The 70,487-nt window shown below is 49.5% G+C and overlaps 3 protein-coding genes, 2 long non-coding RNA genes and 1 other non-coding gene across 11 annotated transcripts in view; 4 read left to right on the top strand and 2 right to left on the bottom strand.

Moving 5' to 3' along the window:
* The window catches only part of CNDP1 (carnosine dipeptidase 1), a 37,262-nt gene extending 27,539 nt beyond the window's left edge, over positions 1–9,723 (bottom strand). Inside the window, exon 1 of one of the 5 annotated variants that reach the window (XM_019815453.2) lies at positions 9,705–9,723. The gene's annotated coding sequence lies outside the window, so the exon portion shown is untranslated. Of the gene's footprint in view, positions 972–1,438; positions 1,833–9,704 lie in introns of those variants that run through there. The other 4 variants (XM_045041229.1, XM_045041228.1, XM_006938977.5 and 1 more) reach the window with 4 other exon arrangements.
* A 4,683-nt stretch (positions 9,724–14,406) lies between these two features.
* CNDP2 (carnosine dipeptidase 2) lies at positions 14,407–34,021 on the bottom strand. Of its 2 annotated transcripts, XM_045041219.1 has the most exons (12): positions 33,957–34,021; positions 31,304–31,393; positions 29,531–29,674; positions 25,853–26,015; positions 23,358–23,446; positions 21,570–21,770; positions 20,436–20,520; positions 19,088–19,248; positions 17,132–17,296; positions 16,093–16,234; positions 15,766–15,913; positions 14,407–14,958 (listed from the first exon to the last, which is right to left on the bottom strand). In XM_045041219.1, the coding sequence occupies exons 2-12, from the start codon at positions 31,361–31,363 to the stop codon at positions 14,889–14,891; spliced, it is 1,428 nt and encodes a 475-aa protein (XP_044897154.1). In that variant the 5' UTR covers positions 31,364–31,393; positions 33,957–34,021; the 3' UTR covers positions 14,407–14,888. The 2 variants fall into 2 exon arrangements, with proteins under 2 accessions (XP_044897154.1, XP_003995322.1); XM_003995273.6 differs by lacking the exon at positions 33,957–34,021 and having other exon boundaries at positions 31,304–31,732.
* Positions 21,768–27,070, top strand: LOC109493515. The gene is made up of 2 exons (XR_002147812.2): positions 21,768–25,679; positions 26,624–27,070. It is a non-coding gene; the product is annotated as an uncharacterized LOC109493515 (long non-coding RNA).
* Positions 28,335–28,405, top strand: TRNAG-GCC. Its single transcript has one exon. It is a non-coding gene; the product is annotated as a tRNA-Gly (tRNA).
* A 106-nt stretch (positions 34,022–34,127) lies between the features above and the next one.
* LOC123381117 lies at positions 34,128–46,098 on the top strand. Its single transcript, XR_006587661.1, has 2 exons — positions 34,128–43,894; positions 44,237–46,098. It is a non-coding gene; the product is annotated as an uncharacterized LOC123381117 (long non-coding RNA).
* Positions 46,099–66,728: 20,630 nt separating this feature from the next.
* DIPK1C (divergent protein kinase domain 1C) overlaps positions 66,729–70,487 on the top strand; it is a 17,998-nt gene continuing 14,239 nt past the window's right edge. Inside the window, exon 1 of the mRNA XM_023241205.2 lies at positions 66,729–66,929. Coding sequence (XP_023096973.2) covers positions 66,729–66,929 — 201 coding nt within the window. The remainder of the gene's footprint in view (positions 66,930–70,487) is intronic.

The following is a 70,487-nucleotide window of genomic DNA, read 5'->3' as shown; positions in this document are numbered from 1 at the left end:
GAACACAGCTGGGTCCAGCTAGGCTCTTGTGGGGCAGAGCCAAAAGCTGAAGGCTGCAAATAAATCAGGAGGAAGGGACTCCTTGAGACCCACAGTGGCAAGAAGATGGAGCTCTGAGCACCCAGGAAAAGCGCTTTGAAATGGAGTAGGCTATTTTTTCCACCTAAATCAATATTTGAGCTTTTATTATCCACTCAATTTCCATTAAAAATTATCTGATGCTCCTCTCTGATGGAAAACAAAAAGGGCTTTTTGAAGAAGAAAAGGGAACCACAGGCAAAGAGGGAGAACTGCGACCGTAAGGCCTGAGAACATCTCCATTTCCAGGGGGAACTGCCCCCTTCCCAATGGGAGCCGTATGCCAAGGACTGACCTTCCCAAAAGACTGCTCCTGGTGACGTGGCCCGGACAACAGGGGTCTACACCACTTCACTTTCACTCCCCCTCCCCGCGGAGCACATGGAGCACTGCTGTCCTTTGCTATCAGGCCCACGGAGTGGAGTGGCTCGGGGCACCAACCCTGCCTTTAAGATCTGGGGCCGACCCCAGGCTGCACCTCTGCTCCTCTCTGGAGTCTCTCAGGTTCCTTTATCTGTTTGCTTCCCTGTGTTATAGTCAAGCTTGACCTTGAACTAATCACCCAACAAAATTCTGGAGATTTAGAAAGGCTATTCCTGACTTCGGCCTTGGCAGAAGGAAGAAAGTCGCTAGAGAAGGAAGGAGAAGTTGAAGAATGGGGTCAGGGGTAGAGCCGGGAAAGCCCTGGGGTGTTTTCTTTCGGGGAGCAGCTAGCCCAGCTCTGGGCTGCGGGGGCCCGTCACAGAGGAAGCCTTGCTTGCTAATTCCAGCTAGCTGTTCCTTGATTTAGAACAAATTTCCAAGTACCCCGGGGCTGACTCTTATTTTTAAACACTTTACCTTTAAGACTTCTCAAAGTCATGCCCATGTCTGTGGTGTAACCACCCCCAACCCCAATCCAGCCCCACCTCCTGAAAGTCTCCCCTCCCAGTCTGTGGCCTGGCTTCCCACCGGACAGGACAGACAGGATGCAGGCCTGTTTCTACTCTCCTCTCTCTCAGCTCCGCCAACAAGTGGACAAAGCCGGGTCATCGTGCGCTTAGCCAACGGCAGCCTGGAAATCGCCAAGGGCTGCCTTCACCAAGGGCCCTCCCCCCAACCTGCCTCCAAAGCAGCAGGAGCCCTGAGAGGGGGCTGGGGAGGGGGCGGATGTGGATAAAACCCACCCCCTCCCCATTTGCTGTCCTTGTTTGATTCTGACTGTTGAACAGAATCAAGATAGAAAAGGAAACTGTTGCCGCCCACAGAGCCTGGGCCAAGCTCGCTTCCTCCCACGACACAAAGGCCCATCAGCAGGGCCTACTTCCCCTTGTGAGCAACTTCAGTGCGGGGCCAACGTGCACACATGCACTCTACTCACCACGTCTCCTGGCGTCCCGCGTGATTGCTCTACAGGGCCTGCCTCTGCCCGGGATCTGCTTGGATGGATTTGTTACAACACGGAAAAGAAGGCTTTATTCACCTAGTTAGTCTTACCATGACAGGATTAAAAATAAACCCCCACACCAAAAAAAAAAAAAACCAAAAACCCAGGTTTTTCTGCCCCTGCCGGCATTGAACTGAGCCAAGCGATCCCGGCAGAGATTAACTAACTCTGACAGCAATTGTCCCTTGAAGAATGAGCTGGAAGGGGGCGTGGCCATCAGAGGGCAGCCTGGAGGCCCTCCAAGAGGAAGGAATCGGTTTCTAGGGGAGAACTCCCCAGAAAGTCCCAAGAACTGGGGTTCCTGGGCCAGAGACCGCCCGAGGGGGAGCTGCGTAATCGCAGGCAGCAAGGGCTCAGACACAAACAGGAAGCGGGCCCCTGACCCTGTGCTCTCAGGAGGCCTGAGCTCCTGTACACAGCATCCGGCCCTCTTCGGCCCCAAGGCTCTGCGCACAGTCCTCCCTCCTGGATGGCAGACAGCCTGTCCGATAACCGAGCTCCCGACATCAAGGGCGCGTGTTTTCTCCTTCCCTCCGGTCTTCGCCCCACGTGGGCCGCAGGGAAGGAGAAAGCAGGCATCGCCCGCCTGTGATGTCACTTCAGACAGGACTTTTGTCACCCTTCTTATTCCCTCCAGGCTGGCCAGGGATCTGGGCCTCTCCAAGCACCAGCCAGAAGGAAGGCCCGCTCTGCGCGGCTTCCGGAAGCCCGCCGACACCTGCAGACACGCCAGCCGTTTACAGCACGAGGGCAGACACCGCGGACAGAGACGGTGAGGCTGTTTCTCCCGCAGGCAGGTACCCGTGGAAGTCCCACGACGGAAGTCACGGTGCGGTGGCTGCAGTGTCACCGTATGGAGCTGCAGAGTGGCTTCTCCAAGACAAGAACTTGTCTCCGACTCTGCACCTACGCCAGGCCGTGGCCTTCAACTCGAGGGGTAAGGGTGTGACTCCCAAATTGTCAACGCTGGTGTGCCCAGCACTGGCCAACTGAGTATCCTAAGACGTCCTGGCTGTGGTTAGACCAGAGCCACCGCCTCCTTTTCCTTCCTTAAATCTCATTTGATTGACTTTTTCTAAGAGTTTTCACAGGATAAGTCTAAACCGCCTACAGGAGTGACTGAACGATCTCGGGAACAACAGATGAGATCGGGGTTCGGCGGCGGAAGGGAAACACCCGGAAGCCACAGAGGGCACAACGTGCGCACTGGGAGCCGGGGAGACCCAGGCCGAGCCCAGCAGCTGGGCTCACGGGGGAGGACAGAGGTGCTCCGGGAGTCAGAAGAGGAGCCCCGTGCAGTTCAGCAGGCATTTTGTCTTTCTTGGTCTAGAAACCTGTAATCGCGTACCTTCAACTCACAGAAAACTTGGTGTGCCTTCAAAGCATGGGGCTTTCCTTGTCCTTCAAGGCTGGGAAGCAAGTCGGGGCATAAAGGGAAGGGCGGATTCCAGGCGTGGCTGCCTCCTGGAATAGTCCTGGGGGCGGCTCTTTGGACGTGAACAGAAAGTTCAACAAATGCAAGTTCAGGCACAGGGCAGTCCCAGGGGAGGGCAGGGATGGACCCATCCCCAGTATTAGCGTCCTGGGGCTGAGAGAGCAAAGAGCCCCAGAAACTGATGGTCTCACAGTTCCTCAAGCCTGTGGCCGGCCGTCCCGGGGGTCCCTGGCTCCCAGCTGCACCCTTCAACCTCGGCCTCCGGCTTCACCGGGCCCCCGCCCTCTCTCTCTTCAGAGGGACACTAGGCAGTGGCTTCAGGGGACACCCACTCCAGTATGACTTCATTTTAACCAATTACATCTGCAAAGACCCTACTTACAAATAAGGTCACATTCGGAGGTTCCGGGTGGACGTGAATTTTGCCCCTGTGCACCTGCTCTTTATTTTCTTGTCATTACCCAATATTCTATATATTATCTGCCTGACTTGCTAGAACTTAAGTTGTATGAGGCCTAGGACTTTTGTCTCCCTGATCTCCACCTCCCTCAGTGCCTGTCACAGAATAAGACCCCAAGCCATAGTTAGGGACTGATTCAACACAAGAGTCCTGAAGGTCGCCGGTTGCGACTGATCTTCACGGACGCACTGCTTCTGGCTCCACACTGTGTAGAAAAAACGAACTTTGTCTACTGATAAAACCATTTCAGCTATAACATGAATAAGGGAAAAAGCCAAAGGTAAATCTGGGCAGACTGCGTTCCCTCCCAGCCATCCCAAGCATCTGTGGGGTTTCCTGGAAACCCACAAGTGGATTTGTTCCTCGCTCTGTGTCAGGTCCTCCTGGCCTCCCTCCATCATCCACGGCCGGGCAACCCCCAGTTGTCCCCCTGCAGGACGCCAGCTGCTCCCGCCCCCTCCACGTCCACAGCCGGTACCCCACGACGCAGGTGCCCATGGTCCGCACCCCTTCGTCCTAAAGGATTTCAGGTTTTCTCTTCTTCCTCAGCGTCCTCGGCTTCACCTGCTCAGTCTTCGGCGTCCTTAGCTGGAGACTCAGCCCTTCTCTCCCCCCGATTCCGCATCTCCGCCGTTCGCGTTATTCTTTTTCTAGAAGGACTAGCGTTGGAGCCTTTCACTCTGTCGTACATCCAAAAGCTCTCTCGGCTTTTCTTTTTTCTTTTTTACTTCTTTTCTCTTGGCTCAGCTTCTTGGGCAGAGCCCTGCCATGCTTTCCAGGTGGCTGGTTCCCTCTTTGTGGCCCTTTATGCACTTCCGTGAACCACTGAGTTTTTCCAGGGACGAGTTTTCATTTTCAGGACCTCTAATAGGTTGTGCTTCCTTCCTCTCCATCTGCTCTTGACTCCTAGGTGCCTCCCACATGAGATCATTGATTTCTTGAAGAATTTTAAACAGACATCGTTTGTATCCATTTTAAACATGTTCTACTATTTGCATTTCTGAGGATATAAACTCACTTCCCAATAGATTCTGTGGGCTACCTTTCTTATTATGAGTCTTAGCCACTTGAGGACCTTTCACCTGCAGGCTCGCCTTGAGTGGCAGCTGTTTCGTCCTCCTTCTCTGTAGTATTTCTGCCTAGGGATGCTGCGGTGGCCCCCACAAGGTGCTCGGGATGCCTGGTCCAGGACCAGCTCTTACGGGGGTGGCTCGGCATTCCCAGACAGGGTGCAGTGGGGCTGGGGTGTGCCACCAGCAGGGACACCCAGCCGGTCCCTCGACTTCTGCAACGACAGCGGCTCCGGTTGCCCTCTGTGCCTGGGCACTTCGGGCCCCTGTCACTCCCCGGGAGTCTCATTTCTAGATGCCGCAGCCTGTTTGGGACCCAGAGTCCAGCAAAGCAGCAGCTTCCGCCCCTGCTCCCCACTATAAGTTTTGTTTTGTTTTTGTTCAGTAGGGATATTTATTACATTTCTGAATCTATTAATTAAATTTTAAAGCACATATAATTGGGGTATTTGAAGTGGACGGGAGAGCTTAACAAGTGAGGGGAACCTGCATGATTCAGTCAGTTAAGCATCTGACTTCAGCTCAGGTCATGGTCTCACAGGTTCGTGAGTTCGAGCCCTGCATTGGGCTCTGTGCTGACAGCTCAGAGCCTGGAGCCTACTTCAGATTCTGTGTCTCCCTCTCTCTCTGCCCCTCCCCTGCGCACACTCTGTCTCTCTCTCTCTCTCTCTCAAGAATAAATAAACATTAAAAAAAAAAAACAACAGGAAAAATGAACTCATAATGAATCTTGATCAGAAGTCCCTAAGTGATTTCACGTCCCGGAAGGAAGATCTCCCCAGCCTGGCCCCATGCCAGCCTCATATGCAGCGTCCACCCGCAGACTCACCAGAAACTTTCCCAAATCCGGGGAGGGCGGGGTTAACATGGAGAGAAAGCTCCCTGAAAAGCCCTGTGCTCTGATCACTGCGCCTTAAAAGGCATGAACATCCGTATCCTACCTACCCTCAGCCTCCAAGCCCAGTACACGGGATATATTAATAACTGTGGGCCCAGCACCGTGAGCTTGGGACATAAATCAAGGTGCAACGTCAGTAGGGGCTTTGGGCACCGTCATTGCCACAGGCCAGAGCTCCTGCAGAGGCCCTTGGCTGCAGCACAAGGGGTGTAGTCAGGCAACAAGATGTAAACTGTAAAGCTGAAGTCTGTTAGTACAGCCGGCCGACTCAAGGAGCTCCTCACCGTCTTTGGAAGCTCCACCTATGTGCCCTCCCCCCACACCAGTGCTCACTCCCCCAACCTGTGCTCACTCCCCACCACCCGTGTACACCCCCCACCTGTACTTCCCCCACCTGCATGCACTCCCCCCACACCTTTGTACGCTCCCATCCTCCACCTGTGTTACTCCCCCGACTGTGTGCACCCCTCACACCCGTGCTCACTCCCCCCGAGCTGTGCACACTCCCCCCATCTGTGTGCACCCCCCCCACCTGTGCGAACTTCCCCCCTCCACCTGTGTGCACCCCCCCTCCACCTGTGCACACTCCCCCCCCAACCTGTGCACTCCCCCTTACTTCTCTTTCACAAGCTCCCCACTTCCTCAGGGTGCTCTGCCTCCCATTCCTTCAGGGGGACACAGGGAACAGCACCCCCAACTTTATGTGCCCGTGGCTGCCAAAGCCGAATGTGGTCCTTTTCAGGGCCACGCATATTCCAAAAGGCGCCTCTGTTCCAACCAGAACTCTTCTGAATGGGAAGGACTGTAATCACTTGAAAGTGCAGTTGAGACACAGGACACTTGAGGACTTACAGGGTGGCAGGGAGAGGTGCTCTGGGGACAGGAGGCCCTTGCGCCCGGCAGTGTAGGAATTACCTACTGTCCTGTGCCCAGAGCTGGAGAGGTGGAATGGGACTGTCCCTGTCCTTCACTGCCTCCTCCCCAGAATTAGTGAGACTGAACTAAAACAGCTGGTGGGGGCTGGGCTCGACCCCAGAAGCAAGCCCCCAGCAGGCCCCCCCAGGCAGGAGCTCGGGGCAGGCGCCCCTACAGTGTCAGACCGGTCCACATCCCTCCGCTGTCCTCGCACTGTGACCCAAACAGTGCCTAGGTTTTATAAAATACGACTGGTTACAAAGTTTCCAAAATCTTTTTGGAAACTGGAAACCTTAAAGTTATACTAAGTTAAACGATGGATATTCATTAAATATCCAGGCCATTTCTAAGATAAAATACCGAAACACTTATAAACATAAATTTATCTACTTTTGGCTTCTTATTACAGACAAAAGAGACAAAAGATATGTGAGTCTGTTGGCAAATATGTTCTACATTTGGGAGGGAACCTGTACCATGAGGGAGCATATGCCTGTAGAAATTATGAAGTGATGTCTTCACAAAGTTGTTAATCTACTGCAGAATGTGTGTGTAACAACTAGTTCACAACTGCTTGCTTCCTGGTGTTCACTAGATGTTACAGTTATGAGGCTTCAAGATTCTAATCTACGTAGGTAAGGGAAACTAAGAATAATTAGGGTAAAGAAATAAACTCTGTACATAAAGTACACAGGAAAGTATTACGTGTTTTGGGTAAGAAAATGTATTTAACGAATGAAAATGTGCCCTTATTAAAAGAAAAGAGTAATTTTGTCCTAGTTTAGGGGTTATCTAAAAGCTATTTCAAAATTTAAAGAACAGGAGAATTGGGCACGTGGGTGGCTCAGTTGGTTAAGCATCCGACTTCGGCTCAGGTCATGATCTCACGGTTTGTGGGTTCAAGCCCCGAGTCAGGCTCTGTGCTGATAGCTCAGAGCCTGGAGCCTGCTTTGGATTCTGTGTCTCCCCCTCTTTCTACCCCTATCCCGCTTGGCTCTGTCTCTCTCTGTCTCTCAAAAATAAATAAAAATGTTAAAAAAAAAAAAAACCACAGGAGAGTAATACATAAAAAGAAAACAAGTATCAAAAGCTGGGGGAAAAAGAGAGTAACAGAGAAAATCTTATGTTGTGTGGAAACTGGCTAAAATTAAATGAATTGATTACAAGGGTTTTTTTTAAGAGCTTTAATATCAAGAGAGTGCCTGTGTAAAACTAGAATGTATTATTCTTTCTCTATTAAAAGGACAAAATTATCTTGGATTATTGTAAAAGACTGTTCTTTACGTGTTGAATAATCTGCCTACAAAATAAAGATTATGTGCCTTGTCAAAATAACCCCCTGCACTTCCTGGTGTCATAATCAGGTCTTTGATTACTTAAGAAAGTTGAATCTTCTCAAGAGTAAAAGAACTAAAGGTTTGGTTTTGTTTTTCAAACCACGTAACTTTCTGGTCTGCCCTTGACATTTTTAAACGGTCACTCTGGTTAAATAGATAACCAAGTATTATTTCACAGTGACCTCTGATCATATTTAATCAAGTTTTAAACCTTTGGACATTTTTGATAACTTCCAAAAGTCAAATTCTACATGAAGTCTTTTTGATCTAGAACCAATATTGTAATTTTTCCAGAGGGTCTCTGGAAAATATCAAGAATTTGGGAGTGGTATTAAATTATAATTAGGCCCACTGGACATGTTGGATTCCAGGAGAAGGAGTGTCAAACAAAAGTGATGTTTAACCTTCTTTAAGTTGTATTTGTACAGGTGTATGTTACTAATACAAGTATTTCAGAAGTTGTATAAAATTTCTAGAAATTTATCAATGTTCTTACTGTATGTATAATCCATCATAATTCCAATGTTTACTTTTTTTTTTCATGCTTATCGATTTGAGAGAGAGATAGAAAACAAGTAGGGGAGGAGCAGGGAGAGAGGGAGAAAGAGAATCCCAAGCAGGCTCCACACTGTCAGTGCAAAGCCTGACGCGGGGCTCAATCTCATGAACCATGAGATGGGAGGCTTAACGGACTGAGCTACCCAGGGGCCCCTCCAACGTTTACTTTAAAATGCTGTGTGCCTCAGAAATAACCAAATTTCCTCGTCAATTCACTCATTTTAAAATGAGCTTTCAACACATCTTTACCCATGGTCATTTTTAAGTCTCTGTCATCCTCAGACAAGTTGCTGTCTCACTCTGATCCTTCTCCCAGAACACCTGTGATCTGTCGTAGCAAGGACACTCCACGGTGGCGTCCCTCAAGCCCTGAGACCCTGCCACGTGACTGCGCAAGGATTTCCAGAATAAGAGAAGGCTGATGCGGTCACAAAACCTCTGACCCAGAATCAAGCAAAACAAAAAGTTAACTACATGGGTCTCAACAAACCGATGATGATGATAGTCATTTTTTAAACTTTTTGTTTGAAATATCACTGGCTCCTTTAAGATTTAAGGAAGCCCTTTTTTCTCCTTAAAAAAAAGTTTTTTTAAATGTTTTACTTATTTTTGAGACAGAGAGACAGAGCATGAGCAGGGGAGGGGCAGAGTGAGAAGGAGACAGAGAATCCGAAGCAGGCTCCAGGCTCTGAGCTGTCAGCACAGAGCCCAACCTAGGGGGCCCGAACTCATGAACCGTGAGATCGTGACCTGAGCCAAAGTTGAATGCTTAACTGACTGAGCCACCCAGGTGCCCCTTTTTTCTCTTCTTCAGCTATCTATAACTTACAGTAATCTGATAAATTATCTTTGTAAACAGGAATTAAAACATTTATGCTTTTCTCCCTGCCTGATCCCTCTGGAATCTGTAAACTCTTATTGAGTGTTCTTATTTCCATGGCAATATAATTTAATTGTATACACACACACACACACACACACATATATATATATACATATGCAATGTATATAATATTTCTATATAATACATATATATATGCAAACTCATATGTTAAATAGCAATGCATTGTCCTTATAAGAAAATATAATTTAAAACATTGATTACCAAAGCCTTGACTGGAATGTCATACTGGAGAATAATATGCATATAGAATCAGATATGACCACTTTTAAGGAACTAAAGTCGACTTTATCTAACCAATAAAGCCCCCCAAAACCAGCCTGGTACCTTGCTTACAGGGTTTCCAGCCTTACATGTAAGGACATGTAAGTAAGGAGGGATATTTTCTGGCAGATTTTAGGAAACTTAAGATATGAGTGCCATGTGATTTCACTTACATGTGGGATCTAAAAAGTAAAACAAAGGCACAAACAAACAGAGTCTTAAAAATCAGAGAACTTGTGGCTGCCAGAGGCTGGGAGGGGATAGGTGAAATAAAGAGGATTAAGAGGTAAAAACTTCCAGGCACAAAATAAGTAAGTGACAGAGCTGAAAAAGTACAGCATAGGGAATATAGCCAATATTACCGTGATAATGTTTTCTGGTGACCACACTTATGATGAGCGACGAGTAACGTCTAGAACTGGGGAATCACTATGTTGTAGACCTGAAAATAACACCGTATGTTAATTATAATTCAATAAAAAAATTAATTAATAAGAATATATATTGGGGACCACAGAAGAGAGGAATTCACCCAGATCTGTTGGTATTACAGGCAAAGAATGATGACAAGTCCTTGGCTTAGCTTCCCGGTCTAGAGAGACTTCAAAAGTCTAATCTGAGATTCTTTATTGAAAGTTTGGGTAAAGCAGGCTTAAAAAGAGTCTATGTGACCAGTCAGTATTCTTGTTGCACTTACGTAAATTATCAGGCCAAGTGTAATGGGACTAGACTCACTTTACAAACACATTAATCCTACTGTGATCACATTTGACTGAAATGGGGGTGACTGTAGAGAGAATATTGTGTTTCAGTACAGAACTGCAACACATTCATTATCAGATCCTAGACCTAGTCATTGTCTTTGAGGTTCTGTTATCCACCTATAAACTAGGCTGGGCCCTGAATTTTTCAGTTTCCTCCAATAGCTGGCGACAACTCTCCAAACTAATGTTTCCAATTTTCTCCCACCCTTCTGACTTGGAATTGCTAAAAAGGAAAACTTCCCTTTCTTCCCAACGCCCTAGAAACGGAGGCTGGACAACTTGATACAAACCTCAGAGAAATCACTACACCGGTTCATATATGGACAGCTTTTCTTGTCTGCTGCCAGGTGGGCCACTCAGGAACTTCACCAGAACACCCAATACCATCACCGGTCACACCAACCACAAGGCAGGAATTCACTAGACTCACACCCACTCCACCATCTAAAGATGCAACAAACCCAACATCCAGAAAAACCTCAACTGATCTCCCTCTAGACTAAAAAACAGAGTCTGGAGTTTGTCCTAATCATAAACTTTTCTTTCCTTAGAAATGCTTCTTGTTAAGTAGCTGACTGCCTGCACCACAGGGAGCCCTAGAAGAGATGTGAATAGACGAAGGGTTCCTTGGGGCTGGAGGTGGGCACTGGGGAATAGGAAGAGATTGATAAGGGTACAGGATTTCTTTTATGAGGTCATGAAAATATCCTAAAATCAGCTGTGGTGATGTTTGCACATATCTGTGAATATACCAAAAATCACTGAATTACCACTGAAATGCAGATTCCTGGGCCTCCACCCCAAAACTATGCACACGAATGTTGGTGGGGTGTGGGAGAGTTCAGGGTTTGGTGAGAAATGTCACCAGATGTCACCAAATGTCAGGGTTTGGTGAGGATTGTCCACACCCTCCCTCAAAGCTGTACCTTGCTTTCTGCATTCAACAGAAGTTCTGCTCTGTGGTTTTATTACGAATATTGGTTTTTGTGGAAGAAAAAGCGAATATGGACAAGCACGCTGTCGTATGTCCTAGCTCGCCCGCCCGGAGCAGCCGTGGGGGCCTCAAGTCCACACCCGACTCCACCACTCACGCAGCACAACTGCATTCCGGGCACTGCAGAAACTACTGGAAAATCCTGCAGATCTCACCTCTGTCAGGTGGAGACGATGAGCATCTAGCACACCTGAAGTGGCTCATTTCAAGGGCCACCCAGGCATCTGCCCTGCCCACCTGGCACACTGGCACGGCACACGCTCTCCTTAGACAAACGCAGTCCGGCACCCTGTCCCCTAGACTCCGGATGTCGGAGGTCTACTCTCCATTCTTTCTAGTTTGGGATCCACTGGGCTGGAGTTCCACAGCCTCTAGAAATTCCCCTGGACCTCAAAGGAAAGGGGAAGAGAAGGTCTCATCAAGGCCCTCAGCTGCCCAAACTAGAGATCTCTCTCCAAACTGCCTGGCTGTGCTCCCACCGCCACCCACATAAAAGACAAGGCTGGCATAGTGGGCCGATTCACATTTGGAAAACAAAGGTGCTTCAGAGATATTCATTCAATCCGAAGGCAGAGGAAGGAACAAGGCATCTCATGCGCACAGATAAAGGGGTGAAGTAGGGGCCCGGAAGTCATCTGACGTTCCTGAAGGCCATCAGGGCAGCTCAGGCAGCGTGACAAAACAGGTGCTTCACCGCGTACGTGTGGAGGGGCTGATCTGTGAGCGGGAGCAAGTGCGTGTACCCAAGGCCAGCAGAGCTGACACAGAGGCAGGGAACACATCCTACGACGTTGGGCAGGTATGGGAGCCCCTGCTCTGTCATCACGGGCCCTCAGGAGGAATGTTCCGTATGAGCTAGACCAGCATCGCGGGCCCCGAGGTAGCCTGCTCGGGCTGTCACAAGGAGGTTCCATAGGCCGGTGGATGCAACAAGAGAAACCTGTTCTCCCCCAGTTCCAGAGGCTGGGAGTCCAAGATCAAGGTGTGGGCACAGTTGGTTCCTTCTAAGGGCTGGAAGGGAGAAAATCTTCCCGGCCTCTCAGCTTCTGCTCCTTGCTGGTGGCTGGTGTTCCTCATCTTGCAAACACATCACCCAATCTCTGCCCTTACCTGCACACGCCCTTCTCCCTGTGTGCGTGTCTGTGTTCAAATGTCCCTCTTTCATAAGGTCATCAGTCCCATGGGATTAGGGCCCACCTACTCCAGTATGGCCTTGTCATAATTAATTGCATCTGCGAAGACCCTATTTCCTAATAAGGTCAAGTTCTGAGGTAATGGGAATTAGGACTCCACTGTAAGAATTTTGCAGGGGGACACCATTCAACCGCTAACAGGCTATGTCTCCAAACCACCTCAAGAGATCTTTCTTTTTATTTTTTTAATGTTTATTTATTTTTGAGAGAGAGAGACAGAGCGTGAGCAAGGGAGGGGCAAAGAGAAAGGGAGACACAGAATCCAAAGCAGGCTCCAGGCTCTGAGCTGTCAGCACAGAGCCTGATACGGGGCTCACATTCACGGACCGTGAGATCATGACCTGGGTCGAAGTCGGACGCTTAACCGACTGAGCCACCCAGGCGCCCTGAGAGATCTTTCCAAACACACCAGACTGTGAATCCAAATCTCCAAGGGTTGTCCTGGCCAAGGTTGGTCCCTGATCTCTCCCCACGCACGGTTGGGGCCACAGGACCATCTGCACCACACATCTGGCTCAACGTCCACACTGTTCCCTTTCAAGCAGGCTTTGGCCATGACCATCTGTTACTCCAAGGAACTTCTCTTCTTACTAAATAACTGTTCAAGCTGCACATTGAAGCAGCCTGTCCACCAAGGCCATTCCAAACACAGGTCAGTGGAATTCTGCAAACCATCTTTCTATGCATCACTCCATATAGGGGCTGTCGTCTTACGACAGATTGACAGGTTCTCCTAGACGCAGGTGATTTATGATGCTGACTGTGAACCTGGTCACGGACGGTACCAGGCTCCACTGACTGTCCGAGTCGGCCCACAGTCACGTGTTGATGGGAAACGGTGCAAAGGAAAAGAAAGGAAGGCGTGAACAACGTTGGATGAGGCTTGCTTCCTGATCCCCACACAGCAGGCTCCCTGAAGCCGCAGGGACTGATGCAGATGTTAAAGTCCCCTCAGAAAACTGAGTTAACAAAGTGTGCCCCACGGATCCTTCCTCTATCTGATGCCACGCAGTCTATTTTTCTGATTTCCTTGGGACAAATGTGATGGCACGCCTACGGAGTGACGGGAATTTCAGCAGGCACATTTCCTGGCCCTGGTGCAGTTACAAGTGGCCACGTGACCCCTCCCGAGAGTCAGAGGCACGTGGAAGGAACACGGGCGAACTCTGGATTGTGCCTGAAAGCCCAGGCTGAAGTGCGGGGGGCACCGGAGCAGCCACCAGGGGCCGTGACGGGACAGAGCAGTGGGAAGCGGGCCCCCAGTGACAGAAGAGCTGCCAGCAGCCCGGCCTACCCGGGCAGACCTTACGAGGACAAACGTGGACACGGTCGTCGTGGCGAAGCCTCCGGTCCCAGTTGCCCGGCCTATGTCCTCACTAATACACGTGGTAAGGATTCTGACACATCTGTCATCTTCTCCTGACACTGTTACCGCAAGGAACGGGCAGACTGAACTTGACCTTCCCTCCGTGACGCGGAGACGCTCCAGTCCCTTTAGGTTCAGGTCTGAGGAGCTCCTCTCAGCTCGTGGCCTTCCGGGTCAAGGATGTGGCCCTGTAAGTGCTAGCTTTTTCTACGGGAGACCAGCCAGGCGGTCGTGTTTTTGTTGGTGGAGTAAGACAGTACGGACAAGCTTTGGATTTCTGCAGTTCGGAGGCCTCCCCAGATGCAGAACAACTTCTGGAATGCTCACTGATGAACGCCATCCCCTCCGCACCACATGGGGCTCTACCCCCCGACTAGAAACCAGAGCTAAAGCGCAAAGGCCCGGAGCGAGGTGGCTCAGAGGGCCGAGCCGCACAAGTGTCCACGGTGAGTGAGTGGCCTCAGAGGCTGTCCTCGGACGAGCCTCGCAGAGGGGTATGGATGGGCCGGGGGAAGATGAACAGGGGGGGACCCGGACCCGAGGGCTCTGCGGAGGAGAACCCAAGGAGTGAGGGTGAGAGAGGCCGCGGGGCTCAACGAACCACATCTGGTGTCACCAGTCCGCTCTCCTCGTGTGGGTGGGCGAGGAGCCCCTCCCCCCACCATGAGCCCACATAGCCACCCACACCCCCTGCACAGGACGGCGTGCTCTGCGAGCGAGGGCAGGGGCAGGGACTCTCCCAGACGCTTCATTTTTACTTTTTATTTAGCAGCACATACTGAGAACAACGAATCATTCCACTTAGGCTTAGGTTTTGAGGAATCATAATGAAGAGAAGACAGGAAACACTAGTCACGGTTTAAGGTCTCGAGAAAGGACAGAACCGCACAACAGTGAGGGATCAGAAAGGGTGGCCCCCCGATTAATATCCTGAGTGCGCACAAGCCTGAGTCAGGAAGCAGAGATGGGACAGAAAGCACCCAGACCTCTGTTCAGCCCAACTGGATGCCAACCAGAACCTCCCGCAGAACGTGTGCTTTCAGATCTTGGCTACTTTCCAGAGCCCCTCACGCTGACCACCTCTGAGAACTCAGCTGTCATCCAGTCTGTTACTGACAAGAGGGAAAGGAGAGAGATGGGCTTTGCTCTCCTCAGCGATCAGAAGAGAGCACGGGGCGGGGGCAGAGGGCGGGACTCCTCCGGCAGTGCTCCGGGGAAGACGGGCCGTCTCACTTCTCCAGCTGAGACACCTCATACAGGTACGCAGCCAGCATCTTGGTGCCTTCTATGTAGTTAAGCCTAACGGAGAAGAACAAGCCATCGTGTCGGCTGGTGTCCAGAGGTCCAGGCGTGCACACGGCATTTTCTGGGACGCCCACCGTCCTGCCCTGCTTTTTAGTTCCGCTGGCCTCTAGAACCTGGTTCTCGAGTGCACAGTCCAGTCCAACCGCTCCTCTAGGGACCAGTCCTGGCCCAGCCTCACAGAGTATGGGGGGCCTCACCCAGGACTTGATAAGAAAAGCCTTACTTTGATCACAGCCCCTCCTTTTGTGTGTTGGATAAGAGGCTTCCAACTTGTGCCCTGACACCCAGGTCTCTGGCCCCTCCTTCTGCCCTCCGAGCAGGGTCTCGCCTCTGTTTTCGCCCCTGACTAGTCCACCCCCGTTACCCCGAAATGCCCACGGGTCATCCCTGCCTGGAGCACTCCTCACTGCCGCTAACCCAGAGACCACCTTCCATCCCTGTTGGTCAAAAGAGCCCCCGGCACATCTGCATAAGCCAGGAACACATAAAAGGGGCTCAGGAGCACAGCCGGCAACGACACTGGGATTTTCCAAACAGGAAAAGGGCGGAGGTTCTTTAGGAGCCAGAGATGAAGTCCTGAGATCAACACACACCACTGGCTGAGCCTCCTGGGGAAGACCCACCACCTCCAGGAGCACCCCCCCCCCCACCGCCTCTCCCCGGAAGTGTTCACTCCCCTGCAGGCGGGGGGCCATAGAAAGCGCCCCCTCCTGCTCTGCTACAGGACAGGAGGAGGCGGGGAGCGAGGAGGCAGCCATGAGGACACGAACCCGGGTTCAGGACGAGGACCCAGAGCCTCACCTGTTGAGTTTCTCGTTCTGGGAGTGGGCGCCATCATCGGCTGAGCCCACAGGCAGCAGCATAACATTCTTCCCTGTGGCTTCCTGAAAGGTCAAAGTCACAGGAATACTGCCACCTTCCCTGGTCAAGTCCGGCTCGACACCAAACACTGGGGGAGAACAGAAGGAGAGATGGTGAGGCAGGGTGCCCGCCGCAGATGCAGGGTCCGGACCTTGTGTGCGGCCTGCAGCCGGCAGCCCGGCTCTCAAGGTCGGCTGGTGGCAGGGCCCCGCCCACACACGGCCTCCCCTCGGGGCCCTTGCTTGCGTCCCCAGAGAGAAGTCTGACCTGTTTTCAGGGCTCTTCTCCCAGCCATGTAATGAGGGTGATTGAAGTCCGACACCCAGGGTTTCCCACCGTGGCCCATGTACACCTTGAACTTGTTGGGGCTGTGCAGTTCAGCAAATTTCTTCGTCAGGTAGCTAGTAACCTGAACCACAAATGAGAGACACGATGTACTATTAGCCTGGCGTCTGATCCGGTGCTAGAGATTTACTCTACAGTGGTCTACAGTGAGTCTACGATGGGCCGATGACAAGCCTACAGAGGTCCACAGCTAGTCTACACAAGCCTAGCACACGTCTACAGTGCTAGAGCCTGCAGACTCTACTAGTCTACGAAGAGCCAGAGTGGGTCTCATTTTCTGCTGCTAAATGCTGAGCATTAACTGCGATAACAAAAAATGGATTTTATCAAGAAACAAAACCCAGCCATTTGAAGGTAAAAGGTAAGCTTTAATTTCAAGCAGTTCACCCTTTACATAGATGTTCCCACATGATAACACTTCAATCAAGGCTTTACGAAGTCTCTTGGTTTGCTTTATGATAATAATCACATCTAGACCAAAAGTGGAGACTGCGGAACACCCGACGGCAATCTCAGTCCTCAGTTACCTGCAGGAAATCTTCCTGGATGAGGTGGGGCCACTACTCCCCAAATCTGCCCCCCTCTGGAATTCTCCCCTTCCAGAATCTTGCCCTTCCGCTCCTCACCACAGCCCAGACACAGCTCCTGCGGATCCCTCACCCAACATACTCGGCCCAGTCAGCATCGGATCTGAAGCCTTAGGATGAGGTCAGAGGTCAGGTTTTAGCAGGCCGCAGCAGTGACAAAGGTCACATGTGAGGCTTTTTATATGGCCTTTAATCTTTCATCCGTTTCTGAACTGCTTATTCAGTAATTACAGAGTTGGCAAGAGTCAAGAAGCAGGAAGTGTGGGTCTGGAGTTTGTATCTTTAGCTGCTCAGCGCCCTACTGGGAATCTTCACCCCCGGAGTCTCCACGGAGGCAGAAGCCCCCCTCCCGGCGTCCCAGCTCCCTCACATGCCTGCTCGCTCACAACTTCAGGAGTCATGTTCGGCACGAGCCTGATGGAGAACTTGCCCACCACTTTCCTAGGGATCACAGTCTTGGACCCCGACCCAGAAAAGGCGCCTTCAATCCCGTGGAGGGAGAGGGACGGGTACCGCCATCTGTGCATCAGGACGTCTTTCTGCAAAAACAGCAAAGTGGGGCAGGTGACAGCACTGCCTACTTACGAAGGAAACGCCAATGTCATCTGGAAGTCGCCTGTAGTCACCGGCCAGCCTGGGGTGGGCACAATCACAGGCGGGAGGTACAGACCCTAGAGGGCTGACGGATGAGCCCGCCCCAGTGCGCTCTGGTACCCGCTGTGACACAGCACAAGGGGACTGTGCCACTCTGAACGGCCTCAAGGGTGGCATCTCCATGCCTCCTCGTGGCTATGCTGCTGCAGACTAGAAGAGCCACGGGGTTCCCGCCAGCCCCGCAGAATTCAGGGGTAAGCCGTAGTCCCACAGACATCAGAAGCATCAGGAACCGGGAGGAAGAGGGCAGCATGACGCAGGCCATCTGTGAGCCCCGAGGCCCTGGCCCACAGGGCACAGAATGCAGCCATGGTTCCTACTGGAGAGCAAAGCCAGGACCGTCCACTGTCTCCTGGGCCCGGTGACCACAGACAAACATCGTCCCTCTGCCAAGGGGACTGGCACAAAGCAGCCCCCATCTCCCAAACGTATGACGGGTACCACAGACACGCAGCCACCTGAACAAGCACCTGGCAGAGAGGAACCTGACAGGGTCCCCGGGGCTCCTCAGTGACAGCCACCTAATGCGTGGACTTCCTGTCTGTGACCAGGTGATACCTGGCCCTAAGGCAGACCACTTCCGTAAACACAGATCCTAACTGGAAGGCGGCAGGAGGAAACAGAAATCTGCTCAGAGCCCCACTTTTCCAGGCTCGCCCCCCCCCCCCCAGACTAATGTCCCCTGGCCTCAGGACCCAACCGCCAGCTGCCCCGCCTCCGCTCCGACCCACTGACTCTGGGGTGCCTGTGCCCAAGGTGCCTCTGCGCCCCTCCCGTCCCCACGACACCAGCTGCAGGCTCCCCCCTGCAGCAGCACGACTGGTCTCCCCACCCCACGGCCCCAGCTCCAAACCCGTAGAGCCTCTGCCACGGTCTGCCCTCAAGTGAGGTCTGATCAGCCCGTACTCTGCCCAAAACCACCGCGTCCGTCATCTTCCTGGAGAGCATGTGAGCTCCTCAGCGCATCACAGGCCTGCTCGCCCGGCCTTCTCCGTCCTCCTCTGGCCAGCCCTCCCCCCAGACAGCTTGCCTCACCCGTGCCCTGCTCTGCCGCTCACCCCTCGGGCCTCACCCCTCCCAGGTGCACCGCGCTGCAGACCTCGGAGTGGCCTCCACACCCTTTCACGCTCCCTCGCCCATCTGTCTCCTGGAGAGGTGAAACTCATGGGCTGAGCCTGGCCACACTCCTCGTGCAACCCGGGGTCTGTTGCTGCAGTCCAACTCACGTTGGCTAAATCAGATGTACCCCGACTAAGAAGAAGAAACACGGTAACACGGTTTTCTCCTAAGAGTTAAGTGACCATTCTGTGCAAACAGTTTCCACCATGGCACCCGGCTATCAGGTATGCCTTGGGTCATCCCTGGGCCCAGAGGTAAAAATTATCCAACAAATGCAAATAAGGCAAAAGCCCTGCCACTATGTGTTCTCCGTGCACATTCTCTAGCTCCTAAGTCGTCAAAAGCCATCGTGTGACTTTTTTAAAAACCTCCTAATTCCAAGCCCGAAAATGTGCCGCTTTCCAGCATCTGCACCAACCGAGGGCTCCAGGACACAAGGACCTGTCCAGGTCTTTGCCAGCACCTCGGGCTCCTTCCCACCGGGGTCCCCTGGGCAGGGCATGTCGGGAGGCCTTGCGGACGGATGGGCTGAGGCGGCGGGGGGTGGGGGGCGGTACCTTGCACCCGTGCAGCAGAGTCTCTGCCCCCACGTCCCTGGTGTACTCATCCAGGTCAAAGTCGATCTTGTCGTAGAGTGCCAGCTCCTCCTCGGTCACGGGGGCCACCGCCTCACTGATGCCTGGGATGAGGATCTTTCCCTTCTTGTCCATCAGAGAGCCTGGAAGGGCACACAGAGGAGGAGCGCTCGGCAGGCAGGCAGACAGCTCCCACAGGGAGGTGCTCGCCGCAGGAGTCTGTCCGCCCAGCCACGGGCCGAAGAGGACCGTCTTCCGGGCACGTATGAGGGAGCGCTCAAGCACCATCTAGGCACGTGTGATCATCGATAGTTTAAATAGCTCAACAACACAGTGAGGTGAGCAGCATCACCTTCCCATTTTAACGCAAGGACACAGAGACGCCGAAGGGCAGGTGACGCGTCCACAGTCACAGACCAGGATACACACGGAGCAGACTGCCTCCAGCAGGCTCCCTGTAAAAGCCACTACGCTAGCCAACAGTTCTTTTTTAATACATGTTCCACAAGAAACTAGCTGCTCCCAAGCTAAGGAGTAAGACAAGCAGGGGCGCCTGGGTGGCTCAGGCGGGTGAACGTCCGACTCTGGGCTTCAGCTCAGGTCTGATCTCACGGTTTGTGAGGTCGAGCCCCACGTTAGGCTCTGCGCTGACAGCTCAGAACCTGTTTAGGATTCTCCCTCTCTCCCCTTCTCCCTCCACCCCTCCCCTGCTCACGCTCTGTCTCTCCCTCTCAAAATAAATTTAAAAACTTAAAAAAAAAATTTATATAAAAAAGGAGGAGGAAGACAAGTAGAACAGAGTAGACTCTAGTCCCAGGAAGGAGAGGCTGACAGGGAAGGAGACAGAACTTAACCGAATCATGGGTGAGGCAAAGCCACATCCAGCCTCAAACTGGCAGGACACCAGGACTGGGCTGGGCCCCGCTCCCACAGAGCTGAGCGCACAGGAGCCCTCGCTGGGCCGCTAAGATATAAAACACGCTGAGGGGGTGCCCTCCGAGGGGCGGGAAACACAGCCGTGTCCAGCGGAAGGATGGTCAAGTGATCCTAAAGGACGGCTCCCACAGGGCCTGGCGAAGCCAGGGTCTGCCCCAGTCGGGTCTCAGGGACCAGGCAGGCAACACCCGAGGGGGTCAAGGGAGACAGGGGCAGAAATAAAGCGTGTCCATCTTTTAAAGGAACAGGGAGCAGCGGGAGGGAGCAAGAGGGAAAGAGAGGAAAGTGGACCATAAAGGGTGGTGACAAGCACCAAATGCTGGGGACAGCCTGGAAACAAGGCCCCTCCAACTTCTCTCCCACGTCAGCAGGGAGTGGCGGGAAGCGTGCTCACCCATCAGCAAGATGAGGTCTGTCATGGCCTCGTGCACCGAGCCTCCGTACACGCCAGAATGCAGGTCTCTGTCGCTGCACTCCACCTGCACGGACACAAGAGACCCCTCCACTTGCGGCTTGGTGGGAGCTCATCCTCAGCACGCGACGGTCACGAGACCCGACAGTTTTCAAGACTGCGATCTGCTCCCTCCAGGAGCAAAGCAAGGCATTTCCCAAATGACAACACTCCGGCAGCGGGACACGACGGCGCTCCGGGCCACGTTGGCCACGGGTGGGGGGAGCGCCGCCGGCCAGCTCCCTGAGCACCCAGCTCCCGGGGCTTCGCAGGGACCCCGCGCCTTTCTGCTGAAAGGGAACACCAACACGAACAGCAGCGGCAAGGACCCGGGACCAGACCCCGCCCGCCGCACCCCCACCCCCCCACTAACGTGCGGGCAGGGGCAGGTTTCAGGCCTCGCCAGGCCCGCGCCTCCACGCCTGTAAAGCGGTGAGGTGGGAGCGTCTGGCGGTCGGCCAGAGGGTTCTTGCTCCGGCCACCCGGGAAGCAGTCTGGGGAGACCAAGCGCTCAGGGCAGCGGCGACGGCCGCTCTGGCATCTTCGGCCACAAAACACTCCCTCACGGGAACCACTTCACCCCGCGTGCCAGGCACCTCATCCGCGGATGGGACCCGGGCTCAGCCGCCCGCCCCGCCCCTGCGCCCGGCGGCTTCGGCGGCTTCGATGTCTAGTGAAACGACCCAGTTCCCTCAAGACCTCCGTTCCAGGCAGGGCCTGAGGGGACGTCTTGACTTTTCAAAGTCTTTGTAAAATGCTTTGCACGAGCCAATCTTCCTAAACGAGCTACCAGTTATCTTTCCTCGACTGCTCCGAGGCGATCCGGCAAACACCCCCTAGCTGCAAGGTGGGTGAAACTGACTTCCGAGCGCCGTCCGCGCCCGGAGAAGCGCCAAGTCGTGTCACGTTAACAACTAGACGCCGCCGAGAAGGCTCTGTGCTCCTCCATCACGCGCATGGCTCCCTTCCTGGGACCCACGCACCGGGGGCCACGCAAGGGCAAGGGGGCCACGCAAGGGCAAGGGGGCCTACGGGTTGGGAAGAAACGCCACAAACACGTAGAGCTCTACACGATACCTCAATGAAAAAGTAGCAAATGCCCCTGAGACCGTACGTGATGCACGGCTTCTTCTTTCCCAGCCAGTAGTTGTCAGAAATGCACACGTAGTCCACGTCTTTAAAGAATGTGTCCTTCCGCGAAAATATCAGCTCCTCCAGGCCTTCCGAGCCCGACTCCTCCATGCCCTCTAGACAGAATCGGACGTTAACCGGGATCTCCTGCGGACGGGAAAACGAGCACTGGGAGGCATTCAGCTCTCAGGCGCTGTTTCTTCTTAGACACAAAAGGCCGAAGTCACCGAACGCTGTGCAATCACAAATCTCAAACACTCAACTTCCCCCAGACCCACCGCTCGGGCAGGCTGTGTGTGCCCTGCAGCCACCCTCCGCCCTCAGGTGCCGGGCTGTCAGGGGACAAGCACGGACCCAGCCACCCCCACACGGAGGACTCCTTCCGAGGATGCCACGGTGCGACCACACTTCCTATTCCCGGGGACGTCTGCGCTCACCCAGCGTGAATCAGGCGTCTCCAGGGAAGCCTGAGCTGCTCTCTCTACAACACAGGCCGTGACACAGAGAAAACCAGTCTCCACGGCGTCAGTCACCAGTCACCACCCACGCACTGTTCCCATTCACAGGTGCTCTGCACTAGGACCCCCACTCTCCACACGCTGACAGGCCCTTTCCCCGAAGAGCGGACGGTAACCGTAAGACGTTGCCTCCCTGACGCCTGCTCTACAGTTTTCCAGGTCTCCCCAGCGCTGTGCAGTGAGGAAGGCGGCCCTTCCACAGATGGGAAAATGAAGCGGCCTCCAAGCAACGCGACCCGCCAAAGGTCACACAGGCTACAAAACGGCAGAGCCCCACGTGGATGCAAATCCGTGGAGTCCTGGTTCCAAACTGCCCCCAAACAGCACTCTGCACCAGCTACCTCGCTTCCCCTGCTTCTGTCTCTCAAATGAAATCTTTCCTGGGACGTTGGCAGGTGGAACGCGTGTTAAGTGGCGCTGCTCCGGCAGCCGCACACGGCCACGCTCCCCGCGGTCACCCCCAGAGCCCGAAGGACCCCGGAGGAAGGAGAGCCTTTCCAGTCCCTGAGCCCAGCCAGTCAGAGGCTCTGGGCCTCAGCTCCCTCCTGTGCAAAATGACACCTTGGACCAGGGAGTCCCAGACCCTTCCCAGATGTACCATTCTACCCTCTGACAAAAATGCTTGTCTCGTTGTTCTCGTTTTATCATGACACGGGATAAACCAAGCCGCAAAAACGCTCTATACACAACTGATCGAGATTAGGTTAAAAATAGTTGAAAAGATCAAAAAGTAACAAAACAAAAAACTTTGGACAGCTGAGATTCTAGGACCTTTTTCCTCTCTACTTTTCTAAACTTTAGACAAGGAGAAGGTATTTCACAGTTAAGGAAATATATTTCAAAAGCTAAAAATTTCTCAGGAAGATAAAAACCACCCTGAGAGAGACAGGGGTTGCCCACGACCACGGAGCCCAAGTCACGGCCCGTCGGTGAGCCCTCTCAGAGATGGAACCTACAGCTGAAAACTCAAAGTTCAGGTGCTGGCTGGATTCCTGCTGAGTCATCAGGAGTATGACCTCTGAACAACTGTAAAACCATTAACAATTCCTAAAGCTGGAAAACCTATAATCTCAAATCCGATCCAACTGCTGATGCGGTCTTGGGGAACCTTGCTTTCTCCGATCCCGGTGACCTTCGATCTTCACAGGCGGTTCTAGAAACAGACAGCCCTGCTTTGTACCGCTCTGACGGAGCCAGTGAGACATGGCTCAAGTACCTGATTCGTTTTCTGGAAGGCTTCCAGGGCATTCAGCCAGCCGGCCACCGGCCCCTTATCATCGGTTGCGCCTCTCCCATACAATTTGCCTAGAACAGCAATCAGCAAATTCAGTTACAATCACAATGAAATAGAAAAGAAAGTGCATTTCTGGAGCTCATCTGATACCATCTTCGCGCACCACACGCAGCCCCTCTTCAAACCAGGCGCCCTGTTTTCGTTCTATCGAAAGCCCCACGTCTCCATCCGAAATTAGATTAGGATTCGCTATGATCTAAGAGCAAGCCATGTGGACGCCCCCACGCTCCCCTCCCCTTCTTCCGCAGACACAGCAGTTAGTGCTCACGTTCCTCCTGACCCGGGGCGGGGACTGCAGGCCCAGCCCCAGGAGGTCACTACCAGCCGGCCAGCTACTTAAAATCTACTTCCACGACCACCGGGCAGCAGTAAGGGTAGGCAAAGTGGTCATATGTAGGACCCACGGTGCACCATCATCGAGAGAGAGCTGTCTCCCTCAACCTCATTTGGTAAAGGAAGGAACATGTTTACTCTTCACTTCTCCAGGCCATCACTTGGAAAACCAGAGGACACAGTATTGCCTCTCCTCTGTGAAATCAGTCACAGGACCCACCCCCCCGCTGCACACTCGCTCCTGGGACCCCTTACAGAGGGAGGTGGCTGGGCTGGGCACTGCCTGCCACCACGGACACTGGGGAATCAAGCTCAGGCCCTCCTCCTGCCCCTGTCACACGGTGTGGAGCTCGGCACAGGGAGACCAGGACAGAGGAAGGACGGCAGCCCAGCGAGGGCGGGCTGAGGCTCAGCCCCTCTCTGGCCTGTTCTGTGGTGAGCAGTCAGTTCTCTGACTTCCTCATCCTCGGCTTGCTTTTAATGTTGGACACGTTCAACGTGACCACCCCGAAGCGGCGTGAGGCTTCAAGCCATCACCACCCTGGGAATTTCTTTTTATGAACTAAACCAGCTTTTCGCAACAGCCGCAGAGCCCTCCTGAAAAGCATCCTTGTTCCCACGACAAGCACTGACTGCATCACTCCGACGAGCCAGAATGCGCTGGACAGAGGTGCACGGAGGCGCCGTGCTCCCTCCCTCCAGGCCCCGGCCCCGACGAGGCGACACAGGTCACCACCAGCTGACCACAAGGTGAGGAGCTGGTGCAGCTTCACCCACTCCCGGGACTCCGCCGAGGACACCACTCTGTGTGTCAGAACCGGGGACAGGCTGAGCGGGAGGCCTCACACGCCAGCGCCGACGCACAAGCAGGTGTTCCTGTGGCGCAGGTGAGGAGCCATGAGGGGGAGACGGGGGGGAGGCTGAAGAGCCACGGAGTCTCCCGAGAGGTGTCGGGACAGACACATCATGCTTTGGTCATCACGTGGCAGGAAGAAGAGAGGGGCAGGACCCACAACATCAACAAGCCATGGGAGAGTGTTCAACAGGGGAAGAGCGGTGGCCGGGGAGAAGGCCCAGCAGGCACCGGGGCGTGCACAAGCAGGGGGGGGGACTGGCCAGGTTTCCGGTGCGTGTGGCGGGGGAGACGGTGACAGAGGAAACAAGGGGGAAGGGCAGGCCGGAGAGCAGACACGGACTTGTGTTCCGGACAGTGGCAAGCGGAACGGCCCGCAGACGTGTGGGTCTGACGCTCGAGAGAAGCCGAACAGCAAGTCACAACTGCACCGCGATAGTGACGGCCACGCGGAACTGGGTCTCCTCAGAGATGCTGCTCTAAGTGAAAAGGTTCCTCAAGTGTGCACAGTAATGAACACGGCTGACACTGAGCCGGGGAAAGGTCTGAACAGAAACTAAACGCTTCCAGTGAGAAGGGCTCTGATGAAAGATGGTCTGGACTTTGCCCCAGGGGGCCGGGTACAAATGAAGGGGCTTTTTCCTCTGGCCAGAGATGGCCAAGTATGGAGACAGGGAAGCTCAGGAATGAGTGCACGAAGAACCTTTATACCGGACAGGGACAGGAAGAAAGAGGCCGGCCTGAGGTGGGTCCTCGGTAAAGACGGTCAAGTGCCTGTGGGCACGTGGCCGGGGCGGCACCCACTGACTATTACTGAGTGACTGTTATGTCCCTTGCCACGGGAGGCAGGGCTTGGGCAAAGACCAGTGCTTCCCTACTGTCCCAGCGCACAGCTGCTGAAACACACCTGGGAAGCGGCCGCATGCCGGGTTAGGTATCAGACTGCAGGTTTTTGAGGGCTGCAAGCCTGAATTCAGAACACGTTTTCTGAGAAAATATCAGCAAGGGAAGAAGTCCGACAGACCCCAGGCTACAAATACTCCTCTCCACGAGGACAGGTAAGCTTTCTGATGTTTCAATGACTGGTGCACATGTGCGAAACTTCCGGAACCCAATTGCTAGGTGATGTGAACACGACTTGCTCTGGAAAGAAAACAAGTTATCTTTCTGAGGCAAGAGAGTAGAGAGGCTTCTCCAGATGCTTCCCCTGCTAGAGGAAAGCGTCCCTCACCGTCGCGTTCCACCAGGGTGAAGGGTTCGCTATCCCAGCCGTCCTCGAGGGCTGCCGGCTGCACGTCCAGATGTCCGTAAATACACACGGTTTTCTTCCGGGGGTCGGAGCCCAGCTTGCCAAGTAAAATGGGAGGAAGTGGTATCTCGGACCCATCAGGGAGCTAAGAGATGAGAAGGAAGCAACAGAGGACAGCCATTGTTTCAAAAATTCGGTGTTTATGGGAGATACCATTAAAGTACCTTGAGAATTTTTATCTGTTCTTATCAACCTTCATTATAGAGTTTAAGAACACATTGTTCAATTGCATCAGTTAACAACAAATTACTTTCCCATAATCCACAGTACTTAGGCCACATAATGTTTACCAACCGCAGGGAGTTTGGTGAATATTTCAAAGCTGACTTTTTTAAACGTCTATATTGACAAAACATATTATGAAGGCCATGCTTGGGATACAACTTTGCTCATTATTTTCCAAAATAATGGATGAAAACTACTACCATCTTCAAGCAGGAGACAGGTTTGAAATTCATGCACAGGAAAGGATGCAGACCAGGACAGAAGGGAACAGAATTCACAGCAAGTCATATTCACGCGGGCAGTGGGAGCTGGAGCCCCCTCTCGGCTCCCTCCCAAGCCTAATCGGTGTCCCACAGTCTCGCAAGAATGGGGGACAGGGTATCAGTCACGGCACTAAGTGGACACGTCCCTTGGGGACCATGCCAGGCTGCTGGAATTCTTGTACGATTTGTCTTTTTGTCTTTCCAGTGCACTACGCTCATAAATACTCAACTCTCAACTCGTAACTCTTGGCAACCCTGCAGTACCCACGCGCAGCCTGGGAACCAAGGTCACTTACCCACATGAACCGCCCCCAGGGCAGGGTTCACGCACCAGTACGGAAGGATAGCCACAGCCATGAGAGGCAAAGAATCATTCCTCAGACTCACCACCCTGGTCACACGTGACGTGTGACACTAGTTGCATCTGGCCCTCAGCTGGCCTCAGAAAAATAATGACTTTCAAATGACAAATTTTCTCTAAATAAATTTCTACTCAGTATAGCTGAAATGCTCAATAGTTTACCATTCTCAAGGATGCCATTTGGGCCCATAGATAAATTCATACCGAAATTCATGTTGCAAGTTGCAAACTCTGTCGGGATGTCCCTAACTTCCCAGAACGTGAAAGAATAAAGTCTGGCTGAGAAACACAGTCCAGGGTTTACGGATACCTGTTATCCTCTACCAGAGAACCTGCCTGGGCAGAAGCCTTCGACAAGGACCGCACGTGTCTCCCCACTCCTGCCCCTGCCCCACAGCCACCACGTGGCTCCAGCTCCCAGCCCTCAGGCTCACCGCACCGGCACCCAGCGGGTCGCATTCCGTCCTGTGCACTTTGTTCACTTCTTCCCTCACGCCACTTCTTGCTCAGGGACCATGACTGTTCCATTTCCTGAGCACTTCTGTCTGGAGGTCAGGCCCTCGGTGACCAGGTCCCCCACAGCTACCGGCCAGGCACCCTTCCCACCCTACCGCCCAGGCAGCAGACGGGCCCGACACGACGTGGCCTGAGCCAGCCTCAGCAGTGAGCCCCATGCCAAAGAGCCCCACGTCGGCCCTTCCCACCGTCCGTGCCTGCCCTCAAGCCTCACCCGCCAGGGACCCGTGCACTGAGGTCTGGCACTAGGACCCGGGCTCCCTCCAAACGTCACCTCTCCCCCAGGAGCCTGGGGACACTCCAGCTTCTGCACGTACGCAAGACATCCAACTCCACCTTCGGACCTGCCCCAAGCCTCCTGGCTTCCTAAGAAACGGAACGCTGCTGCCCGGTGGACTCATGGGGAGAGAAGCCCCCAGAATCTATGGAGAACTTTTCTAACAGTGGTGCAATCTGTCAGTTCCTTGATAAAAACAGGTCTTATGTAATTCAAGAGCGTAGCAGTCATTTGTGTTTTGTGGACACCCTTTCTTTAAGAATGCGCTGTAACACCAACATTAAATAGAATCAATCTATTGTAATGAAACAACCCTTACAAAATATTCACCACCTAGATTTTTTTTTTAACATGTTGGGAAAAAAGGTAAGGGAGCGGTCAATTATGCTTCTAAAAGAAAATAACACAAAGAAACTTGATTTATCCTCTCACAAGTAGGGAAAAGTGCTGGGAAGATGCAGTGTGTCTTAAATCAACCATTACATCTGTTGTCAAAAGAAATCTCAAAGATACGATACTGGACTGGGAATCAGGAGGCCCACGTGCAAATCTCCTTTGTCATGACCTGACTGCGGGTTCCCTGCAGAGACACAGCCCATCTGGGCCTCTGGGTTCTTCCATTTGTGAAAATACCGGACGGGGCTGAATGTCCACACAAAACCCCAAGATTATGATACCACCGGACACTTAGATCATCAAGCAAGAGAACCGAGAAAAGCCAACCCTGTCACACTGTGCAATATAAAAGAATATTACAACGGGGCATTGGTGGTTCAGTGGTAGAATTCTTGCCTGCCACGCGGGAAGCCCAGGTTCGATTCCCGGCCAATGCAGCCTTCGTCTTTGGGGCACCTGGGTGGTTCAGTTGGTTAAGCAACTGACTTCAGCTCACGTCATGATCTCACGGTTCACGGGTTAGAGCCCCGCATCAGGCTCTGTGCTGACAGTTCGGAGCCTGGGGCCTGCTTCGGATTCTGTGTCTCCCTCTCTCTCTCTGCCCCTCCCCCACTTGTGCTCTGTCTCTCTCTCTCTCTCTCTCAAATATAAATAAAATGTTGGGGTGCCTGGGTGGCTCAGTCTGTTAGGCATCTGACTTTGGCTTGGGTCATCATCTCACGGCTGGTGAGTTCGAGCCCCACGAAGGGCTCTGTGCTGACAGCTTGGAGCCTGGAGCCTGCTTCAGATTCTATGTCTCCTTCTCTCTCTGCCCCTCCCCCACTTGTGCTCTGTCTATGTCTATTAAAAATAAATAAATGTAAAAAAAGAAAGCAAAAATAAATAAAATGTAAAAAAAAAGTAAAAAAAAAAAAGAATATTACAAACTTATGAAATATGGCATTACCATGGGACTTGAAATCACCTGAAACTAAAAAGTGGAATAATGTTCCATGAAGTGAGACTGTTTGTTCAAGTTAGGAAGAAAACGAACCGATTTCATCTGTCAGAATCCTGACGAAAATGCAGCCGGGCCCCCAGCCCGGCACCAAGGTGTTCGTTTTCAGGAACCGAGTCATTAAAAAGTGCCTTGTTTCTACCCCCTGGGATGCCAGGGGACACAGTGCAGTGAGCGGGAAGCTTCGTTACTTCTACACCTACGTGGGTAGCACGTGACTGCCTGGTTTGAATGCAGGCTGCTTTCTGCTGGGGGGGGGGTCCCCACTATCTTCTAAGAGTGGCCATTACATTAATGTATTTCTAAGTAACCTCAACAGCTCTGCCATCTGGAGAGAAATGCAGAAAATGCACTCTCTCCATCTGGAGAGAGTGTTACAAAAGCTTTGCCCCAATCCAACTGAGGGAATCGCACAGTTTAGTACCCAAATCGGGCCTTTCCTGTTTGTTTTAAAGACAAGCAGATTACCTGAAGCAAGATGGCTTAAGAATGTGCTGAGTCCTACCAACCCCTCAGGCAGACCTGCTCCCCAGGGTTCTGTAACTCCCAGGTGCCGGCCCCTTACCTTCTGTTTCCCAATATCTGCCAGTTCCACAGAGCCCCCCAGCTGCTTGATGTCCGCCGCAGCGACCTCCAGCATCCGCCTGATTTCACCTCTCTTCTCGGGCCACGCAGATACACTCTGGATGGCCACCCATTCCGCGAGTTTCTGTTTGGGGATGATCAGCAAAAAGGGACTGTGAAAAGGTGCCCCTTAAGGAAGAAAGGTAGTCGTGATTTTGCCAGGTTTCGAGGATGCCAAGTTGACTTCCTATCTGTGGCCACTCCATTTAAACGTGACGGCTATACGTAAAAGAGAAGAGCTACCTCACTGTTTTTTTTGTTTAAGATTTTTAAAAACTGTATTGTTTCACGAACTACAGCTTAATAGCAGAAAAATGTCAGAATGTGTATTTTTAACCATTAAGCATGAGATGAATGTAAAATGCACAAAGTTCCATAAGTAAGTTTATGTCCGAGTCTAACAAAATTAAAGCTGAAACATACAGAAACAACATCTTCACAGTCCAGGTCAGCTTATTATCCACGCTGAAAACGGCCAAGTTCTTTAAAGTATAATTTTTAGAACGAGAACTACAGATTTCATCTGAAATGTGTCTTCCAAGAATAACTTTAAAGCACAATTCTTTAAATTCATGTCAAGAAACAGATGAACTTATAACATTACTGAATCATTTAAAACAGACTAAATGCAAAAAAAAAAAATTAAAGTTCTTTAGTCTGTATCTACTACAAGAATTTGCATGTAGAGATTACACAAAAATGTCGGATGAGCTCTTCTACTTCTACGAACATATATATATAAAGACTTTCTGTCAAACACTAAAGGGTAACTTGCATACTGTGATGAGAAGGTAGAGGAGAAGACCTCTAAATAATACATTTTAGGTTACCGTGTGTGTGTGTGTGTGTGTGTGTGTGTGTGTGTGTGTGTGTGTGTCAAGAACTCTGGAATATCTCTCAGCAAATTTTCAGTACAGAACACAGTATTATTAACTACAGTCACCCTGCTGTACATTCAGTCCCTGGAACTACTTATCTCATAACTGAAAGCTTGATCCCTTTGACTGATATCGCCCCATTCCCACCCTCCCAACTCCCAGAAACCACCATTCCACTTTGTTTCTCCACATTCTACTTTTTAAGATTCCACATATATGTGAGATCACATAGTATTTGTCTCACTCTGTCTACACAAAATTTTAAAAAAAAAATTTTTTTTAACATTTATTTTTGAGAGACAGAGCATAAGCAGGGGAGGGGCAGACAGAGAGGGAGACACAGAATCCGAAGAAGGCTCCAGGCTGGGAGCTGTCAGCCCGACACAGGGTTCGAACACACAAACTGCGAGATCATGACCTGAACTGAAGTTGGACACTTAACTGACTGAGCCCCCCAGGCACCCGTGTCTACATAATATTTTTAATACTTGATATAAATGGCATGGCTCCGGGGTGCCTGGGGGGCTCAGTCAGTTAAGCATCCGACTCTTGATTTCAGCTCAGCTCATGATCTCATGGCTCATGAGCTCCAGCCCCATGTCAGGTGGGCTCTTTGCTGTCAGTGCAGAGCCTGCTTGGGATTCTCTCTCCCTCTCTCTGTCCCTCCCCCACTCATGCTTGCTCTCTCTCTCCCTCTCTCTCTCAATAAACAAACCAAAATAAATAAGTAAATAAATAAATAAAAGGCATAGCTTATATTTGCTTCTTGACAGTTTCTCTGAGCCCCACTGGATTAAACCTAATTTTAATGTTTACTGGAATAAATATTCTCTTACCTTAATGTAGCGATCCTGATTTTCATCAACATACTTAAACAGGGTAGTGAGGGCCGACATCTTTCAACCAAATCGTGGACCTTACAGGTTCCTGGAAGGAAACACAACCTGTCCGTCCTGCCTGTAGATGGGTCTGACTGAGCAGTGGGCCAGGACGGCACTTGTCGAAGAGGCTATAAAGTTCTACTCCACCCTCGCAGCCATCACGAGGCCTCCAGGAAGTGATTACAGTGCACACACAAGCAGTGAGAGGCTCAGGGTGATCTCCCAATTCCTTTCTCAGAAGGAACGTGTGCACAAAATTGTGGGCCAAAAAAGATAATTAACTGAAGGAAGGGCCTGAGTTGAAGACAATCTGATGAAAATTAAAAGTAGGCAGCTCCCGGTAACACTGATTTATCAGCACTTAAGATTTTTCTAAAGCACACACTGAACTTCCCACTTACTACCTACCACCACAGACAAAATAATCACTCCAGGGGCGCCTGGGTGGCTCAGTCGGTTGAGCGTCCGACTTCAGCTCAGGTCACGATCTCGCGGTATATGAGTTCGAGCCCCGCGTCGGGCTCTGTGCTGACTGCTCAGAGCCTGGAGCCTGTTTCAGATTCTGTGTCTCCCTCTCTCTCTCTGACCCTCCCCCGTTCATGCTCTGTCTCTCTCTGTCTCAAAAATAAATAAATGTTAAAAAAAAATTAATAAAAAAAAAAAATAATCACTCCAAAGACTGCAGCAAAAGTGTCACATCCTGTCTGTTACTGTCACAAAGCCACAACACAATAATCAAAACCCAAGGCAAAGAAAGTCCGATTTAAAAAGTTGATAATCTGAGCCCAGAAATGGTCAAAGGCAACATGTGAAACCTCCACACAGGCCTGATTAAGAAACTTCCATGGAACTCAGCAGAGTGCATTTTCCAACACCCAGCTTCTCATGTGTGAGACCCAACACATCCTGCTCTGCCACACAAACACATACAGGGGGAAGGAAATCATTTGACCAGCCGTCTAAAGATGGGAATGAGCAGGAAACGAAAGGATTCTGGTTTGGGGACTTTCAAAATCGGTTCCCTCTCCTTCCCTCAACTGACATTTCAAATTCCATCAAGTGGCAAGACTGGCCGGAAGCATCACAAGTCACACCAAATATCTCAGAAATGCAGCAGGAGTGACGAGGTCCTGTCACATCCAGGTAGTTCTAAATGCCTGTGTACTGACATACTGCAGTCGAAGAGTAGTTTTTTCTTGGTAGAGGATTCCAAAGTGATTGCTAAACACAGCAGTGACTCTATACCGTGACACGAGGCCTGGCAGCTGCTTAGCAAACAGAAAGATGCCCCAGCTGTGCTGTATGATTTCTACGATTTCAGAACGGCCAGCTCCAGCTACGTAGTTCTCAGCGCATAAAATATTTACACACCTCCCAGCCACCTAAGACTGCTGTCCCTGAGGCTTTGATCTGAAACACAAGTCAGTCCACAAATGCTGGAGAGGCATTTCATGAGCATAAATAAGTCAAATTTCCATCTATCTGTCACCAATCATGTAAACTGGGAAGCTATCTAGGACCATATGCTACACTGGGTGCTTTTCATTTGGGTTCCTGGTTATGAAATACCAGAAACCCCAAGCTCACTGTGGGATCTCCTCACTAATACTCTTTGCGGTCAAAATGAACAACCACCTTCCAGCTAAGGCAGAGATATATCTGCCTAAGTCGCACTTTTACCCAAGACGGAACAGAGATCAGATTGTTCAGCTCTCCATGCCAAGTCACCAGGGCTGCCTGAAAAGCAAATGCTTCTCTGAATTCCTAATCTGGTCAAAGGAGGTCAGGCCAGGGCCATTTTCTCGCTCCCGCTCACAGTTCTAGGAGTTCCTGTCCCAAACTGCCCCTCTTCCCCATCCAGAACGGAAACCATTAAAGATGGGACCCCTTTGACATGCCCTGCTGAACCCCACTGGTGAAGGTAAAAGCGCTGTGTGGGAGTGAACAAGAGAAAATATTATGCTTTCAAAATAAATGCCAGGATCTCTAACTTTCCCGGGGAGTGCCATCACTTAATGAAGCTAGTGGCAGCTGGAACCACCCGGCAACACCTACATGTGTCCCAGTCCTTGTCTCTCATGTTCTCCAACTCGTCACACCGGGTCAGCACGCGGATGACCGTCCGGGACCCCACCCAGGCCGCGGGGGGCCGCCCGAGGACAGGACCACCCCCAGTTTGCACATGGGGAAACTGAAGCCGAGAGCAAGACTGAGCCGACCGCCTCACACCCGCCTGAAAGTCTGACCCTAAGGACCGCTGACCCCGGGCCCCGGCCGGCCAGCAACATCGACCTAAAGGCTCCAGGGGAGAAAGAGAGCCTTGAGTTTTTTGGGGGCCTCGTCAGGAGGAAGTGGTTGGGCGGTCTTCTGCGCGTCTTGCCCGCCGCCCGCAGCGCGCCGGGTCCCCGCGAGGGCCTTCTTTTAACCGCGGTACCCTCTCTCCCCGTCCCTACTGGCCACGCGCACCAGGCGGTGGGCCAGGCCTCTCCAAGCCGGGGCTCCCGGCCACCACTCCCCCGGGGACCTCGGTCCCTGCTCCCACACGCCGAGGCGCGACCCATCCGCCCCCTCCGAGGACCGCCCGGCCCGGCCCGTCCAGACCGCTTACCCCCTCAGCTGCAGCAGCGCCGGTTCCGTACCACGTGCCCAGTCACGCCCCCGGCGCGGGACCGCCTCCCACCGCCCCGCCGCCCCGCCCACCAATCCCCGGCCTCTTCCGGAGTGCCGGCGTCGCCCCGCCCCTCCACCGTCCCGCCCACCAACCTCCGAGCTCGTAGGGGAGCTGGCGTCGCCCCGCCCCACGCCTCTCCACCCACCAATCACCGGGCTTGTTGGAGTACCGGCTTCGCCCCGCCCCTCCCCGCCTCCCAACTTGGGAGACCTGCGGGGAATTCCTGAGCTGTGACCCTGAGGGCTGCGGCGGTGCGGCCGACTCCGTGCCTGCTCCTTGCTACGTCCCGCTGGGCTGGGGTCGGGTGCGTGGATGGTGAGGTTCTGAGGCCCCGGGAGCGGCGTAACACCCCACGTTCAGGCTCGGGGCGGCGCGCCTGTGCCGAGTCACACGCGGTGCCGTTTGATGCCTCCGGGCCCTGGGTCCGCAGGGCCCCAGCGGCCCTGTTTCTGGGGGAGGGGGTGTATCAGTGTTTAAATCCAGTGATCTCGGGACTGTGGACGCAGGAGGACCCACCCTTTTTCTGTGCTTACCTTTGAAATACCGAGACCCTAGGTGGTGGTGATCGTCTCCGTGAGAGCGGTCCCACAAGAGTCTACCCTCCCACATTTTGTCTGCTGTTTATAAAGTTTATTTATTCTGGGAGAGAGAGAGAGCAGGGCAGAGGGAGAGGGAGAGAGAATCCCAAGCAGAGTCCAACCCGGGGCCTTGCCCACTAACTACTTAGATCAAGACCTCAGCAGAAAGCAAGAGTTGGCTGCTGAACCCACTGAGCCACCCAGGTGCCCTTGTTTTTAATAGCAAGTTTAGTAGTTGCAAAAGATGTAAATACTTAAAAAAAAAATGACCTTCCCCTTAAATTTTCCATCTATATCCCCTCAGAGTGTTGTCAAATTGTAACTTCTTGTCGATTAAAGTTCGAAAAATGAGGGAAAATTAAATACTGAGAAGTCCCAATTCCACTCCTCCCCCAATCCAGTCATACTGTACAAACAGCTTTTATCTGAAGAGGAAATTTTTTCCATATTCGGCAGTCTATTATTTATTTTTAACTATTTCTTTTTTCTTGAATCTTTGTGTTTTTTAAAAACATTTTTAATTGAAGTACAGTCTTGACATATAACGGATTCGTTTCAGGTGCACCAGTGATTCAACAGTTATAATCATTACGAAATGCTCAGTGTGTAATTACCATCTGTCATCATACAAAGTTATTACAATATTATTGACTCAGCTCTAGGTTACATGTCTATGACTCATTTTGTTTATAGGTCTGTGCCTCTTAATCCCCTTTACCTAATTTGTGCTCCCACAACCGCTACTCTGGTGTCTATATTTATGAGTCCGTTACTCTTTTGCTGTTGTTGTTGGCTCATTTGTCCACGTATAGGTGAAATTATAAGGTTTTTGTCTTTGCATAATACTCTATAGATCCATCCAGTTTGTTGTGAATGTCAAGATTTTATTCTTTTTTTTTTTTTATGGCTGGGGAATATCCCATTGTGTATATATCTCACATTTTTATCCATTCATCTATCAATGGACCCTTAGATTGCCTCCATATCTTGGCTATTGCAGATAATGCTCCAATAAACAAAGGGCTGCATACATATCTTCAAGTTAGTGTTTTTGTTTTCTTTGGGTAAATACCAAGAAGTGCAATTACTGGATTGTATGGCATGTCTATTTTTCATTTTTTGAGGAACCTCCATACTGTTTTCCAATTTGTACCAATTTACCAATGTCACCATTTTTTTTTTTTTTTTAGCAATGTTACACCAGTTTATATTCCCACCAATAGTGCATGCTGGGTTCCTTGTCCTCTGAATCCTTACCAACACTTGTTATTTCTTATACTTTTTATATCAACCATCAAACTAACATTTTTACATTTGATAGTCTTTTATTGATGATCCTATTACACTTCTCTGCAAGAGAATATGTATAGAAATTTAAATTAATATTTACTTTTCTATAGCTAGAAATCTCTAAGTGTTAAAGTTTTTTTCTGGATTAAATTCTCATTACAATCATTATTCATATATGACTAATAAAAACCATGGAAATATATTACAGTTCACCCTTGAACAATACAGGTGTTAGGGGTACTGATGCCCCCTGCAGTCAAAAACCCATTTAAAAGTTTTGACTCCCCAAATACTTAATTACTAATAGCCTACTGTTGACCGGATGCCTTACTGATAACATAAACAGTTGGTTAACATTTTGTATGTTATTTGTATTATATACTCTATATTCTGTAAAGTATATATATTCTATACAGTAATCAAGAAGAAAGAAAATGTTAAGCAAATTATAAGGAAGAGAAAAAAATATACTTACAGAACTTTACTGTATTTATGTGAAAAAGCCCACATATGAGTGGCCCCATGTAGTTCAAACCCATGTTTTTCAAGGGTCAGCTGTATACATTTGACAAAGAATTTTTAGATATTAAAAGCAATTTATTAGAAATGTATCATTTAAGCATATCTATTTGGCTTTTAAAAAATTAGTTCAGGTGTCTATAAGTGAGATTATTGCTTGAATGAGACAGGGTCCGGTGAAAAATACAACAAAAAGGGGACTTAGAGTAGAATACATAAACATTAAGTTCATAAAGTTTTTATAGGTATGTGGTCATGATAAATAAAAGAAAAAAGAAGCTATTGGTAAATGAGAGCCAGGAAGAGGTTTGAGTCCAAGTAAAAAGTGAATATTATTTATGTACCTACTAATCATTTGGCAAAGTTCATTGATGAAAATGTTTCTTTTACAAATCTGAATAAAAGTCAGGAAAATACAGAATTTACTCTTGATATGGAATTCTTTTACTTGGAAATATAATGTTAATTGTCAGAAGGTGGACCTTCTATTTTCTTCCCCTTGAAATAATACAAATTATGTAGCCAACAGGCATCCTTGATGAAGGAGGCATTCTCCAATAATAATATATGGTGGTATTTCAAATTGCCCCTTTGTTTGGGACATTTGAGGCTTTTTGAGTTAAATGTACAGCACTTAGGGACACCTGCGTGGCCCAGTCGGTTAAGCATCGACTTCAGCTCAGGTCATGATCTCACAGCTTGTGAGTTCAAGCCCTGTGTCGGGCTCTGTGCTGGCAGCTCCGAGCCTGGAGCCTGCTTCTAATTTTGTGTCTTCCTCTCTCTCCGCCCCTCCCCTGCTCAGGGTCTTTCTCTCTCTTTCTCTCTCTCAAATATAAATAAACATTAACAAAATTTAAAAAATTAAACATACAGCACTTAGAATGATGCCTGGCACTGAATGTCTTGGGGTGTTCGGGCTGCTACAACTACCATAGACTAGGTGGCTTGTAAATGACAGAGATTTATTTCTCACAGCTGGGGAGGCTGGAAGTCCAAGACCACGGTGCTGTCAGATTTGGGGACTGGTTGAGAGCCTGCTTCCTGGTTCTGTACAGAGAGCTGTCTTCTCGCCGTGTCCTCACACGGGAGCAGGGGTAAGGCAGCCTCGTGGGCTTCTTTTACGATGGCACAAATCCCGCTCATGACCTAATCACCCTGGTGATTAGGTCTCAATACAGGAGCTCTGGGAGGACACAGTCAGTCTACAGCACTGTCTTAAAAGGAGCGCAGAAAGACGGGAAGCAGGACAGCAGGCAGCTCCCTGCCGGAAAGTCCCGTCCTATCCGCCCTAAGAGAGAGGACATGTAGAATTTGAGCAGCTGGGGATTGGTGCCCTCAAAACTCTGAGGCCTCCTTGAAAAGTCCTCCTGTGACCCCAGGTGTCTCAGCCTGGGGACCACTACCTGGCTCGCTGTTAAGTAAATGAGCTGGTATTTGAACCCAGGGTGTGCACAGCTCGGAATGCCCAGCAGGTGGCCCTGCAATCCATTTGTTTTCGGGTGAAGGATGCTGTGCAGGCCGCTTTGTAGCAAGGAATCTGATTTTAGCTCAAGGATCTAAGCAAATAAATTTTCTCTTCTTCTCTGCTGGATTTTTGGGGGAACAGGGACACCGTGAAACAAAAACAAGGAAAGAGGTATGTGGACGGTTGACCAGAGGTGGGGTACTTCCGAAAGATAAATGATGTGCCTTATCTGAGAATTTAGGGAATACAAGATTTGGAAAGTTACTATTGATTACAGACCCACTCGTAAAAGCTTCAGATGCTGCTTTCAACTACTACAAGCTCCAGTTCCCGGCACGAGTCACGGCCTATTCTCCAGAATAGTTCTCCTCACTCGATTCTGTGGAACCAAGCTTAACTAAACACACAGCCGTGGGAGCACCCGTCACCCCGGAAAATGGAGATTTTCCTGGGCACAGAGGCCACTTGGGAGAAGGTAACTACATTAAGAGAGAACCAGCCATGCAGGACGGCATAAGGAAGAAAGTAGAATCCTAGGGGACCAGCAGCGAGCAGCTACAAATGACCCACACGGCTTCCCACTGCCTTAGCCCTAAGCAGCTGGTAAAGTCTAACCTCCCCCAGAACTGGCCTCCGAGAGTCTCTCTCCCGCCCTGCTTTCATTCCCTTGGCCTCAGCCAGTCTGTTTTTCCAGCCCTAAATGCTTGTATTCCCTGCAAGACACGTTCAGGATTAGTATGTCTGTCATGTACCACACCCCATTGTTTGTGACAAGAACCAGGGAGCCGGGGAGACGGAAAGGCTGAGAGCGAAGTGTTCGGTTTCTCCCATAATTCGGCTTCTGTCTCGCTGTCTCTGATCCCAGGGGGGCATACAATTAGTAGGGACTGGGACTCTAAGTAACCCCTGCCTGGGGTTAACAGTTCTGTAGTTCTGGCTTTTTGTCTTTTGCTGTTGTGTCTGGGCAACATGGACAGTGTGTTCTCTGTTTTACTGCAGGCATTCTTAGCCTTATTTATTTATTTATGTATTTATTTTACTAAAGAGGTGGTTAGGCAGCCATGTGTCTGCAAAGGGAGCCTTGTCAGCTTAATGCTAGATTTTCTTTTTTAATACTTGGTGTTTCAGAGATACATTTTGTTAACGTGTTAGAGTAGCACATAGACCTTTGCAATAGAACTCTTTTAGAAAGAACGTGGCTTAGAAAGAACGTGGGTGGCTTAGTCGGTTGAGCGGCCGACTTCGGCTCAGGTCATGATCTCGCGGCCCGTGAGTTCGAGCCCCGCGTCAGGCTCTGGGCTGATGGCTCAGAGCCTGGAGCCTGTTTCAGATTCTGTGTCTCCCTCTCTCTGACCCTCCCCCTGTCATGCTCTGTCTCTCTCTGTCTCAAAGATAAATAAACGTTAAAAAAAATTAAAAGAAAAAAAAAGAAAGAATGTTTTGAGAGTCATGGTTGTGTCATACCAACACGAAGCCGTAACTAAGCGCATTGGACTTGAGCTTCAGGTACTGACAAGTCCAGTACCTGGCACACAGTAGGCGCTCACTAAGAACTTGATGAGTGAAGAGACGAATGGATGGATAGAGCTATTCTTGCTTTCTTCTATTCTTTCCTCCCCTGCCTCGGGTTGCTGTCCAACAGGTGTAGTTTTCAGCTGTAGTGATTTGGAAGAAAAGTGAAAATGCTCTCCCTCCCCCTAGTCCTGCATCATCAAGCAAAATTGTATGTTTACTGGAAAGGCTGGAGCCTCAATCTCACAGTTGCTTACTCAACATCTGAGGCTGGACCTCTGAATAAATGCATAAAATTCTACATTTGCAAGTTACAAATGTTGGTAGGCAATCTAAGGCCATGGCAATTCCATCCAAGCCAAAAACAAAAACAAAAACAAAAACAAAAACAAAACAAGCTCCTCCCGTCCCTGCAAAATTTCAAACGAACAAAATTTTTGCCCTACACATGGTCCTTGGACAGAATGAGGGTTGGGGGAAGCCCCCTTATCAATTCCTTAACAGGTTTTAAGATGCTTTGGCCAGTTACCAACTGGGTGTGTGACAGCATTCACATAGCTCCAAATGGTTTTGTGTTTCCAAGTATCTTTGGATCAGATCTTTAGATTTAGTCGGAAACTCAATCGTGGTACCTTCCCTTTGGGTTACTTGCATTAATTAAATATGGGGAAAATGCAGAAACTCTCATTAGAAAGGACTATTCCCCGAACTTGTGATGTTTAATCATCCACAGAGTAGGCTTCCATATGATCCTCAGAGCAAACACTGAACAGAAGTTCTTTGCCCTGTGTCCTGCTACTTTTCTGTTTCTTTTTTTCAACATGTATCATGTGCTATGAGAGTAGAGTGGGGATAGCAAAGAAGACAATTATCTTCCGTCTACGGTTGTGATGGACCACCTTGTTTCTTACCAAAACGCTCAAAGACAACGGATGCCATGCATTTCTTGCCTGTTTTTGAAACAACAGCTATGACTCAGTTACAAAAAAAAGGTAACTTTGACAGAATTTCCACTTTCTTTTTTATTGTGGTAAGAACACTTAACGTAAGCTCCACTCTCTTGACAAATTCAGTGCACTCTCCAGCCCTGTTAACCCTGGGTGGAATCGTACAACAGACCTGTAGAGCTCATTCACCTTGTGTGACGGAAACTCTGTACCCACTGGATGGCAGTTCCCTAGTCTCCTGTCCCCTCGCCCCTGGTAACCACCAGCCTCCCCTCTGTTTCTGGGAGTTTGACTATTTTAGACACCTCATGTAAGTGGAACTGGGCAGTGCCTGTCCTTCTGCGACTGGTTTACGTCACTCGGCATAATGTCCTCAAGATTCAGCCACGTTGTTGCAGAAGGCAGGATTCCCTTGTTTAATGCTGAGTAATATCCCATTGTATGCATGTACCACATTCTCTCTATCTACTCCTCTGTCCACGGATGTTCAGGCTGTTTCAAAAAATTAAAAATAGAACCGCCATAGGATTCAGCAATCTGACTTCTGGGTATTTATCCAAAAGAATTGAAGTCAGAATCTTGAAAAGATACCTATGCTCCCATGTTTTATGGGACATTATTCACAATAGCAGTGATGTGGAAACAGTCCAAAAAGTATTTTAATTGCCTTTGTATTTTTAACTCCAGACTTCACAAAGTCCTTCATTCTCTGTACTTCAGAGAAAAACATTAACTTGTCCAAGAAAGAGAAACTGTAGCTGTATTTACTGCATTTACTGTAAGTAGGTAAGTCTGAAAAGGTGGAATGGAAGTCAAGGTCACAGAATGAGCCATCATCTGAAGGGAAGTCTGAAGAATGTTTGGAGACCTGTAAGATGCATCCTAGGCGGGGCCAGCCCACCCCCACGCCAGCCCAGAGGTGAGGTTTGACAGCCTGAGGCTCTCAGTCACATTATACCACAGTAGAAAGGTCTGGAATAAGGGACGAGGAGGACTGGTTATCAAGTGCACTGGCCGGGGTTCTGCTTACACGAACACCTTTACTACAACACTGACGTGGACAAAAATGATTTATTTTTCATTTTAGTCCTTGACATCTTTTCCACTCGACTAATGTGTGTGAATTTCCAAGTGCTGTGAGAATTTCAAACTGATCTCGGAGCTTGGCAATGAATAATGCTAACTGGGATTTGTCATCCTTCATAAGAGGACAGGTTGTCAGGACTCACCTCTGAGCTGGCGACGAGCCTTCAGGGTTTATCGCCTCTCTCGGCTGCAAGAACACCGCTATTCATCTCTCACCGATACTTAAAAGTGCCCACGTATTTAAGGGTTATATTTAATAATTAATCAAGAAAAAACTTTGTAATGTTTAAGCCTGCTTCCCCGCCCCTCATCTTGTACTGCTTATTTAGAAAGGATCCAAATGCTGAGTTTAATTAAAAACATACAACACTTGTTGCGGCTTACTGCAGATTTAAAATAAAGGGTATAAAACATAACAGAAACACGTGTGGTCACCAAAATTATACCCATTTACCGATACCTCACAGCAGGTTTCTGCCCGAAGAACTCTCACACGTTGCATTTAGTGGTCGATGATCTTTACGTCTCCGCCTGTTTCTAAGCCAGTACAGTTTCTTCTTGTGACGTAAGGATGGCTAGGAGAGAAGGTTTTCAGTTTTCGTTTCTGTGATCAGCAGACTCCCCTGGTACCTTTCCTTTTCTCGTTTGAGGAGGAAAGTGTCTGTTGGGGGACTTCAAAACTTCATCGTTTGTTTACATTTCCCTGGCAGTTTGCAGCTATTTTCCTGGCTCGTCTTTTATGTGACAGAGAGAGAGGTGGGGGAAAGAAAACTATCCTGTTTCAGAATACAAACAGCGTTAAAACCCTTGGCTGAGCAAAGGAAAGCTGAGACCGCTGGGCGTTCCGGCACGCATCAAGAGTTCCGTGTGTTTTAGGTGATAGCAATCTGTCCACGGGCTGCAGGCTAGGCGAGCCCGGAGGAAGACAAACGCACCGAGCGCTTCTGCGCGTTGTGTGTTTGCTGCACAAAAGCTGTGAACACAGCCGGGAAACCTCGGTTTCTTCTCTGGACGCAGCAACAAACCAAACGCGCAGAGAAACGCTCAGCTGTGCGATGGCATTCTCTGCACTCGGACATCCATCACCTCCTGGGGCCTCAGGTAGGGTTTCCAAGACGGTGGCTGGCTCGCAGCGTCCTTTGAGGTGGTCTAAGGTCAATCAGCGTGTCACTGCACCTGCGCCCGTTTGCTTTTAGGTCTCGCCTCCGATCGCGGAGCAAAGGCCACGTCAAAAAGCATGTGGCGCCAACTCTCAGGCTGGGGGTTTGGCCTCTCTCAGTACCATGTGTATATGTGCACCCGGCCACTCTTGGCCTTGTTTTCAAATAATTTATTCACGCGTATATGAGTCTCCCGGGGCTGCTGTAACAAGGTGCCACAACCAGGTGGATCGCAAGCAGCAGGAGTGTATTGTCTTGAGGTCTGGAGGCCAGGAGACTGCAATCAAGGCATCGGCAGCAGGGACGTGACCCTTCTGAAGGTTCTAGGGGAGGATCCTTCCTGCCTCTTGCAGGGTCTGCTGGCTCCAGGTGTTCCTCGGCATTCCTTGGCCTGCCGCTGCGCCTCTCCAACTTGGGCCTGTGCCGCCACGTGCACCTCTGTGTGTCCCTTCCTCTCTCGTAAGGACACCGCCACCCACTCAGTACAAACTCCCCCTAATTAATTATGTCTGCAAAACCCCACTTCTAAATAAGGGCACGCCCCGCCCCGAGATTCCAGGTGGACAGGAATCTGGGGGGACACGACTCAACCGGGTAAACGTGTACCTCACAGTCACCTTCTGTGCGCAGGGTACAGAAATCCATTCTCCAGCCCTCCCCCCACCCCCGGCCAAGGAAGCTGCTGCCGACTACACCTGAAGGGTCACCCTGGCACATCCATCCACTGAGTCAGCCAGACACCCGATGATCAGTGCCCAAGCGGTTTCTGGCATCTACTAGTACTTCCAGAAGGAAGCGGAAGAAAAAGGAAGGAAAATAGAAGAATGAGGTCGTGGGAGAAGACTCCTGACGGGGATGAGACACTGAGGAAGGAGAGCTCAAGCAAGTCCCTGGCTGTCAGGCTGGCTCCCAGGGGCTGAGCACCCGCTGCCTGAGAGCCAGAGTCAGCACAACTGGCCCACCCACGGCGTGTGGGCGCGTCTTTGAAGCACAGGCATACAGGCGGCTTCGCTCGGATGGAGATGCACGCTGCCCGATCGGAGGGGCACACAGCCCGCGGTTCCCATCCCCCACCGCGTGCGAGTGCAGGGGGAGCTTTCTAGAACCCAGCGAAAGTAGCGCGTGTGAGTCCCTCCTCGAAGGTTTAAGGCCACCGTATCAGCTGTCCACACACAAGGACACAGGGATGGACGCACATTCAGCGTGTGCCTAGCTGAGCGGCACCACCCGGAGCCCGCTGCTGATGGGATCTTCCAGCCCAGTCGGAGAAGCTCTTTACCGTGGAATTTACTGTTCAGGCCTCCTCTCCCACTTTTAAGTAAGTATCCACTTTTGCACCTAATTTTGATTCGTCATTTTGTGTCTGTCTTCTTAAGCAGAACATCCAAATCCCAAAACCTTCAGGTCTGACAAACGGGGAGCGGCCTGGGCTAATGAAGGATGGTGAGGCTGCCCAGAACCACCAGGCAAAACGTTCACGCAGCCCTGGGCCCCGGCTGCTGCCTCAGATCATTCCGCGAAGACATGGGGGCTTCATTCCAGAGGCTTCTGCTGTCTCCTTGTGATTTATATCATGCTGTCTAATTAAAAAAAAAAAAAACATATATATATATATATATATATATATATATATAGCTTTTCACCATACTTAATTTTACAGAAAAGAAAATTGAAGAAACCATCCGTGCCAGCAATCCCATGTTCTTGCTGATCTTCAAGATCTACCTCAGCTCATGGAAAAATCCCCTGGGCCGTTGTGAAAACCACGTCATCTCCCTGCAGGTCTCTCGTGGTTCTGGCAGAACCTGTCTGGGATACAGCCTGAGCATCAAGATTCCTGAAGTTCCCAGGGCCCCTGTGTCAAGGGCCACTGATGTGACCCAAGTTCTTCCACGTGGTGTGCTTGTGTCATCGGGAGGAGCTGTCACAGTGGGGGGATGGGCACCAGGGGGTTGTCCTTGCCACACTTCCTTCGGGCCATGTACGAGGTTCCTGCAGAGGGATCCAGGGAGGGCTCGGAGCGGGGTGGCTGAGGGTGGGGTCTGAGCACCCGTGGGGAGGGGGACAGGTGCTGCTGCAGAGCAGGGTGGGGGGAGCCACTCTCCTGCCTGTACCTTAAGGCCAGCAGCACCTCGGCACCGAGCCGCCAACATCAGCTCCCAGAGGGGACCTTGTCTTCACGATGCGTGTGAGTTTGCCAGGGAACTCTACGGGCAACAGGTATTGGATCTGAGGGGCCCATGCGCTGCCTGCAGCGGACAGAGTGGGGCCCCCATCGGAAACACTGAAAAGTAACTGGGGGCACCGTGAGGTGGGCAAATTTATAGCATCGAGCAGACCGGGGGGATTGTGCCACAACAATAAACACGAAGAGGACGTGTGCCCTTGTTCTGTAATCCTGCTCTGCTAAGACCTGAGACACAGGGCGACACTAATGTGAACTTCTTTCGGCTGGGTAGATTAAAGAATTCCCTGAATACAACCAAAGACAACAAGTTTCCAATTAAAGCTTTTGTTGAACAGATGGGGTTCGATTGTTAAACGCTACCGGGCACGCCAAACAAAGGTTTACTCCGCTTTAAAACATTTGTTTCCTGTTGGGCAAACAGGGGTAAGATCAATGAAGCGTTGAGTTCAAACACGCAATCTGTTCATGGGTTATTTTGCAGGTTTTCAAACTGTAAACAGTTGTTGTCATTCACAATTCAAGTGTCGCTATTCACTGTGTTGTAAAAAGAAACGAAAAGGAATTGGAGGCTGGTTTTGTGGACGTGAGGAACTCATCCTTAAACCTGCCGGTGGCGGAGTTTCTGCTCAACACTCGAGTGCTCCAGGTTTCCCTCCATGGCTGCTGGAAATCCGTAGGACACAGCTGAACCCCCACCTGCACCCAGCACCCGCATGCCAGCAGTGTCCTACCTGCACGGTCCATTCTCTAACTGCTGGGGGTGCCTGGAGAATACTCCTACCTTCAGGCAAGTAAAACACGTGTGCATTAGCTTGCTGTCACTATTGTAACTCACAAAAACTTAGCGACTTTAAACAGCAGCTGTTCCCTCTCTTCCAGGCCTTAGATCGGAAGTCTACAACAAAGGAGTCAGCAGGGTGGTTCCTTCCAGGCACTCTGGGGAGAAGGCACATCCTTGCCTTTTCCAGCTTCTGGAGGCCCCCTGTGCTCCTTGGCTCATGGACCCTTCTTCCTTTTCCAAGAACCTTCCCTTAATCACGCCTGCAAAGTCCCCTTTGCTGTAAAGGGTGATAGACCACAGGCTTCAGGGATTAGGAAGTGGATGCATTTTTGTTGTTGTTGGGGGGTGTCATTATTCAGCTTCCCACATGTGTGACGTTCATCTCCTGGGAAATGAACAAACTCCGATCGAAGGCCCATCTGGAAAAGTCCAACCTCGCAGTGTCTTGGACCAACACTTGGGGGTCTGTGCTCCTGCACAGTGAGTTTTGGCTTAGCCACGGGCTTCTTTTTCCCTTTGCTCACACCAGTAAAAACACTCAGCCTTTCTTTTCCATCCTCCTTTTGTTGGTGACTGTCTTGTTTCACATGTGTGACCAGATGTTAAATGCGACTCTTCCTATGGTCTTCAAAGTTGTGACAGAAAGCTCAAAGACAAGAACAATACAATAGGTCCAGATATTCTGACACCCCGGTGCGGGGGCTCCACCAGCCAAGCAGAACTTGGTGCAGGAGGTGTCCAAAGTGGTCCTGACAAGATTAGCCCTTCTCCCCTGTCACCTCCAGGCCACCGGCAAAGCCAAGACTGTTCAGAAAGATTGAAGAGGGAGTTGATGAAAAGCTCTTTCGAGTAAGCTGTTGGGGTGCTGGATATCGGTGCTTCCCAATGGGAGCTTGACAACCTTGAGCCACTTGAAGAGTTTGTCATGAGTCTAATGACCTCAGCTGAATCACCACAGCACTGGCTGCTCCAGCAGAGCTACAGGAAGTGGCTGGGATGGGAACGGTCTGCTTCCAAAGTTTCCTGTGGGCCAGATGTGGACCCTGCAGCAGGGAACCAGCCTGGATCATCTTGAGAATCTACCCAAGAGAACCATCTGGAGAAGGGGATCCCGGAACAAGGGCAGAGGATAAAGCGTAAGCAGTCAGAGGAAGCATCAGCCAACCAAGTAAATTGTAGGTGAGAGACACTAGCCCTAAGAACATTATCTCTGAAGAGCTCACAAAAACTTCTCTTGATTACAGAAATCAGCATTTGAGATATGCCATACCTCTAGGACTCCAATGTCAAATCACAACCGTCCTCAAGTAAGACCTTTCCCTCCTGAGGCTGCCATATGCATGTGAAAGTCACCCTGTGGACTTTTGCAGTGCACCACCTGTGGCACTTTCCCATCCTCTGTAACACAACCATAAGGACTTGAAATACCAGCTAGCAGGTGGAGGGTTTCTGGTTCCTGCTAATATGAGACTGAGCGTGGAGTTTTGGCTTTCTTACCATAAACAAACCTTGGGCTATAGAAAGAAAGCTATACAAATCAAAACGACAACACATAGGCAACTGAAATTCCCCGGGAGACTGGTGTCCCAAGTGGGCTGGAGCAGGGTGAGAGTGGCTGTAGCTGAAACAGAGGGTGACTGGTGTTGGCTGGGGGAGAACGAGTGAGTGGAAATGCTATGGAAGCTCTGCTTCTGCCCCGGCCATTGCCTTGGGATCCTCACTGCCTAAGACCGATGATGTAGACATCCATAGGAGTCAAATCAGGGCAGGACCAAGCCCATGCTGAGCGGGGACTCAGTGCATCTGCTCATTTGCTCGACAAATATTTACCAGGTGTCCTCCGTGTGCCAAGCACCAATCTGGACCCTGGATACAGCAATGACAAAACAGAAAATGCCTCATGCACCCAGGAGTGGAAGTAGCAAGTGCAAAGGTCCTTAGGTGGAGGTCAATCCAGAGAATGGCAGGAGGCCAGAGGGACTACCATGGAGCATATAAGGGAAAGAGAATCAAGAGATGGGGTCAGAGATGTAATTAAGGCAGATCATGTGAAATATGGTAAGGCTTTGGTTTTTAATGTAAGCAAGCTGGAAAGCCATTGAGGATCTTGAGAAAAGAAATATCTCTCTGTTCTTGAGAATGAACTGCAGGAGGGCAAGGGAGAGGCTGGGTGAACAGACTGTGGCAGGTAGAGCTATGGATGGACTGGTGGTGGCAGTAGGACGATGCTAAGTGAGCGAATCTTGGATAGATGTTGAGGTACAGCCAACAGGATTTGATGATGGATGAGATTTGGGGGTAAGAGAAAGACATAAGTCAAGGATGACACCAAGGAATTTAGCCTGAGCAGTGGCAAGAATGAAGTTGCTATTAACTGAGTTTAAGAGATCTGCAGAAGGAATAGTTAGGGAATATTAGGAGCTCAGTTTCTCTTAACTGACAGGTTAAGAGCGAGATGCCTATTAGTTATCCTTCTGGACACAGGTAAACAGATGAGGAGTTCAGGTCTACTCACCAGCACATAGATCATATTGAAAGCCACAAGAATGGATGATATCACCGGGGAGTAAGTGTAGATAGAACCAGGAAGTCCAAGGACTGAGGTGAATGAACTAACCACTCTAGTCAAAAGACAGAGATTTGCAGAATGGTTAATGTAAATATCATCCAACTATATGCTGTCCACTAGAGACACACTTTAGAGTCAAAGACATAAATAGGTTGGAAGTAAAAGAACTGAAAAAGATATGCAAACAATAGCCAAATGAGAGATGGAGTGGGTGTACCAATATTAGATAAAATAGACTTTAAATTGTTACTAGAGACAAAGAAGGGCATGTTTTAATAATAACAAGTAAATGATCGGGGGGCACCTGGGTGACTCAGTCAGTTGAGCGTCTGACTTCCACTGAGGGCATGATCTCACAGTTCATGAGTTCGAACCCTACATCAGGCTTGCGGCTATCAGCCTGCCAGCACAGAGTCTGGTTCAGATCCTCTGTCCCCCTCTCTCTGCCCTTCTCTCGCTTGCACTCTCCCACAGACTAAATATTTTTTTTTTTTGAAAAAAGAAGTAAATGATTAGGAAGATGTTGCTACTATAATAAGAATATGTGTACCTAACAATAGAGCCCCCAAATACATGAAGCAAAAACTCACAGAATTGAAGGGAAAAACAGACAATTCAATAATAATTATTGAAGCCTTAAATACTTCACTTTTGGGGCGCCTGGGTGGCTCAGTCAGTTGGGCGTCTGCCTTCAGCTCAGATCATGATCTCACAGCGTGAGTTCGAGCCCCGCGTCAGGCTCTGTGCTGACAGCTCAGAGCCTGGAGCCTGCTTCAGATTCTGTGTCTCCCTCTCTTTCTCTGCCTCTCCCCCGCTCATGCTCTGTCTCTCTCTGTCTCAAAAATAAATAAAAACATTAAAAAAATTAAAAAAAAATAAATACTTCACTTTCAATAATAGATGAACAACTAGATGATCAATAAAGAAATATAAGACTTGAACATCACCGAAAAACAACTACACTGAACAGACATGTATAGATCTCTCCCTCCAATGACAGCAGAAAATGTATCCTTCTCAATTACACGTGGAACTCTCTCCAGGATATAACCCTCCAAGGATATAACATGTTACACATAAAACAAGACTCAGTACATTTAAAAGTACTGAAATCATACAAAGTATGTTCTCAATAAGTAAAGATAATTTGGGAAACTCACAAATCTGTGGACATTAAACAAAAAACTCCTTAGTAATCAATTGGCCAAAGAAGAAATCATGAGTTAGAAAATACACTGAGGGGTGCCTGGGTGGCTTAGTTGGTTAAGCATCCAACTTCAGCTTGGGTTATGATCTCATGGCTTGTGAGTTCGAGCCCTGCATCGGGCTCTGTGTTGACAGCTCAGAGCCTGGAGCCTCTTCAGATTCTGTGTCTTTCTCTCTCTCTCTGCCCCTCCCCGCTCACACTCTGTCTCTCAAAAATAAATAAACATTAAGAAAATAAATAAAGAAAATACACTGAGATGAACTAAAACAAAACCACAGTATGTCAAAACTTATGAGATGCAGGGGTGCCTGGATGGCTCAGTCCGTTAAGCGTCCGACTTCAGCTCAGGTCATGATCTCATGGTCTGAGAGTTCGAGCTCCTCATCGGGCTCTGTGCTGACAGCTGAGAGCCTGGAGCTACTTCAGATTCTGTGTCTCCCTCCCTCTCTGTCCCTCCCTCGCTCATGCTCTGTCTCTCTCTGTCTCAAAAATAAATAAACATTAAAAAAATTTTTTAAAAAATTTTTGAGATGCAACTAAAGCAGTAACTGTAGAGAAATTAATAGCTATAAATTCCCATATTAAAAAAGAAGAAAGACCTCAAATCCATAACCTGATCTTCCACCTTAAGAGATAAGAAAAAGAGAAATCCAAAGCAAGCAGAAGAAAGGAAATAATAGACAGTAAAACATTAAATAAATAATTGAATAACAATAGAGAAAATTAACAAAGCCAAAAGTAGCTTCTTTGGAAAGATTACTAAAAATCAACAGATCTTAAGCTAGACTGACCAAGATAAAAAGGGAGTTGATACAAATTATTAAAATCAAGAATAAAGGAGAGGTCACCACTAACAACTCTACAGAAATAAACAGGATGATAAGGGAATACTATGAACAAGCGTATGCCGAAAAAATAGACAAACTGTATTAAATGGATAAATTCCTAAGTAGATAGAGACCACTGAGAAGGATCTGAATATACCAATAACAAGTAAAGAAATTTCATTAGTAATCTGAAAACTTTCCACAAAGAAATTCCCAGGCCCAGTTAGCTTCACTGACGAACTCAACCATACGTTAAAAGAAAAGCTAACACCTTCCTTCATGGCTCTTCCAAAAAACAGAAAAACGGGAGACACTCCAAATATTGTTCTATGAAGTCAGTATTATTCTGATACCTAAACCAGACACAGATCACAAGAAAACTATAGACCAATATGCCTGCTGGTACATTAACACAAAAATGCTCAAAAGAACAGCCAATGAAATCTAGCAATATATAAAACCAATTATATGGGATTTATAATTGAGGTATTATATTATATTATATTATATTATATTATAGTGTGGGATTTATCCCACCAAGGTTGTGGGTAGTGTTAACAGAATGCCTCAGAGCCTTTATATTTATATTATATTTTTATAAATATATATATTTGTAGCCTTAAATACTTGTATCTTTTTTAAAAAGCAAGCAAAAACATCAGTGAGCTAAGTTTCCAGCTTCAGAAGTTAGGAGAAAACAGAGAGCTCCCTAAAGTCTAAAAAAGGAAATAACAAAAGACCACTTATTGCCAGATAGAAAACAAAGCAATACGAAGAGTCGCCAAGTTAAAAGCTGGTCCTTTATTTATTTATTTTTTTTGAGAGAGAGCGTGCACAAGCAGGGCAACAGGCACAGAGAGAGAGGGAGAGAGAGAATCCCAGGCAGGCTCTGCACTGTCAGTGCAGAGCCCAACAGCGGGACTTGATCCCACAAACTTTAAGATCATGACCTGAGCTGAAATCAAGCGTTTGATGCTTAACGGACTAAGCCATCCAGGGGCCACAACAGTTGGTATTTTCAAACTTCTGGTAGGTCGCTTAAAGGAAAAGAACAGTTTTAAATAGATAATGTCATAAATGATAAAGAAGAAAGACATGAGTAGAGAGAGGGGCTGTTAGAAACTCTTACTACTACATGTGACTCAGGAAGAAATAAAGCCCCAATAGTCCTGTAACTACTACAGAAATGTAGGTGTAATTAAAACTCTTCACACAAGAGCACACCAGGTCCAGAAGATTTTACAGAAGCCTTCTAAATTTTCAAGAACCAGACCATTCCGATCTTACACAAACTCTTCCAGAGGAAATGCTGTCCAAGTCATTCTACGGGGCCAGCATAACTTTGATAACCAACCAGATAAAAACAGTTTATAAAAGGGAAATGAGACCCTTATTTTACCCATGACTATAGATGAAAAGTTCTGACAAAATATTAAACTGAATTCAACTGCGCATAAAAACAGATAAAAGGCTATGATCATGTACCAAGCTGGAGTCAGAGGAATTCAAAGATTCTTTGATATTTGCATATCTATACATTTGATTTACTGCATTAAGAGATCAAATGAGATAAGCTATGTGGCCATATCAATAGATGCAGAGAAAAGCCTTTGATAAAACCAACATCAATTCATGATTTTTAAAAAGCACCTCAAGTTGATAAATGATATCTATGAAAAACAACATACATCATTGTAAAAAGGAAAGTATGTGGAACTTGAGAAACTTAAGAGATGGACAGAGGAGAAGGGAAGGAAAAATAAGATAAAAACAGAGAGGGAGGCAAACCATAAGAGACTCTTAAATACAAAGAACAAACTGGGGGTTGATGGGGGTGGGGGATGGTTAAGTGGGTGGTGGCTATTAAGGAGGGCACTTTTCAGGATGAGCACTGGGTGTCACACATAAGAGAGGAATCACTGGATTCTACTCCTGAAGCCAAGATTACACTATATGTTAACTAACTTGAGAATGAAAAATAATAATAATAATAAATAAATAAATAAAATAAAAAGGAAACAAAAAGAATTATTCCTTTTAAGGGCAGAAACAACAGAATCTGCAAATAGGACCCGTGTGTTGAAAATATAGAATCTGTATACTGCAAACTAAAAAATGTGACGAAAGACATCAAAGAATGCCCAAGTAAATGGTGAAGAGGTTGTGTTCATGGATTCGAAATCTCAGAATAGTAAAGATGTCAGTTCTTCCCGAAATGATCTGCAGATTTAATGCAGTTCCAAACAAGAGCCCGGCAGGATTATTTTGTAGATATAGACCATCTAATTTTAAAATTTATATGGAAAAGCAAAAGAATTAGAATAGTCCAGGCAAATTTCAAAAAGAAGAATAATGTTGGAGGAATCACAGTGCCCTAATTTATGTCTCACTGTAGGACAGTAATCGTAACAATGTATACTGACAAAGGGGTAAGCACATAGATCAATGGAACAGAATAGAGTCTAAAAGTAGACCTACATAAACATGGCCAAGTGAATTTTTGACAATGGTAGAAAAGCAGTTCAATGGAGACAGGACAGCCTCTTGCAGCAAACGGTATTAGAACAATTGGATGTCTGTATGCAGAAAAGGGATCTTCATCCTCGGGATTTATTCAAAAAAAATTAACTCAAAGAGTGAGACCAGGTGTTAGGAGAATAAAAAGGCAAGCTCTTTATTGAGAGATAATATTTATATACCACATATCCAGTAAAGAACTTTTACCCGGAATGTGTAAAGAACTCTCAACTTCAACAGTAAGAAAATCAAATAAAATATGGGCAAAGACATGAACAGACACTTTACTAAGGAGGATCCGTGGGTGGCGCACAATAAGATGTTCAACATCGTTAGATGCTAGGGAAATGCCAATCAAAACCACAGTGCGTTGCCTATAAGCCTCGCGTGTCCCTTCATCCCAGTGTAAATCCCCAGAGGGCAGGGAATTTACCCTGTCAGAATGGCTAGAATAAAGGAATACTTACAACAGCAGTGTCTACTGAGGATACAGAGCAACTGGGACTCTCACCATTGCTGGTGGGGTCATAAAATGGTACAGCCACTTTGGAAGGCACTCTGGCAGTTTATGATAAAGTTAAGTCATCCCATTGCTGGGTATGAAATTCCTAGAGAAATAAAAATGTATGTTCACACAAAATCTTGGACACGATTATTCACAGTAGGTCAGTTCATAATCACCCCAAACTGGAAACAACTCAAATTGTGGTACATTTATACAATGGAATATGACCGAGTAACACTAAAAAGGAATAAATTATTGATACACGCAAAGACTTCCATGAATCTCAAAAATATTACGTTGGGTGAAAGAAGCCAGTCTCAACAATGTACGATTCCATTTCTACGACATTCTCAAAAAGTCAAAACTCTGGTGATGAATCTATATTGCTAGATTCAGTGGTTCTCAAAAGAACAAAATTTCGTGATTACCAGGGGATGGGGGGAAGGGAGAGGTGAGTGCGGAAGGGGGAGGATTTGGAGGATAGGACTACTCTCTACATATGGCTATACGAATCTATACATGTGCTGAAATTCATAGAATGGTATACATGCTCACACAAGAGTCAATTCTACTGTAAAATAACATAGTAGAAGCTAGTATCAGTTAGGACTTGTACAGTTGATTTTTATCATGTGCTTTCTGGATTTATTTATTTTTAATTGAAGAGTAACCGACATAAATATTGTATTAGCTTCAGGTGTATAACATAATTATTCCATATTTATATACATTACAAAAATGGAAGCCACAGTAAGTCTAGTTACCATCTGTCACCACACAGCGTTGTTACAATGTTATTGACTACGTTCCCTGTGCTGTTTACAAACTAACTACCAGCAAGGCCCTCATTGTAGCTGGATATCTTATAGCTCCCAGTAACAGTTGTACGGTTTCTTCAGTTACACAAATAAAACATTTGATTTAGTTACAGGAAATAAATAAGTGGGAACAAGATGCGGGTAACCCATTACTACCACTTCTAAACAAGAATGACTGAAGGTTTAGAAAAAAAAAAAAACACGAAAAGATTTGCAAGGATTGCAAAAGATTGGAAAGGATTGCAAAGGAGGTAATCAAACCACCCTGATTCGCAAGTGGGAGAGGAGGGAGACTAAAAAACTACAGAGAAAAGAGGTCACACCCCCCTCCTCAGTGCAGATGTTCTGGTCAGAGGCTGCCTTGAGCCAAGAAGGGAGGGAGTTTGTGAATGAACCCTGGAGTTCTAATGTTCAACAGAACTAGACTCTTTACCTCCTAGAAAGGAGGCTATTGTTTAGCACTGAAAGTGACTAAGCTGTGAGAATGGCCAAAAATGTCAGGAGTACTGAGAACGCTACATGCCGTGGAAAACCAGAAAGAAGACACCTGGAAATCTGTCATCTGCACGGCAAGGGGACAAGCATAATGTTAATGTTGATCAGAGAGGGTCCCTCCGATAGGATAGAAGCAGAGCCGTGGGGGGCCTGGACCCGCTCTGAGACTTCCCTGCCCTGATGATTCCCTTCCTCACATGCACACCCTCCACTCGTGCCCAGCTCCGCGGAGACAAAACCAGCGCCTTCTTGAAATTTACAATCTACAGCGGCAGCGATGTGAAAGGGCACCTAAGGCTTATAGACAACTCAGCAAACCTTTCCCGTTACAACCGCAATCTGCAAAGGGAGAAGGATAAGTGCGTTTGGCAGGAGGAGTGAGTGAATAAGGGAAAAACTTACGTGATGGAATGAGAAGAGCCTGGCAGCGAGATTGGAAAGGGAGACGTGGGTGTGGGAGGAAGGCTGGCGGGGAGGGAGTTAGGTGAGGACCGCGTTGAGCTAATTGGCCTGCATGGATGAAAAGCAACTTTTTTTTTTTTTTTTTTTTTTTGGCTAGAATCACTTGATTGCTTGCATTGACTGGCATTTGTCTATGAGATTTTCATCCTGAGTAATGCTATACCTTGGCAAATGTGTAAAATACAGCTTTTGTAACATTAAAAAAATATATTGCTGGTCTCTGTTGGTTGCAATCAGAACAGACACAATCCATGCTTTATAGAGAGTCCGCTTTCAGATTTCACAGAGGCAACCCTTCTTTATCAGAAGGCTCTCTTCCACTATTGCTTAATATTTTCATTTATGGACAATCCTGTATTCTAGCAGAGACTCAAGCAGATCTTTGTACACCCGCGTTCATAGCAGCATCATTCGTAAGAACCAAAAGGTGGGATCAACACAGGTGTCCACAGACAGCTGAATCAATGAGCAAAGGTGGTCTATCCGTACAATAGGATGTTACTCAGCCTTAAAAAGGAAGGAAATTCTGACACAAGCTACAAGATGCATGAACCTTGAGGACATGCTGAGTGAAATAAGACAGACACAAAAGGACAAATTTGTATGCTTCGACTCCTGGGGTACCTCGACTGGCCAAACTTCTAGAGACGGAATGTAGAATAGTGGTTGCCAGGGCCTGGGGAGGGGGCAGGGGGGTTCATGTTTAAAGGGGACAGAGTTTCCATTTAGGAAGACAAAACAATCTGGAGACAGATGGTTGTGATGTGGCACAGCAGAGTGGATGTACTTTAATGCCACGGAACTGTATGCTTAAAAATGGTTCCGATGATAAATTTTATGTTATATATTTAACCACAATAAAAAAAATCATGTTTTCTAATGGGGAGTTATATATCTTCCAGGCACTTGTTTTATTATTAAAAATTAATATCACCAAAGAAAAATATATACTACCATCAATCTATTTATGAGCCATTTTCATAGCTTATCCTTAATCATTTTTCTCTTTGCTCATTGATTCAGTGCCGGAATTATCTAGAAAACTTATTAAAGTGCATACTGATTTAGGAAGTCACCTTGTGGCTTCACGGCCCTTTTTAAAGTTCTATTTAGTTTTGTGAAAATCGTAGCTAGTGGTAGGATATGAGGAAGAGGCATAAGCAATAAGAAATCTTGTTTCTGTGTTAGTTTGTGCAAAAGTATCCTTGAGAACGGTATAGAAACAATGTTGTAATTCTTTAGCTAACTTTTGAAACTGCTTAATTTCTCTTTAGCATCTTTTGGGGTGCTGCCTCCCACAAGCTTACTCTCTACAAAGTATTCTTCCAAAGGACTTTCTGCCCACTCTGAATCTCAAGGTTGAGGTTAATGAGAGGAGCTTGTGGGACCTCTTCCTGCTGACATCTGAGGACCTACTCAGAGTAATGGCCTGAAAGCCGAGGAATTCAAGATAAACGTCACTGCTTTCCCCTCAAGAAGTCCTTGGTTGAGTGGGAGAACCAGATTTGTAAAACACACACACAAGCAGATAGGTGCTGCGGGAAGGTGTTTAGACAGTGGCAGGGTAGGGAGGGGGGAGGGGAATCAGTAGGTGAATGGATAAATAAACTGTGGTACATCCAGACAATGGAATATTATTCGGTGTTTTAAAAAATGAGCTATTGAGCCATGAAAAGACATGGCTTCCGGAATTTCAATGCAGAGCAGTAAGGGAAAGAAGTCAATAAGGAAGGCTACACACGGTTCGATTCCAGCTACACGACATTACGAAAAAGGTGAAACGATGGAGATGATAAAAAGATCAATGGCTTCCAGGGGTTGGGGAGAGGGAGGGGCGAATAAAAGGAGCCCAGAAGATTTTTGGAGCAGGGTAAATACCCTGTTTAAAATTATAACGGTAGATACATGTCATTAGACATTTGTCCAAACCCACAGGATGTGCAACGCCAAGAGTGAACCCTCATGTAAACCACCCGCTTTGGGTGATTTTGATGTGTCAGTGTAGATCCATCCATTGTAACAAATGTACCTCTAAGAGGGGTGGGGGGAGGGGGATATTGATCAGGAAACAAATGTACCTCTCAGAGGGGGAGGGGGGATATTGATCAGGAACGAGGCTGTGCATGCCTGGGTTATCTCTGTACCTTTCTCTCATTTTTGCTGTGAACCCAAAACTGTTCTAAAAAGTAGTCTAGTTAAGGGGCGCCTGGGTGGCGCAGTCGGTTAAGCGTCCGACTTCAGCCAGGTCACGATCTCGCGGTCCGTGAGTTCGAGCCCCGCGTCGGGCTCTGGGCTGATGGCTCGGAGCCTGGAGCCTGTTTCCGATTCCGTGTCTCCCTCTCTCTCTGCCCCTCCCCCGTTCATGCTCTGTCTCTCTCTGTCCCAGAAATAAAAAAAAATTTAAAAAAAAAAAAAAAAAAAAAAAAAAAAAAAAGTAGTCTAGTTAAAAAAAAAAAAAATCCAGTGTTGGGTGTGAGAGAAGGGTAGGGCCAAGAATCGCCCTGGGTTTCTGGACGCCCGGTGGATTGTGATGTCATTTGGTGAATTTAAGGCTCCCAGAGGAGCATCATATCCTAGACTAGAAAAGGCCGCAAGGCGCTTTCTGGGGAGCAGGGCTCAGATGGCAGAACCCTTTCTGTGTAATAATGCAAAAGCCACTGCTATCTTTCAGCAGCACGTGGAGAGCTAAGATGAATGAGGGTGAGGGGAAATTGGGGTGCTTTGACACCAAGGCTTCTCCTGTGGTGACACTTAGTGACCTTTGGTAACAGAATCTAATTCCAGGATTACCAGTGTTTTCAGGGCGTTGATTTGGTAACGTAGCCGCAGCCAATCGGCTTCTCTGATGTTAACAACCTCAGCCCCAGCAGAGAGTTGAGAGCTCTCTCCTTTCATCAGTGGTGACAAAGACCCACTTAATTAGGCGAACAGAGCTGCAGACTATTTCAGGCTTGCTCTCGGCGAAGAGTTGCATGTCATTTGCCAAAAGGGAAGTAGATTCCGGAATGTCCCCCTTTCCTAAGGACCCTGGTGTAAGAGCCTCACTGCCAAAGAGCGTGATACATATTTTAGCCTGGGAGGTGCTTCCACATGACTAGAATGGGCTTGATATGGATCTTTCACATGTGCTCACATGAAGACAGCACTGTGTGCAAAGTGTCAGCTGCAAAAGGGTGCAGGGCGGGACGAAGAAGGACCAGCATCCGTGGGGCCGTTCCCACCCCTCCTCCTGCACCGGAGGGAGATCCCAACCAGCAGCTGCGTCTTGAGTTGAAATGAAAATATGAGAAGAGAGGCCAAAAAAAGGTTAGAAATTTCCTAAAGTTTGTTCTAAACAATGTGGTGCAACTGTAGGTGGTTAGGAAACCCCAGAGACTTATAAACCAAGGCGAGCCCTGTAAGGAACACAGTGATTCATTCTGTGCGAAGATTTCTGGCCAACCTTAACAAACAACAAAGACATCAGCAAAATCGCACAGCGGAGACTGCAGTGAGTGGCTCTGGATGTATTACATTCAAAAGGATATAGAAAATAATGCTGAGTGCCTGTAGTTTCTCAACTCACTGCCCTTAACCAATATCGCCGGTGTTCCAAGATCAACGAACACCATGTGTATGTTCTGTGGTGCTGAATCCCTGTAGCACCTACAGAGGACACAGTGCTCCACCTTCTTGTGCTTCAGCTCCGCTGACAAATCCATGACAGGCCATGGTTTCCTCGTGCAGGCAGACTCTTTCCATGACCTCAAACCAGGCAGCGCCATGAAGGAGAGAGAGCCTGGGCTCTAGGTTCTAAAATGTGAGTCTATCATAAAAGGTCCTACTTACAGGAGAGTGAAGGCTACGTACATCGTAGGCCACTTCCGGTCATTGAAAATAAAAATGAAGATTCTTGATTAGGTGAATGCCTGATCAACTTTAAAATCACAATAAATGCCACTTTACATCCACTGCCATGGCCCCTCACCAACGTAACAAGTGTCGGCGAGGACACGGGCAAACTGGAATCCTCGTGTATTGCTGATAGGAATGTAAAATGACACCACCCCTTTCAAAAACCATTTGGCAGTTTCCTAAGGTAAACATAAATTTACCATCAGACCCACCAATTCCATTCTTAGGCATTCCAGTAAAGTGAAAACATATGTCCACATAAGGACATGTACATAAATGTTCAAAACAGCACTATTCACAAGAGCCCAAAGGTGGAAACAACCCAGATGTCCGTCAGCCGATGAACGAATAAACAGTTTGTGGCACATCCAGAGGACGGGATGCTATCCAGTAACACAAAGGGAGTAAAGGACTAATATATTTACAACATGAATGAACTTGAGAAACAGTGAATTAAGTGAAAGAAGCTCGGTGGGAAAGACACCTATGATCCTATTTATATGAAATATTTAGAAAAAAAAATCTGTGGAGGCAGATTAGTGATCACCTGGGGCTGGGGATGGGAACAGGCAGCGAATGTAGACAGGCAAGGGAGATCTTTCTGGGGTGACAGAAATGTTCCAAACTGGATGCAGTGATCATTGCACAACTGTAAATTTACCAAAAGTCATTGAATTATATACCTGAAACTGAGGAAATTTTACGGTATGTAAATTATGCTGCAATAAATCTGTTAAAAAATAAGGATGCTGACTATAACCCAGCAATCTGAGAATATATGGGGTGCAGGATGCCTGCTCTAGGAGGCTGCCTGCCATTAGAAAGGAGGAAATTATATTCTCTGTTTAGATGGGCAAGAATCGAGAGGGGCAAGAGCCACTGTCTTGTTTCTGGGCAGATGATGAGAGATTTTCTCTGACCCCTGGAAGATGACAAAGATGAAAGAAAGAAAAAATGATATAACCCCATGGCTTAGCCAGCAGCCCCTCCATCACCATGGCTCACAATCACGTCCTTTCAGGGTCCTTGAGGAAGCTCGGAGTGCAAGACCTAGCAGGTGATCCTGGGATCGGCATAGGTTTGGCGACTAAAGCTGAAGACCTGTCTTCTGGCAGGGTCCCTCGGGGGTCCTGGGCGGCAGGAGGGCACAAAAAGGAGCAGAGATGCAGCATATCCTTCTGCAGAGAATCCCATGTTGTAGAGCATCTGTTCCCGCCAAAGGAGGGCTAAGACTCTGTTCCTTTCAGCTCGACATCTTTGACACCAAAGTAGTGGTGCTTATAGGATGGGTGGATGGATGGATGGGTGGATGGATGGATGGATGGATGGATGGATGGATGGATGGATGGGTGGATGGATGGATGGGTGGATGGGTGGATGGATGGATAGGTGGATGGATGGATGGGTGGATGGATGAATGGGTGGATGGATGGATGAATGGGTGGATGGATGGGTGGATGGGTGGGTGGATGGGTGGATGGATGGGTGGATGGATGGATGGATGGATGGATGGATGGGTGGATGAATGGGTGGATGAATGGGTGGATGGATGGGTGGATGGGTGGGTGGATGGGTGGATGGATGGATGGGTGGATGGATGGATGGGTGGATGGATGGATGAATGGGTGGATGGATGGGTGGATGGGTGGGTGGATGGGTGGATGGATGGGTGGATGGATGGATGGATGGATGGATGGATGGGTGGATGGATGGGTGGATGAATGGGTGGATGGATGGGTGGATGGGTGGATGGGTGGATGGGTGGATGGATGGATGGGTGGATGGATGGATGGGTGGATGGATGAATGGGTGGATGGATGGATGAATGGGTGGATGGATGGGTGGATGGGTGGGTGGATGGGTGGATGGATGGGTGGGTGGATGGATGGATGGATGGATGGATGGATGGATGGGTGGATGGATGGGTGGATGGGTGGGTGGATGGGTGGGTGGATGGGTGGATGGGTGGATGGGTGGATGGGTGGATGGGTGGATGGGTGGATGGGTGGATGGATGGAAGGGTGGATGGGTGGATGGATGGGTGGATGGATGGATGAATGGGTGGATGGATGGGTGGATGGGTGGGTGGATGGGTGGATGGGTGGATGGATGGATGGGTGGATGGATGGAAGGGTGGATGGGTGGATGGATGGAAGGGTGGATGGGTGGATGGATGGGTGGATGGATGGATGGGTGGATGGATGGGTGGATGGATGGATGGGTGGATGGATGGATAGATGGATGGATGGATGGAGGATGGATGGATGGATGAAAATGAACTCCTACAATGTTAAGTGGTATTATAGAAAAATGAGCAAGGTTGAGCAACCACAGAAGATGAAGAAATAGCACTTAGAAAGTGATTCAGGGTGGCCCAGGGCTGTATCTCTCAGACACCCAGCATTACAGCAGCTGATGAGACCAGAAGCTATGGATTCCAGAAGCTCTGATGTTTGCTTCTCCTCAAGTAATTCATCTCTTTAAACAATAATTTTTTTTACTACACAAATAATACATGGTTATCTTAAATCAAGTTAAAAACTTGACAATAAAAATTTTTTAAAAATCACCTGTCCTTCCTCCATCTGGAGGTAATGGTGTAAACAATTCGATGTCTCCTTCCATACATTTTTATGTACATGCAAAAATATATGGTATGCATTTAGAAAAACAGCTTCAGATGGGACAAAATGTTTTAAAATCTGCTTCTTCACTCAGTAACATATCATGAGTGTCTGTACTGGTCAAGACTCTTTCCATTGTAAATGACAGAAACGCAACCCAAGCTGGTTGAGTCACAAAGGGAATTTATGCACTGGGTAACTGAAAAGTCAGGGGCTCAGATGAAGTCCTCAGGAATCCTTCCCGGAGGCTGCCTTATTCTCCAGCAGATTCTCCCTGTGGTGGTCCCTGGTGCCTGCATCTGCAGACCCTGGCCACCTCAGGGGAAAGAAGCTCTCTCTCCCCCACCGATCCAACAATAACGGGGTCCCCTTGGCTCTCAGTGGCCCCTTGGGACTTCACCCCTCTTGTTGGGGAAGGTGCTGCTTTCCTTAGCAGGCTTTGTCTCAAGCCCATCCCCATTGGTGGAGACCAACTCCAGGGACTGAGTGGGAGAGGGCATGATTCCCCAAGGAAACGTGGGGTGTGTGATGACAAGGGAGGGGAAAAATGACACCTTCTCCTGTGATACCTCTTGTGTCAACATAGACTTCCCGTCCCAGTTTCTGCTGACATGATACCTTTTCCATGTATGCATGATGGAGGTTTACTAACCAATCCCCACGATCCTTTCCAACTTACTGTTCTAAAGTGTATTGTAAGGGACATCCTGATGCTTCAGCTTTGCCCAGATCCTTCAAGGGCGCTTAATTCTCCTAAGTCAGGGTAAAACGGTTACTGAGTTTATAAACTAGACGATCCGAGGACTCTTGGCAAGATTGCAAAACCTCCGTCTGTTCACATCCCAGAACTCTGGCCTCTGGTTGTAAAGGATTCCCAGAGAGACCTACCCCCGGTCTCCCACCCGGGCTGGCCCAGACCCAGAATCGCATCTCCTTCCTCTCCAAACAAAACTCGTATTTTAGAAGTACGGTGATCTCAGGATTCCCCGGGTGGCTCAGTCGGTTCAGCATCAGACTCTTGATTTCGGCTCAGGTCATCATCTCACGGTTTGTGAGTTCACGCCCCACATCTGGCTCTGCACTGACAGTGTGGAGCCTGCTTGGGATTCTCTCTCTCTCTCTTTCTCTCTCTCTCTCTCTCTCTCTCTCTCTGCCCCTCCCCCCCTCACTCTCTCAAAATAAATAAACTTAAAAAAAAAAAGAAGTAGGGCTGATCTCACTTCAGACAAAAGCAAGCTAAGTCCTTGGACATAGTAAAATCCACATGATGGTATAGTTTACTTTCTGAAGTGTGGAATGTGTTTGAGGAGAGATGTGTTTTGAGCGGGGTGGGAAGTTGGACTGTCTCTTAGTTTCTTCAGGCTTACCCTCCCTCACCCCATAACCCCATAACAAGTGACCAGAACCACGGCCCCTTCTGAAAGGTGGCCTCCTCTTCTGTGTATTTCACTGTCAGGCCAATATGGCAGCCACTGCTGGGATGGGAAACAGAGACAGATCGGAGGAAAGCATGAGTTAAAATCCTGTTCCGACGATAACTTCTGCAAATGACTGGTGAAGACAACAAACGTTCGAAATGTTCTTGGCCTGTGGCGGATACTTCAACAGATGATCGTGACAGGTATAGACCCTTTTACACTCTCACTTCTGGAGTGTGCTATGCCAGCATCGAAACAGGAATTAGAAGGTCACACCCAGAAGCAGGTGTGTGGGCCTCTAGCACAGCCACTGCCACTAACAGATCCTATAAAACAGATCATGCCCTCTTCTGTGAGATCTTAAATAGTGGCATTCACTCAGTCCACCCTGCCGGGTCGCTCAGAGAATCACACGAGCTAATGCCTGTGAATGTATCAAGAACTATACAAAAACAGGCATAGCTGTTGTTACCCAAGCCCTTTTAGGAAGAAAGATATTTTTATAAGCTCAATAGATGTGGAAAGAAGCAGAATCATGCACTCATAAACCTATTTATCTAGTATAATCAGAGTCAGAACACTACAGAATTTTACCTTTTTTTTCTAGCAATGACCTATAAGCAAAACGTGCATGCTCTTCTCAGTGACAAGTTCAACTGTCAATAGAGGAGTTCAGAACCCAAAGGATATGTTCAAACATATTCCTAACCCTGTGATGTGTCTGGATTGCTCAATTTAGCCTCAGGAAATCAGAAAGAAATATTTATGTGTGAAAAGCACTTTCTCAAGAAAAATTCCACAGGGTGCTCAACGTTTTCTACCCTTTCAGGGGAAATGCTAGAATTGCCTATTCCACTCATTTCTTCAGCAGATGCCTCTTTACATCAGGTACCAGACTGCAGGTGCAATAATAATAATAATAATAATCAGGTGCTGGGATTACAACATAAAATAAGACAGTGCCTAGCCTCAAGTAGCCTCTAGTCTGATGGAAGAAATAAATGAATAAATACAGGCCAGTCTAAGTGCTCGATAAAGCAAGCAAAGCCTGATCACATAGTGTGTTTCCTCCACTCTGTTGTGGAGGGTCCTGGAGGTCTGGGCACAGGACACGGGTCCTGGACTCGGGAACACGGGGGCCTTCCATCTGCTTGCGGACTTTCGCCTGGGTGGTATGCAGAGCAAAATATCCATCTCCTTCAAGACAGAGGAAAACTGCCTTGTGGATTTCTGCATGACTGCAGCAGTATTGGGGGAGTCTCTGTGCCTGGCCGTTTCTAATATGAGGACTCATTTTCATAGTTTGGCTAAGGGAGCAGGGGGAAGGAGTTCTTGGGTTTCACACCACTTTCCTAAGGAGTCAAAGCCTACTCAAATCAACCTGATGGGAAGAAGGCACTGGGCCAAGCCACTCCCCAGCTCTGCCTGTTGCCCTACTCCTGACCTGCAGACCCCCGGCCACCCCCTCCCCCACCCCTGAAGGCTGTCGGTCATCCTGAATCACGAAGCACGATTGCAGAGCACCAATGTGTAGCAGGCAGGGCTCCTGGGAGATGAGACCCAACTTGTTTTTCTTTGTTCATAAAGCCAAAGCTTCACATTCTGTTGTTAATGCCATTACTTGTTTGTTTGTTTGCAGCTCTAGGGGGAATACCTTCAGTCTCAAGGGCACAGCTGGCCTGTAAGTGACCTTCATGTGACTACCCAAAAAAGCCCCCTTTGGACAGGTGATTCAAAAAAACCCCCTCCATGGGGCCCCCTAGGGAAAGGGTTTGGTGAGCTGAGCTCTGGTGGACTTCAGTCCCATCCACCTCTCCCTTGGCTTTGTGCAGTGTGCAAACTGCCCAGCAGGATAGCAGCCCGCATAGGTCCTGCATTCTGAGGATTTTATTTTGTTCTGGAGAGTACTGTAATTTTTGTATTAAAACAATGCTGAATATGTAAAGGATCTCTTTATTGTGGGGTTATAATTTTGTTCCTGTGTTTTTTTTTTTCTTTATAAAATGCCAAAAGAAGTGTGACTGACATTTTTAAAAACTTACCGAGAAGTAGAAGCTGCCTTGCAGATCCTATTTGCAGGTTCTGCTTCCTGTCTGTGATTTTTATTCGTACGTTGTAAAGGGTAAGTGCTCACGTGTCTTTACCTCATTTCTTCTTCCTATTCCAGCCCCGGCTCCCAAATTCTTGGGAAAAGGAATCAGCTTTACACCATCAAGTCAGGATTTTGAAGCAATATTCTGGGATGTCTTCTGGGCTCCACAACTGTTTTGAAATGAGACAACCAAATTCTGATACGGCCGGTTTAGCAGAACATTCGCAGCATTGCTTCTGTTGGGGTGTGCCCTACTCTGTTTGGGAGTAGGACAGAAATGGGGGTACTGGCCATACAGAAGGAACCCCAGCACTGCTGGGGAGCAATGGATTCCCAGATCCCAGCGTCTGCTGCCTTAAGGAATATTTGCCCTGTACCCAAAGGGCTCCTTTGGTGGTATTTGTTAAGTTGATGTTTCACAATTTCTAGAGACTCCTACCGCGGAGCCATGAAGGTTAAATGGGTGAGTGGCAGAATAGGCAAGGTTAAGAAGCCAGTTCCCCAGGGATGATCAGAGCAGGCTTTACCAGGGCTGGAGTAGTTCCTGTTTTTCCTACACTCAGGAATGGACATTGAGGCACAGAGCAGGCAGGAGAGTGATCTGCCCTGGGCTGGCCCAGGACACCGGGGAACAAACTTTTTAAAGTGAATGCAAGAGACGGGCATTCCTGGGGCCGGCAGCCTTCGGAGGCCGTCAGCTGTGACAGATCACCTCCTGGGACACCCACCTGGGCCTCTCTTCTTGGGGGAGCAAGGCTTTTAGGGAAGGAGGAGCAGCCGCGCAGGGAGGGGTGGAGAGGGCTGGCAAGAACCCGAGGCAGCTCTGTTGGCCAGGGCGCCCCCTATTTGATATAACGACTGGGATTTGAATGTGGCAGCGTGCTCCCCAGATGATGTTACAAACATACATAAATACGGATTTAGACGCATTTAGGGAACACTGTCTCCTAGCCAAGGGGTAAGCGTTTAAAGAGTGCGGCGCTCTTTATCCCTGGAAAGCACACTCGGGCGTGTTTGGGCATCCTGGGCCACAGCGGTGGGGTGCAGTTGGCTCCTTGGGAAAGGCGCGCGGGCGGGGGTCGCCAAGACGTCCCGAAGGTCCCAGACCCCCGACGGGGGCTCACCCCGGGAGGCAACGTAGGAAACCCAAGTTGGGGCAGATTCAGAGGAGAGAGAAATGTAGCCGAGTGGTAAATGCGGGGGTGGGGGGGGGGTGGGGGACAGAGCTGCAGCCAAGAGCAACCAGGGACCGTGGCGGGGGGCGGGGGGAAGGTCTGTAGAAAGATAAGGTGCGGGGCACCGAGCAGCCACCCCGAGAAGAAGAGGGGAGATCTTGTCTGAATTAAAGATTGTTAACGGGGGAACTAGGAGCCTGACCCGGTGTGGGGGGGGGGGCGGTGGTGAGTTTGAATCCACGCGGGTTCTGCGGATTCTGTTTCACAGGGGAACTGGTCTTCTTGGGGAAAAGGTGCAAAAAAAAAAAAAGTGGAAAAGGTGGCAGGGTGTGGCGGGCGGAGCAGGGCGCGCAGCGCGCAGACCCCGGGAGCGGCGAGCGGACGCCCCCTTCGCCCGGCGCGCGGGTGGCGCGCAGGCGGGGGCCGGCGGACACTCCACCCCCCACCGCCACCCCCGGGCCGGGCCGGGCCGCCGGGCCTCCCCCTCCCCTCGCGCTGCCTCTCCCCCGCGCCCCCTCCCCCGCCGAGCCGGGCCGAGCGGCGGAGCCGCGGGGAGAGCGCGGGGCGCGGGCGGCGGGTCATGGCGCGGAGCGGGCCGGGTCGGTGCGGGCGGCGCGGGCGGCGCGGGCGGTGCGGGCGGTGCGGGCGGGGCGCGCTGCTGGCCTGCGCTGCGTGGACCGCGGGCTGGGTGCTGGCGGCCGCGCTGCTGCTCCGCGCGCACCCGGGCGTCCTCTCCGAGCGCTGCACCGACGAGAAGAGCCGGCGCATCCTGGCCGCGCTGGTAGGTCCCGCCGCCGCACCGAGCCCGCGCCGCGCTCCCCGGGGAAACGGGGCGGGACACCCTCCGGGGGGCCCCGGGAGCCGGGCGCGGCCGCGGCACCCACGGTGTGTGTGTGGGGGGGGGGGGTGGAGGGAGTGCCCGATGCATGGGGACAACCCGGTCTCTCCGCTCCGGAGTCCTCTGCGGGCGCGCGGAGGTGTCTCTCCCTTGTCGCCAAAATTGGTCCTTTGTCCCGAGAGTCTTCCTGCCCAGCTGCTGCCCTGCCGCCCCCGAGCCCGCGCTCGGAAAGTTTGCAGGTCGGCTCTGAGTCTCCGGCCGCGCCTCGCCGCCCGCGTCCGCTGTGGTGCGGCCGGGCTCGGGGCGCTGGCGAGGGCGCGGGCCGGCGGCGGGGCTCGGCGGCGGGGACCACGCCTCTGCCTCTCGGGTCTGCTTGCCTCGCCCAGCGGCTGTTCTGGGATTCCAACCTGGGGGTCCCTCCCGAGCCCAGTGCAGGCGGCTGGTAGGGCCCCTGTCTCCCGGCGCCCCAAAGCCGCGGCTCTCCCCTGCGCGGCTTGTGGGACCCCCGGCGGAGCGCGCTCAGGCCAGGGGACCCCGGCAGACCGGGGTCCCGGGGGTCGAGACCGCAGTCTCCTCCAAGAGGGGTGGGCCTGAGGGGTCCTAGGCGGGCCAGGCGGTCAGAGACACAGCGTCGGCTTGCAGGCTGCCTGGCGCACTGGGTCCCAGATGCTCTTTTCGCTGAGTCCAAACGTTGGGTGCTGCTCAGTCTCGGTTTGGTGGGGAAGATTATGCGCATTGGGCGACTTGAGGAAAGGTAGGAATCCCCGCAAGGAAAGCCAAAAAGGCCAAGTCACTGGCAACTACTGTTCCGTTGGTTTTTTAAGCGGTTGTCCGTTTCCTAAAACAGTGACCATAGAAGCATTTGCTGTGAAAAATTATTTTCTAAGAAATCCCGAAGGGGAAGAAAAAAAAAAAAAACGCATGGGAAGTTTACAGACCGATTGCTGACATATGAGTGGGTGTTTTGAGAGTGTAGGTTTTCAAAACTTCAGAGCCTAAAGGTTTAAAAAATTCGTAAGTGAGATTGGAAAAATTAAAGTGAGTGAAACATACAAATGAACAGAAATCGTATTCCCTAATGGAGTCTGACATGTGTCATCATGAACTCATAATAATGCAAGTAAGACCCTCACCACGGATTCCCTGCATCCTGTGTATCAATCATCCATCCATTACCAGGCATGTATGGACCCTGACACTGAAGTTCTATCAAGTTTTCTGTAACTTGGTAACAACTCATTGAGTTTCTCAGTGACCTATATAAAAACTCCTTTCACTTATAAAGGCTTCCTGCCCCCCCCCCCCCGCCCCGCCCCGCCGCTGTTTTTAGGGCGACTGACTACTTTTAATGAACAAAAATAGTGTAGCCACGATGGAATAGCTATTCACAAAAATAATACAGTAATCTTTTACATTAAAATAAAGATGCTATTTTCAGGTAGTTGTCTTTGGTTAAGTGGGAAAAGGACTAATGGAAATTATATGGCCTAATATAATTGAGCTAATCATAACTTTCCCAGCATTCCAGCCCATAAATTAAAACCGATTCTGGTTAGAGGCTCTACCGCTGTGTCTCCAATGGCAGCCATCCGGGCTCACTTGTAGTCAACACGAAGCTGGGGAGATGGATCCTGCTCCCGAAGCCTCTCAATCCTGCCTGTTGCCAAAGGAACGAATCGAAATGCCGCCTCTGTCTGTCTCCCTGAAGTTCGTCTGACCTTGTCTCAATGAACTGAGTTTTTGGGGCGCGTCCCCTGGCCGCCCTACTCAAGGCCATTATTTCTTACACGCGCTCGGGGCTTGGCCTTCTCTGCCTCTCTCCCTGCCTCCTCGCCTTCTACCCTCTCCGTTCTGGATGTGCTCATGTCAGCCCCCCTCAGCACGCTGGTTCCCAGCTCCCCAGGACACTCTGAACGAGGGCAGGGTTGGAACAGCACGGCGGGGCCCGCACCGCAGACTCGGCTGGGCCCTGGCTGCCGGGCAGAGGCCGGCACTGTGGCCTCCCAGGACTCCAGCTGAATCGGCCCTCTGTCTCCCGGCTCCCAGGCACTTTCAATGCATCCTGCCTGGCTTTTGTCCTTCATAAGAAAACTGGCTGTTATTTTTCTGACTGCTCTCCAGGCCCTCATTAGCTTTCCCTCTGAATACCAAGCTCAGGGGGAGCCACAGGGAGCCCCCTCCCTCCCTGGCAGAGATGGTGAGTGCCTGCTGGTGTCCCAGGCCTCTGGCAGGACAGGTGCCATTGCCGGCCTGCGGGGGAGTCTGCAGACAAAGGTGCAGAGCTCCAGTGGCTGGGAGTCGGGCCTGCTGGCACCCCCGAGAGGTACCCCGCCTGCTGAGGGAGCCCAGTGCGCTCCACGGCCCTGGACGAGGGGAGGGCTGGAAGAGCCCGCTGGCATTTCTCCAAGGAGTCGAGCCCTCCGTCTCCTAGCTTTGCATTTTTTGAGTCAGACTGCTGCGCTTCCCTGCGCCGTGGCTTTCCGGCACATCTCATAATCAAGACATCCGTAAGCCCCCTTCCACTTCTCCGTGAGGTTTCTGGAGCCCTTCTTTTCCGGCGAGCTGTGACAGGGGCCACCCCAGGCTGGCGAGCCTTATGCTGTGTCTGATTATTTACAACCCCGCTCCCCCGTTCTGCTTGCAGAGGGCTTCACACGGCCGCAGAGAGATGTTGCAGGTGCCCGCTGGGCTGACTCCGGGAAGGCCCTGTGCAAAGTAGTTTTCCCTGTATTATTTCATTCTGTCCCCCTCACAACCCCTGGGGGGTATGGGCCTTTACTGCCCTCACTTCAGAGATGGGAAACGGCGCCCCACAGAGGTAGAGTATCCTGATGGCGCACTGCGTCACAGAGCCCGTGTGTAACCCTGTGCGCTTTGGTAGTGGAAACTCCAGCCCAAGAGGTGGTTCCCCAGTGATGAATTTAGTTGCCTGCAGTAGAGGTTGCTTCTTCATAGGGCAGGCTTATCTTTCTTTGCGGCGGTAGAAACCCCATGACCCCAGTGGGACTACAGCATCCGGAAAGATTTTACAGGAGGGAAGGACTCTATTTTTCCGAGTGCTTTGGCCATGTTTGTGATATGTATCTCCTAAGGCATATCCAGGGGCCAAGAAGGGCTGGAGGGTGAACTGGCCCAGTGTTCTGAGATTTTGCAATGCACGGATAACTGCTCAGGTGAGGAATTCTATAGCGGGACGTGTTGCTAACCACATAGAGACTTAATGCTCCTTGAAAACAAGAACGGATACACAAAAGAAAACGCAGCCCTTAGGCATGACCTCCGGGACCCTGTCAGCAGCTTCCCAGACTAGAGTGGACAGGTTTTGTTTTTGCCTGAGAACCGTGATACACGCTGGGGAGATCCTAACCGACAGCCTCTGAGACGCTTCCTACCAGACCTGAGAATTCTGGCAGCGTGCGTTTGTATGCACGCATGTAGGCCAGAAATGCCAACCCACTGTGAGCTCAGATAATCATCACAAAATGCCAGTCAACTACAAGG

This window comes from Felis catus, chromosome D3, assembly GCF_018350175.1.
Source record: "Felis catus isolate Fca126 chromosome D3, F.catus_Fca126_mat1.0, whole genome shotgun sequence".
NCBI lineage: Eukaryota > Metazoa > Chordata > Mammalia > Carnivora > Felidae > Felis > Felis catus.
This window is presented reverse-complemented; position numbering and strand designations above follow the sequence as displayed.

What these genes read in the sequence shown, in the direction of transcription:
- CNDP2 (XM_045041219.1), bottom strand. Translation starts at nt 31,363, where the DNA reads ATGTCGGCCCTCACTACCCTGTTTAAGTATGTTGATGAAAATCAGGAT. An exon ending in ATCAGGATCGCTACATTAAG is followed by an intron (nt 29,675 to 31,303) that starts GTAAGAGAATAT and finishes ATCCCCAAACAG; the next exon opens with AAACTCGCGGAATGGGTGGC. An exon ending in CTCTGCTGCACGGGTGCAAG is followed by an intron (nt 17,297 to 19,087) that starts GTACCGCCCCCC and finishes CTGTTTTTGCAG; the next exon opens with AAAGACGTCCTGATGCACAG.